Source organism: Microcaecilia unicolor, chromosome 1 (assembly GCF_901765095.1).
Source record: "Microcaecilia unicolor chromosome 1, aMicUni1.1, whole genome shotgun sequence".
NCBI classification, from domain to species: Eukaryota; Metazoa; Chordata; class Amphibia; order Gymnophiona; family Siphonopidae; genus Microcaecilia; species Microcaecilia unicolor.
Genome location: NC_044031.1, coordinates 21,062,022 through 21,134,110, shown reverse-complemented (window position 1 = coordinate 21,134,110; position 72,089 = coordinate 21,062,022). Strand labels below are relative to the sequence as shown.

The window sequence follows — 72,089 nt, the reverse complement described above, 5'->3', positions numbered from 1 at the left end:
TCTATATGAGCTACATAGTTGGGGATCTTTTCCTGGTTTTGGCAGAACTGTGATTGTGGCCAAGTTCCAGGTAGGTGGTAAACCCGTTGATTCATCCAGCGAATTAAAAACTTTAAGTAATATGGGGGCTAGTAATTTCCCGAACAGTTTGTAGAATTTATTAGTGAATCCATCAGGACCCGGTGCCTTGTTGAGGGACAGATCACGGATTGTCTGTTCCACCTCTTCCAAAGTTATGGAGACTCCCAACATGTGGGCCGAAGCCTCGGGGAGTGTCGGAAGATCAACATCCTCAAGGTATTTTGTAATCTCTTCCTGTCCTCCTTCATTTTCTGGGCTATAAAGAGTCTTATAATATCCCCTAAATGCCAATTCTAAAAAGTCTATATCTGAGTGGACATAACCCCCTTCATCTCGTAAGCCCTCTATCAAGTTTCTGCTAACTTGTTGTGCTAATTTATGGGCCAAAAGCCTGCTGGGCTTATTGCCAAATTCAAAGTGTGTCTGTCTTACCCGCTGTAATTTTTCCGCCAGGTCTGCTAATTCAAGGTCATGCAATTGATTACGAAGTTCAAGCACCCGTTCCCTGCGGCTAGAGAAGGTCTGATCAGTCTCCTGATGTAACTGTGCCTCGGCTGTAGCCAACTGTTGGCGCAATTCATTTTCTCTAGCACACCGTGCCTTCCACACCCATGACCGTAATGCTATCAAATGACCAAGAGTAACAACCTTGAGCCCTTCCCAAACATTGGTCGGCGATACCTCCCCGTTATCATTAAGCTGAATATAATCTTTAATATATTGTTCTACCTGTGAGATGTTAGCTGGATCAGTCAACAATGCATCATCTAGGCGCCAAGTGCGGTTTTTTTGGTAAGATCCCTGCCCTTTAAGTTGTAAAGTCACCGGTGAGTGGTCGGACCAAGTACTGGGGAGAATCTGGTGATCTTCAACTGCACCCACGAGGGAGGTGTCCCCTAGCCACATATCTATATGTGATGAAGTTTGATGCACCGCTGAGAAGTATGTGTATGCCCGCTGTCCGGGGTTGTCCCTTCTCCAATAATCTAACAGCTGCCAGTGTGTTATAAAGTCCTGGAATTTTTTCCTATCTTGCTTGGCATAATTTTTTGTGGACGATGAGTTATTTAGGGATGGATTGATTGTCAAATTGAAGTCCCCTCCTACTAGTAAGGACCCCTCGATATGTCTGGTAAGTACCTGATCTACTTCTGCAAAAAAATCTCCTTGTGGTATGTTAGGCCCATAAATGTTTACCACTGTGTATATTCGACCAACCAGGGCAAGGACGATCAGCAGGTACCTCCCCCCCTATCTTTGTGCACCTTTCTTATTTCCCAGGGCTTCTTGCCATTGAGCACGATAAGCACTCCCTTGCTTTTCGTACCATCTGTATTAGAAGCAAAATAGATGGAAGGATAGAGCTTATGCTTGCATAAATGTTCATATCGAGGTTTAAGATGTGTCTCCTGTACCAACCCTATATCTATTTGAAGCTGCTGCAGTTCCCGGAACAGCAGCTGCCGTTTCCTAGGTATGTTTAACCCTCTTACATTGAGTGACATACATTTAATATCTCCCATTATACCTTAGTGTGCATGTTAATCTTCACCTATCACCGCATGCGCTTGGACTAATCCACTCTTATGAACCACATCATATGTCATACATCTGTGTTTCCCACTCTTCCCCATCTCCCCATTTATGTCCCCTCCCCCCTCCTTTGTACCCCTAAATAATGTAGACACCTCTGTATATCCCAGTGTGTGTCTAAAGTGGGAGGAGTAAGCCATATTACAGCTTCCCACGTACCTCCGATATACAACATTAACAAAACTACCTTTCAACCAGGTCTGGAGAGTTGCTCAACATGTGCAGCTCTTTCATCAACAACAGTAACTCTTACATCAAAACTTGTTCCAGATTTTAAGTCTCCACTGTTTCAGGTGATCCGTGCCGCTGATTGCTGGCGCTGTAGTCTCCTAGGGCCTTTCCCTACCCACTGCCACTTTGGCGGTGCAGAGCTCCGACTGAGCTGTTTCCCAGGAGCTGTTGCTGGTCTTTCTTCCTGGCCTGCAGCTTCTGGGTAGATTGTACGTGCCTCCTGTATTGTTTTAACCTGATGTAACTTTCCATCTTTATAGAAGACCAGAGCAAAGGGATGTTTCCATCTGTACTGAATCTTAAGTTCTCTTAGATATCTTGTGAAAGGTTTTAATTCGCCTCTTCTCCTCAGGGTCGCTGCTGCTAGGTCTTGGTAGATTTCGATTGCATATGAGTCCCATTTGTATTCCGGGGCCTGTCGTGCTATTTTTAGCACCTTTTCTTTCATTTTATAACTGGTGAAGCAGGCAATGATATCTTTCGATTGATTATTGCGCGCTGATCCAAGCGCTCTGTGTGCCCTCTCCAGTTGTACTGTTTCTGGTTCCACCGTGTCCCCATGCGTTGTAATTAGGTCACTGACCAGTCTTTGAATCACTTGTTCACAGTCCTGGTATGCTGGCGTCTCAGGGAGGCCCCGAAATCTCAAATTGTTACGATGCCCCCCTATTTTCCAAGTCTTCAATTTTTTTCCAGCAATTGTTGGTGCTCACCCTGCATTTCTGTCATCTGATGGTCCATTGCGCCCAGCGTTTCGCTGTGAGCCTCCACTTGCGCCTCTGTATCCTCTAGGCGCGAGCCCAGCTCCCTGATTTCCCCTCTTAAGTCGGCCCCGAGCGTCGCCACCTCTGCTCGCAAGGCTTTTATGTCGGCGCTGATATTTTGCAGCCATGTTTGTAAGTTGGGGATATCCTCTCCCTCCGTTTCCATGCCTTTCAGCTGTTCCAGCTGATTTTCTGGGGATCTGGGGCTTTCTCCGCTCGTGGGTTCTTTTGTCTTCCGAGCCTCCGCCATCTTGCTTTTGGGCTCCGCCGCACCTCTGGTGTATGCGAACCGCGAGAGGTCTTGTAGCGCTCGAGTGGAGTTCATACGATGCTGCTATTCTTTATCTGGGCTCGAGCTAGCCTGTATTTCGGCTCTCCAGACGTTTTTTCCGCGTGAAGATCGCTCGTTTTCGCCGTGGGAAGCAGGAGCTGTACTCTTAAGCGTCCATACAGCTCGATGACGTCACTTCCTCCCCGTCTTTCCCTCTTTCTCGAGGAATGGGTCAAGATTTCCTCAGATCAGTGGGGTTTGCACCTGATCAGAGATGGCTACAGATTAGAATTCAATGCCCCGGTGAGAGACGTGTTGGTGGAGTCCCGATGCAGCTCTGCTGTCAAACGGGCGGTGGTCCCTGTGCCTCCCGCCGAGATCGGCTGCAGTTGTTACTCTATTTACTTTGTAGTGCCGCGAAAAGTAGGGTCTTTTCGGACCATACTCGACTTAAAGGAAGTCAACAAGTCACTAAGAGTGCTGCATTTTTGCATGGAAACCCTGCGCTCCATCATTGCTGCGGTACAGCCAGGAGAGTTTCTCACGTCTCTGGACCTGAAAGAAGCTTACTTGCACATTCCTATTTGGCCCCCGCACCAACGGTTTCTCTGGTTTGCGGTGTTGGGAAAACATTTCCAGTTTCGGGCCTTGCCTTTTGGCCTCACCACAGCTCCCCGAACCTTTTCCAAGGTAATGGTGGTAGTAGCTGCCTTTCTTAGGCGAGAGGGTATCAGGGTTCACCCGTACCTCGACGACTGGCTCATCAGAGCGGACTCTGCAGAAGAGGGTCATCATGTAACAGCCAGAATGGTCTCAGTACTTCAATCTCTGGGCTGGGTCGTCAATATACCCAGAAGTCACCTGACCCCCTCTCAATCTCTAGAATATTTGGGGGTCCGGTTCGACACAGCCTCGGGGTTTGTCTTTCTACCTGAGCAAAGGCAGTGCAAGCTTCAGAACCAGGTCCGTCTGCTCCTGAGGATGCCTCGCCCGCTGTTGGGGTCGATGACGGAAGTAGTGCCATGGGCGAGAGCGCACCTGAGACCTCTGCAGTGTTCCCTGCTTCAACGATGGTCTCCAGTATCTCAGGATTACCAGCGCAGACTCACGTGGCTCCCTGCGGCCCTGCTCAATATGGAGTGGTGGCTCTCAGACAGCATGCTGCGGCGAGGAATGCTGCTAGTGCTTCTCGATTGGTGCCTGGTGGTAACAGATGCCAGCCTGCAGGGCTGAGGAGCACATTGCCAGGGAAGGCATGCCCAGGGTCTCTGGACACCCGAGGAGTTGGAGTGGTCCATCAATCGCTTGGAGTTGAAAGCGATATTCCAGGCGCTTCTGGCCTTTCACATGACCCTGGAGTCCCATCCATCTTCAGCCCCGCCCGCCCTCCCACTCACCCACTTCACCTAGTCCCAGCCATCTTCTGCTTCTGCTCCCTCTCTCCCCCCCTAGTCCCATCCATCCTTGCTCCTTCCCCCTCCCTTCCTCCCCCACACCCCTAGTTCCAGCCGTCTTCTGCCTTCAGTATCTCTTATCCATTCTCCTCTCTTCATGTCCCCCATCATTCCTTCTGTGTCCCTCTCTGTTCTGTCCAGCACTTCCCCTCTGCCCCCTGTCCCTGTTCCCCTCATAGTATGTGTCCCCATCTTTCCCCATGTGTTCATGTTCCACCTTCTGTCCAGCTCCTCCCTCTTCTTTCCCCTTTCTCCTGCACCCCCACCCCAGGGCCTGCATCTCTCCCTCTCCTCACCCCTGCCCCCCTCTCCATGGTACTGCATTTTTCTCTCTGTCTCTCTCTATTGATCCAGCGTCTTTCCCAATACCCCCCCCACACACACACACACACACATGTCCCATTGTTCTTTGCCCCCCATTCCAGCATGTCTCTCTCTGTCTCTCTCTTTTGCTTCTCTCCCCCATCAGAGCTCTCACTTCCCTCTCCCTGCAGTCTGGCATCTCTCTCCCTTACCCCTCTCCCATTAGACTTTTTTACCCTTCCCCACCCCTTCCAAAATTGTGGGTATGCGCATCTGTCTCTCTCCCCCGCCCTTATAGCCCCGTGGGGTCCAGTATCGCCCTCCCCTTGCAATCTGGCATTTCTCTCCCTTATCCCCCCCCTCCCTGTGGTCTCTTTTTTTTTTTTTTTAACCCTTTTCCACCTGCATCTATCTGTCTCGCTCCCCTACCAGCCCTGCAGGGCCCATTATTGCCCCCCCCCCCCCCCCACCACAGCTGTTGCTACTGCCGCAGCACTGGAGTCTTCTAATCTCTCTGTCTCTCCTTCCAGCCCCGTGGCCCCCTCACCGAGTCTTCCAGTCCCCCGAAGCACCGGTAGCCTCAACGAGAAAGCAGTAGGCGCGCTGCTTTAGACCTGCTCTTGAAGCCCTTCTCTCTCCTACAGCTTCCCACCTAAGCAGGAACAGGAAGCTGAAGGAGAGAAAGACTTCTGGGGCAGGCCTAAAGCATTAAAGCAGTGTGTATACTGCTTTCTTGCTGAGGGTGCCGGCGGCTCGGGGGGGATTGGAAGACAAGGGGGGTGGGGGAGCGATACCAGATGCTGCAGGGCTGGAAGGAGAGAAAGAGAGATTCTGCCTGCAGCTGCAGCACTCAGTCGGGGCAATGCCAGGGAGGAAAAATGGGGTCACAATCCCAAGGCTTTCCATCCCCCCCAAACTACATCCATGGTTTGGATGTTTGCATTTTTCTGTCATTAATTGAACAAAGCAAAAACATCAAGGTCTAAAAGTTAGACTTTTTGGTCAATATCTGTTTTAATCATGACTGAATCACAAAAAGGTTCCCTAAATGACCACTGGAGGGATTAAAGTGTGACCCCCCTCCCACCCCACACAGAAGTGAAAGAGTCAGCTTCATAAGCTATGGCCAGTTCCATTACAGCAGCAAGGTTTTTGGTGGATTTTGGAGGGGTAACGGTGAAATGTGTACCTGGAACCTTTTTATGTGAAGTGCACTGCAGTGTCCCCTAGGATGCCCCACTGCTCTGATGGGATGTCTGTGTGGCCAGTCTATTAAGAATCTTGCCCCCCCCCCCCCCCCCCCAATATGTCCCAATGACTTGATTTTGTGCGTTTTTCATTTAGACTTTTTTTTAAAGACCAAAAAGATAGACACACTGAGTACCACAAAGACTAGCAAATGGCCATTTTGAAACAAAACGAGATATTTATCACTTGAATTTTGGACTTCTTGGTTTTAGACGTCTTATCAAAAATGCCCCTCGTGCTAATTTTGGGAAACCTAATGCAGTTTTCTGAACCCCAGGAACAGGCTCTACGACCGTCATTCCTGACATTATGTCCCACATTGAACAAGGGGAAGAGCCGTATATCAGGGATGAACCGGGACCAGAAGAAAGAGAAACTGGGAAAAGCAACTGCTCAGGTGAGTGGGGTAAAAGTCTGAGATGAAGTGTGGCTTATCTTTATCTGAGCAGGAATGAGGTACTCAGGCCCTTAGACGAAGGCAGAGATCTATTTTATTTATGGTGAAACCTGTTTATTGCTATATAACAACAGATGAAATGCACATTTGGCAAATACACAGACCCCCATCCGTCCTCCTCTAAGACTACCCTGTTCTATGAATGATGTCATTCAGAACATTAAGTCCAAAGTCGAGAAGACAAGCAGCCCTATGTGAGTGGGATCTTCAATGTATTATTAAATTACACGGAGTGAACATTAACTTGAGTAACTGATAGTTTAATCATATAATAGTTTTCTGTTCAGTGTGGTAATGAACGTGGCAACATTTCATTCTCCAACCTTCTCTGCATCAAACACCCTCCCCTTCCAATCGATATTGACTATTATATTTATTAAACATCTAAATAACCTCACAAACATTTCAGGAATATTAATGAAATCATTTTCTTCAATAGAGTCCCACCGACAGCTCCACTTTGCTGTTTTCTCTGTCTGCCATTGTACCTTTATCAAGTAACATAGTAGATGACGGCAGAAAAAGACCTGCATGGTCCATCCAGTCTGCCCAACAAGATAAACTCATATGTGTATACCTTACCTTGATTTGTACCTGCCTTTTTCAGGGCACAGACCGTACAAGTCTGCCCAGCAGTATTTCCCGCCTCCCATCACTGGCTCTGGCACAGACCATATAAGTGTGCCCTCCACTATCCTCGCCTCCCAACCACCAACCTCTCTTCCCCCACCTGCTCCGCCACCCAATTTTGGCTAAGCTTCTGAGGATCCATTCCTACTGCACAGGATTCCTTTATGCATATCCCACGCATGTTTGAATTCCGTTACCGTTTTCATCTCCACCACCTCCCGCGGGAGGGCATTCCAAGCATCCACCACCCTCTCCATGAAAAAATACTTCCTTACATCTTTTTTGAGTCTGCCCCCCTTCAATCTCATTTCATGTCCTCTCGTTCTACCGCCTTCCCATCTCCGGAAAATATTTTTTTGCGGATTAATACCTTTCAAGTATTTGAACATCTTGGTTTGCAATGTAGCCTACGTTTTTAGTGATTGAATTTGAAACTTATGTAACCCCCTGCCTCCCTATCGCCCTCAATACAGGCAATATAATCCTGGAATCAGAGTACCCCAGAATACCACCCCACTCTGTCTCCCTCTCCCTAAATATGAAGTATGTGAGGCTTATCTGGTCTGTTTTTATTTTCACGGGGCCTGCAAATCCAGCCCTGAGATTCAAGCAAGACACAGTGCAACAGTTAAAGAAGCCATCAGAATCAGGATGCAAAAACAAAGAACAAATTAGCACACGTAAGTGATACAAGGCTGAAAGGAGAATACAGAATAAACACATGAAATCATCAGAGGTTGGTGAAACAGCACAGCAAGGACCTCATGGTTCATACATGAGTGAACAGTCCTTTGGAAAAGCTGTTAAAAGGGCCAGTTTTGCATGTGAAAACTTTTTTTTTTAACTGACAGCCTTAAAGATCACATATGATTCAGTGTCACTCTGGAGCAAGTACCTTTGTGACAACAGTAACAATTCAGTATGTTGGCAAGAATTGTGTTCAAGCTGTCGCAGTGGTCAGAAGATACAAGTTCCAGACAAGCAGCTGGGTTGTATAAGTGAACCTGTTAGAAAGCTTCAGGAGGAATTTGCTGCTACAGTGAAACACATTAATGTAAAACCGATCCAGGGCAAGGAATTTTCATCAGATAGAGCCAATGATGACATTCGCATCTTCCAAATGAATTATAGCTGTGACTATCAGGCCGAAGTTCAAAGTGTGCTGTGGAGCCCCTTCCAGGTATCAAGAAGTTGCATGTCCTCAAGGCATTTCCAAATGGTGCATTGCAGGTTTTCTACAATGCTTCAAGATGAAAGCCAGTCCACCAAAAATGGATACTATTATACCCAAACCAAAATGGCAGACATCAAGATACTAAGTCAAAAAACTAGGTATTTAAAAAATAAAAAAAAAAGGACTTCCAGTTGGGCTATGGAGGAGTAAGGAGGGGAAGTGTCGCTGCTCCGGAGCACCCAAGAAATCGGCAATATATTCGGCACCTAATCCCAGCCCAATAGCATTATAATAAGCATAAAACGTCCCTGTATACGAAAAGAAGTGGTGAGGAGACTGAGTGAGGGTGGATGACAACGAAATCGGCACGAAAAGAGAGCCGCGAAAAAGGGCGGGCTGTGGAAACCAAAATGGCGGAGAAAACTTCGCCGCCGTCCCCCACACCGAGTTCACTACGGACCGCGGAAATAATCACAGAAGTGAAAGCCGCTGTGGAACATGCTATGGACACCAAGATGCAAAAAATCATCGATAAATTAGATAGCATGGAGGAGAGGCATGTGTCCATGATGGCGGATATACAAGCGGCGCAGCAGCGGCTCGGGACGGTGGAGGATGAGTTAAAGAACATATCTACAGAACACCCAAAGTTGTCTAAACGGGTGCAGGATTTAGAGGAAAAAATCGACGATCTGGAGAACAGATCGAGGCGGAACAATCTGCGCCTGGTCGGTCTCCCAGAGGCCTTGCCTGATAAAGATCTGCAGGATTTCTTAGAAACTTGGATCCCACAAGCAGCAGCGCTCCCGGATTTGGCTGGCGAATTTAAGGTGGAACGAGCACATCAGCTGGGACAGCGGCCGGCAGGAGGAGATCGCCCCAGAACAGTAATCTTCAAAGCGCTTAACTATGCTCATAAAATGAAAATCTTACAAGCGCTGCGCGGCGGGAAACACTTGCAATACCAGAACCAAAAAATTCTATGTTTTCAGGATTACTCAGCAAAGGTATCGATCGCAAGAAAGGCTTTTGTACCACTCTGTTCGAAACTGTTTGAAATGAACTGCCGTTTTAGCCTCCTGTACCCGGCAAGACTGAGAATTCAAGATGGAGGTAAAGTGGTCTTCTTTGATCGCGTGGAGGAGGCGAAAGTCTATGTGAATAAGTTGCAGGATGACAGACAGCAACCCACATAAGCAGCATCATAAAGAAAGACAGGTACAACAAGTGGAAATTGATGTGATTTAACTTTTAAGACATTGGATGAGAGGGGCTGAATTCTGTGTGCACTGCAGATGGACTGGAGGTTGTAGGGCATGACAGTATGGGCCCGTCCATGGAAAGCAGCTGCAGCAGAGAACACATATGAAGGAAGATACCAATAACTGAAAAGAATCCGATGAGTGAACACTGACTGGTCGGGACAGTACAGTTTTCTAACTACAGTACTTAAAAACAGGTAATTATTACTGAACCTAGTAGGTCAACTATACGATGATTATTAACATATTGGGCAAGATAATGAATGGAAGGATGGTTGATTGAACGTTTGAACGAATGGAGGACTGAAGAGATGAGTGACGTGAGGGGGGCAATGTGATAAGTTTAAAACCATCTGAAACGTAAAAATGTTGTGCCCTGCAGTGGTCTGTATAACAGAGAATCTAGATGAAGATCATAGCTCTTGTACAAGTGGAGGCAATATGGACTGGTGTGGACCACTGCGGGATATCCACAGGAGGAAGTATCACAAGGCATTGAATGAATGACTGAATGCTATTGGAGAGGTTACTCAGATTAGCTTAAGGAAGAGAGCAAATTTCCTATTATACCTGCTATTCTTTAGGCTATTATACTAGGTTATGTAGCGGAAGAGAGAAGCCTGAGGAGTGGCTGAGAGGATGCATGATTGAATGATATCTGAGGGGCAATGTTTATGTTTAAAGGAATGGAGGGCGGGGATGGATTCGAATAGCGGAGGAGGGACTGGGTGGTCTGTAAATAGAAGGGTGGGTAGCTCCAAGTCCAGAACGGAATGGATTCGGGGAACCGAATGGGAGGACTGGGGGAAAAAGGGAAGGGGGGGGGGAGGTGGGAGTTTGGAGAGTCGGGAGGGTTCGCGGGGGGGAGGGCATTGCTCAAAATATGTAGAAGCACTGGATTGGGGGAAATTAGAGAATGGGGAACATGCAAGTCTGGTGGGGGGGGGGGGGGTGGAGGCTGGGACACTCTCACAAATCAAAGATGGAAGACATTTGAGGGTATTGTCTATAAGGTGAGATTAGGGGTAGGTTAACATGCCTAACTTAACATTTACCACTTGGAATGTTGGAGGGATTCAATCCCCAATTAAGAGGCATAAAATTTTGAAAGTACTTAGAGACAGGGGGACCTCCGTTGCCTTTCTGCAGGAGACACATCTTTCCGCGACAGAACATGCCAAGCTTAAAAGATGGTGGGTGGGCGATCTTGTAGAAGCCCCGGCAAAGGGAAGGAAGGGGGGTGTGGTAATCTTATTCAAGAAGGGTCTGCACTTAGAGATAAAGAAGGTCATTGTGGACCCCGAGGGCAGATATGCTCTGGCCTCGGTAATCCTTGAGCGCCAACCTATACTATTGTGCAATCTTTATGTCCCAAACACCTTTGATCGAGCATTTTATACAAAGGTGATCAGACAGATACTGGACATGGGTGATATCCCGATAATATTAGGAGCAGATCTTAACGATGTGGCAGACCCTCAAATAGATAGATCCCACCCTACAGATAGAGAATTGACAAGGATGGTGAGAGGGGTGAACCTTTTAGGGTCAGCATTGGGTCTGGTAGATGGGTAGCGAACACTAAATCCTTTGGAGAAGGACTTTACACATATGTCAAGGGCTCACTCCACACTATCTAGAATAGATTATCTGCTAATATCAAGAGAACTTTTCACACAGGTTGAAAGCACAAAAATAGGGCCTATAATGATATCTGACCATGCATGGGTAGAGTTAAGCCTTCAAGGAGGGCGCTCTGGGCAAACTGAGAGCGGTTGGAGATTCCCCTCTCACCTATATAGAGATAGAAACTTTACTCCATTCTTACTCTCCAAGTGGCAACAATATAAAATAGATAATGAACAGCACAGATCAAATGTAACACTGTTTTGGGAGACAGCAAAGGTGGTTCTCCGGGGAGAAATTATCTCATACGTGAGTCACCAAAGGAAGGTGAGGAGACGAGAGCTTTTGCGTCTAGAAAAACAAGTGACTGTCTTAAGACAGCAATATGGAGTGAGTCATTCATTGCGACTTAAGAAGCAATTATTGGAAACCCAACAAGCATTAAACGAGTTAATACATACAGAGGCAAAGAAATCATGGGCTTATTATAAATTTCAGCTTTATAAGTTCGCAAATAAGGGTAGCGCTCTCCTGGCTAGATTAGCGAAGGGTAGTACGGGTCGGAGTAAGATAGCCACACTGGTGGATTCTAGAGGGAAGCGAGTGAATGACGACAAGGCAATCAATAAAGTGCTTCGGGACTTTTTTACTAAACTATATGAGTCACAGCAATCTCAGTTCGTAGATAGTGACATTTATTTGAATAGCATAGAGCTTCCTAGAATAACGAGTGAAGAATTATCACAGTTGAGTGCCCCAATAGACACAGAGGAAGTGGCATGGGTAATCAAACAAAGTGCTCTTGGGAAGGCGCCTGGTCCCGACGGGCTCCGCAATGAGTTTTATAAACTATTACAGGATGACATTGGTCCGGTCCTGACAGAAGTCTTTCAGAAATCTGTCCAACAAAGAGCTCTCCCGAGGCACTTGAACACAGCACAGATTATAGTATTAAAGAAACCTGGTAAACCTGAGGATCAACCAGAATCTTACCGTCCCATATCCCTACTTAACACCAAGGTCAAGCTCTTGGCCAAGATACTGGCAAACAGACTGGCAAGAGTATTACCATCCTTAGTAGCTGAGCCCCAAGTAGGGTTTACACGGGGAAGGATTATAGCCAAAAACATAAGACGGATCCTGGCGGCTTTGGAGACAGTCAGATTGGAAGGACACCCAGCACTACTTATCAGTTTCAACGCAGAAAAAGCGTTTGATAGAGTGGACTGGGGCTTCCTGTTTGGTATATTAAAGGCTTATGGGATAGAAGGCTGGTTTAATGAGGCTGTGCGAACATTGTATGAAGACCCTGAGGCATGTGTGTACGCAAATGGTATAACTTCAGATAGATTTAAGATTAGAAGAGGGACTAGACAGGGATGCCCTCTCTCCCCATTACTGTTTGTTTTAACTTTGGACCCGCTGTTGCGGGAGCTGCAGCTTAATTCCGATGTGAAAGGGGTGCATGAAGGGGATTTTCTCTTTAAAACAGCTGCTTTTGCAGATGACTTATTGGTATTAATAACTGAACCTAGAGATTCCCTGCCTTACCTGATGGAGAGTCTGGCGGAGTATGGGGACTTCTCTGGTTTCCGATTAAATCTTTTAAAATCGGAAGCGTTGGCTAGTTCAGACAATTTGCGGAGGTCGTGGGGAGCGGGGTTCCCATTACAGTGGGCAAACGAATCATTTAAATATCTGGGGATCCAATTGGCAATGAACCCGACGAAGATATATGAAATTAATGTGCAAAGGTTCCTCCGGGAGACAAAGGAGCAACTGATGAATTGGGCTAATTTGCCATTAACTTTATTGGGACGATTGCATTTGTTCAGAATGATGGTTTTCCCTAGATGGCTTTATCTTCTACAGACCCTTCCTCTGTGGTTACTCAAAAAAGACTTAGAAGCCCTTAGGAAATTAGTGATGAAATTCTGTTGGGGGGGGGGGGGGGGGGTGGAAAATCTAAAGTGAGGTGGAAATATTTATTAGGGGCACAAAAGATGGGTGGCTTAGGACTCCCAGACATCCGGAAGTATAACCAGGCATGCCTGTTAAGGCATCTGAGAGATTGGTTGATGGATTCAGATATCTATACACATGTGGAACTTGAGCGAGACCTCTTCAGGCCTTGGCACCTGGTTTCCCTAGTGCATTCTCCAAGGAGAGATTTGCCAGAAAAAGTAAGAGGAAGTGTACTGTTAAAGTCAATGAGACATGTGTGGAAAACAGTGCTCATGTATTGGGGGCAGGATAGTAGAGGAAGTGTATGGTTACCTTTGAGGGGGAGTGTGTCATTTAGGCCGGGAGATGAAAATAGGATTTTCCGACTATTAGAGAATAAGGGAATCCATTCGATGGATGAGCTGGTAATGGAAGACGGATCCTTGCTCTCGTATACTGACTTTTTGGAGAAGTGTGGGCAGGCGACGGCTGCCTGGTTGGCGTACAGGCAGTTGTCTCATTATGTGAATACCCTCCCACTGGATAGCCTGCACCCACGGTTTGGGAGGCAATTAAGAGAATTATTAGAAGGAGATGCAGCGGGGCAAATCTCAGTGTCCTGGTTTTATGGTAAATTGGGTAGACTCGCAATGGAACGGGACCTGACAGAGGTAGCAAATAGATGGAGCATAGAGTCGGGCAAAAACATCTCTACACAGCTAATATCGTCAGCTCTTCAGAGTGGGGTAGCCATAGTACACAATGCAGAATTACAGGAGTGTCACTTTCGCACTATCCATCGGGCGTATTTCTCTCAGAGACAAGCTTTTAGAGCAGGAGTATCGACTACACAGCACTGTAGGAAATGCTTTAGGTTGGAAGCAAACTTCTTTCATGGGATCTGGCAATGTAGGTCAATATCGCTATTTTGGTCGGCAATTGGCAAATACTTGACCAAAGTGTTGGGGCACACAATAACTTTAACTTTTGAAAGAGCTGTATTCAGTGTGCCTAGACTCTGGATGGGAACCACAAAGGGGGAGAAATTGTTTCTTAGCAAGGCCTGCATCTTGGGGAAAAAATGCATCCTACTTCATTGGACCAATGATTGCCCACCCTCCTTTTGGCACTGGAGGAATCGACTTCAGGAATTGCTGACATGGGAGTCTAGAGGGGCAGGACTGTCGCCAGGAAGGCAGCGGAGGTTCCTAGCAATATGGGGGGCATACATAAACACTATGAGGCTCATTTTCAAAGCACTTAGCCTCCCAAAGTTCCATAGAAACCTATGGAACTTAGCCTCCCAAAGTGCTTTGAAAATATGCCTCTATATCACCTAAGGCGAGAAGTCATATCTTGAATAGACTTCCCTGGAACCAGTAAAGAGAACTTGCCTGTAAGCAATGCATGGGGAGGGGAGAGGAGGGGGAGGGGGGAAGTTTGGGGAGATAAGGAAGAAGAGATTTGGGTTAGGAAGATTAAAGACTAGTTTTGGCCCTGTTTATCAGGATCTCTTATTGTATATGTTAACTGAGTTTCAATATGTATAATGGTTAACTTTTGTTACAGGGAAGTGTCTGGATGATATAGGCTAATATCATTATGAAGTTAGTAAAGCATACCAACCTGAGAAGGGGGGGACGGGGGGTAAAGGGGAATAGGGGGGAGAAAAGATACTAAATCATAAATCTGATAGCTGTTTTGCACTGTCTTTAACCCTGCTACATGAGAGGTTATTGCCGCAATGTTAAGTTTACACTTATATGGTTTACTGTCTTTGTATTATGTTCTTAATAAAAATATTGAAATATAAAAAAAAAAAAAAGAGAGGAAAAGGGCTCAGAAATTTGTCGTACGCAATACGTCATACAGCACCCTACAGACAATCTTTCTATCATCGATTAGTTTTACTTCTCTGTATCCCTGTCTCATAAACAGCACACTTATCTTCCTTCGGATCACCCAACGGGAACCCTTTTCACTCAATGGCTATTATCTCTTTAAAACAAAACACAATGGGTTACCATCCTTATCAAATTCTTCAAGGAGGCGATCACGTGATGCACCGATAGGTTGAGACGTAATGCAGGGTCATGCATTTGGATGGCAAGAATCCAAGGGAACGGTACAGTATAGGGGGTGAAGTGCTTCAGTGTACGAAGGAAGAGTGGGACTTGGGGTGATTGTGTCTGATGACCTTAAAGCTTCCAAACAGGTAGAAAAAGCGACAGTCAAAGCCAGAAGGATGCTTGGGTACATAAAGAGAGGGATGACCAGCAGGAAAAAGGAGGAGATAGTGCCCTTGTATAAGTCTCTAGTGAAGCCTCATTTGGAGTACTATGTGCAGTTCTGGAGACCGCACCTACAGAAAGATATAAACAGGATGGAGTCGGTCCAGAGGGCGGCTACAAAATTAGTAAGCGGTCTTGAATGCAAACATTATAGGGACATGCTTATGAACCTCAACATGTATACGCTGGGAGAGAGGAGACCTGATAAAGACACTTAAATATCTCAAGGGCATTTATGTACAGGAAGTGAGGCTTTTTCGACTGAAGGAGAGCTGTGGAACGAGGGGGCATACGATGAAGTTAAGTAGGAATAGGCTTAGGAGGAATCTAAGAAAGCATTATTTCACAGAAAGGGTGGTGGAGGCATGGAATGGCCTCCAGTGTCCGAATTTCAAAAGGCATGGGATAAGCATGTGGGATCGCTTAGGAAAAGGAAGAGTTAGGGGTTACAGAGGATGGGCCATTTGGCCTTTATCTATGTTTCTACATGTGCCATGAAAAAAGCCTGCGCTTTATGCTAATATATCCAGCTCTTCAAACTTTGTGTAAATGGAGAGTGGCCAGAAGCGGTAAACTCTCTACCTCTACAGTGACTTATTGAAAGACCACGTGGGTTATCGGACTCTAAAAATATGCATTGACAAGGTTTTAAGGTATGCGACATAATCTGAATTTTTGTACGACGGTTTTGTGGGGGAGGGACCCCTGCATTGAGGTGATCTTTCTTCTCTTCCGCTAGCTTAGTGGGAGAGACGTTGTGGGCTGTTTATATGATTGTTATGGGGGGGGGAAGGGTGGTTGGGGGAGAACTACAGAAGAAATAAGATCTATGGGCAGGCTCTGTTGGTGCACAGAATGACGGTTACCAACTGGGACAGATATAGAAAGCAGCTGGAGTGAGGCTGGGCATTCTGGCTCTAAAATATAGTAAAATTCAGCCCTCAGTGGTGTTTTTTAAATGCCATCTGCCACAGCCTTTCTGTAACTGGATATTTAGCACTGGGCTGTACCCAGGTACCGGCACTGAATATTCAGCTACAATGTGGCCACGGGTACTTATCCGAGTACCAGTGATATTCAGAAAAATATCCAGATAAAGTGAGGAGGGTGTTTTTGCTGTCTTAACCTTATATTGATTATCTAGTTAATAGACTGAATATTGCTGCTAACCTGGTAGCTTCTGGCTCCACCCAAACTGCCCTGTCAACACCTGGATAGTGCTGAGATGATCTGTCCAGATGTTCAGGGGCAATCTCTGGATAAGTGCTGCTGAAAATCCAGATATGACCCAGTGTGCAGGATGTATCGGAGGTAGGAGCTGCTTTTATTTCTGCTCAGTATCTGGCCCTTAAGTTCTAGTCCTTTGTCAACAGCTCTTCTTTAATTATTTGCATTAAACAGATTGTGTGCAATCATTTCAGTCCTGTATGTGCAAACTCCATTCACAAATTGTTCCCCCTTCTGTAAGTTAGAATGGAGACAGACGTGACCTAATGGTGGACAAGTTTTAAGAGTCTTGATAAAGGGTCGTTGCTTCATCACTGTGGAAGAAACTCCCTAGTACTCACAGATTATAATCGGTGGTGTTCCTTGGTTGGCTGCCCCCCCTCGGTGCAGCGTCATCCCTCCACCGGCACATTAACTCCAACCACCCCCTCCCCGGTGCATTGCTCTTACCTCTTTGGAGTGCTTGGAGCAGCCGCACAGCTGTTGGCTCCGCCAGTTTCCTGCTCCCTCTCCCCCGGAACAGGAAGTAACATCACAGGGAACTGGCTTAGACGTGTGGCTGCGCCCTGCTCCCCCCCCCTCCCCCGCAGTGTGCATCCAGGGTGGACTGCCCCCACCGCCCCGCCCTCAGTACGCCACTGATTATCATATGTTCTTAGTTCATTCTTCAGAGCTTTTTTGTGTACTCAGTGCCATTTCGAAGGAATCTCTCATTATTTCACAAGCTTGCGGTGTGTGTAGAAAAACACTTCAAGAAATAGTTTTGCAATAAGAAATGGAACAGTTTTTAAGCCTGTAAGGATAAGACACCTGCATAAATAAACACTAACAGAGCTGGGAACAACCTTAACATCAGTTGCTTCGAGTTAAGTAGCAATATAGCATGAACTATTCTCTGATTCTTTTCAAGGATTGTTTATGAACTGCTCGCCCAATGCAATGACCTAAGAAATATTCTTGCACCATCATGTACTCCAGGTCAGGTTAAACCAGCCATTTTGATCCCTGGACATGAAGTGAAGGCCACAGTCCTACGTCACTGGACTGGTGGGAGCCTGAGTTCCAGGAACTGCAATTTTGCTGACACATAAGTATGTAAGTATTGCCACACTGGGACAGACTGAAGGTCCATCAAGCCCAATAATGGTCTATAGACTACCTTTAGGAAGCCATCCAAACCTTTTTAAACCCCGCTAAGCTAACTGCTTTTACTATATTCTCTGGAAATGAATTCCAGAGTTTAATTACACATTGAGTGAAGAAATATTTACTACTCTGCAGCCTCATTGCTTGCCCCCTAGTCCCAGCATTCTTGGAAAGAGTAAAAGAGCAACTGACGTCCACCCGGTCCACTCCACTCATTTTTTTATATAGACCTCTATCATATCTCCTTTCAGTTGTCTTTTCTCCAAGCTGAGGAGCCCTAGGGAAGTCATCCATCCCTTTTATCATTTCTGTAGCCCCTCTCTACACCTTCTCCAATTCCACTACACCCTCCCCAAGGTGCAGCGACCAGAATTGAACACAACACTCAAGGTGCGGCCGCACCACGGAGCAACACAAAGGCATTAAAACATACTCATTCCCAACAACACCCAGTACTTTCCCAGGTCAGAGAGTCCGGAAGAAGGGGTGATGTTTGTTAACCCCAGGACCATGTGCTACAGCCAGAAATTGTGTATAAGAAGCACCTCTGCAGTCCTGAAAAGTCTGGTGACCTCACCAGCTCCGAGCTAGTGTTCTCTCATGTTTTCTAGCTCATAAGACTCCACCCACTGCTGGAACTTTTCTGAACCCTTCAGTGCTCTTGCCTGCCTCCTGCTGCATCTCTTCAAGGACAAGACTTCATCATCAGGTTGTATAAACCAGTTCTGTCCTGCTATTGGGTAAGAAGCAGGTGGCCCTAGATTCTGGGCCTGGGGTCTGTGCTTGTGTTTCCTTGCAACCCTTCTTAATAAGGGCAGGTCATTTTTTCCATGAAGGGCCTAGACTTTGTGCATAATTCTCCTATTGTTGTTGCTTCCTTTATTCTAACAATTTATGAGCTGCTAAAATAAACCTATTTCTATTTTTATAATTACTGCCCTGTTTCATTTGCGTAGTCAGGAGATGTGCTTTGTATCTTTCCTGACTACACATTTCAAAACTACCATTACACTTCAGGCTGGCCTTGAAGCCACACAGAGAAAATCCCAGTGTGAAATAACCAGTCTTTCTTGTTATAGGTCGGTAATATCTTAAAGACCTCTACTCTCTTCTAACTCATTTTTAATACCTTCTGTTTATATCCAACAGATCATCAGATCACACAAGGAGGGAAGCGACAACAGAAGCAAGAAGAACCCCTTGTAGAAATAGAAGAGATCCAAAGAAAAAGAGAAAAAATCTGTGAGAATATTTCCCAGATAACTGAGAGGATTAACACAAAGAATTGTAAGCGGAAATCAAAGGAACGGAGAGACCCTGCTGGAGACTCAATGGATGGAGTCAGTAAGTGTGAGAGAAATGACAGGGAGCTCAGTAACATCCCTGAGGACCAGAGACACCTATCAGAGAGACCCTTCCAAATTAATAGTGATAAGGTGATTTCTAAATTCCACCATGGCAAGAGGAAAGGAAAAAAACACCAGAAAGAATTCACATCTATTGCATATAATAGGAGCATCGACTTTATTTATTCTAAGAGTAGTAAAAGTTCCCCGTTTTCAGAATTCCAAATGCACAAAAGGAATCAGAAAAATGAGAAATCATTTACATCTACTGAGTGTAATAAAAGCGTCACTCAGCTTTCAGCTCTACAAAATCATCAACAGACCCACACAGCAGTCAAACCATTTACATGCAGTGAGTGTAATAAAAGCGTCACTCAGCTTTCAGCTCTACAAAATCATCAACAGACCCACACAGCAGTCAAACCATTTACATGCAGTGAGTGTAATAAAAGCTTCACTCGCTTTTCACATCTAAAAATTCATCAGAGGATCCACACAGGAGAGAAACCATATACATGTACTGAATGTTATAAAAGCTTCACTCGCTTTTCAACTCTAAAAACTCACCAAAAGACTCACACAGGAGACAAACCATTTATATGTACTGAGTGTAATAAAAGCTTCATTGCGCATTCACATTTAAAAATACACAATAGGATCCACACAGGATGCAAACCATTTACTTGTATTGAGTGTAATAAAAGCTTCACTCAACTTTCAAATCTAAAAAGTCACCAAATGATCCATAAGGGCCACAAACCATTTACATGTACTGAGTGTAGTAAAAGGTTCACTCGCCTTTCACATGTAAAAGTTCACCAGAGGATCCACATGGGCCACAAACCATTTACATGTACTAAGTGTAATGAAAGCTTCACTGAACTTTCAACTCTAAAATTTCACCAGAGGAACCACACAGGAGAAAAACCATATATATGTACTGAGTGTAATAAAAGCTTCACTCAAGTTTCACATTTAAAAGTTCACCAGAGGATCCACACAGGCCACAAACCATTTACATGTATTGAGTGTAAGAAAAGCTTCACTCAACTTTCACATCTAAAAGTTCACCAGAGGAGCCACACAGGAGAAAAACCAGAAAAACCATTTACATGTACTGAGTGCAAGAAAAGCTTCACTCAGCTTTCATATCTAAAAATGCACCAGAGGATCCACACTGGAGAGAAACCATATACATGCACTGAGTGTAATAAAAGTTTCACTCGGCTTTCAATTCTAAAAATTCACCAAAAGATTCACACAAGAGACAAAGTATTTACATGTACTTTGTGTATTAAAAGCTTCAGTCATCTTTCACATCTAAAAATTCATCAGAGGATCCACACAGGAGAGAAGCCATACATATGTACTGAGTGTAATAAAAGCTTCACTCAACTTTCACATCTAAAAACTCACCAAATGATCCATAAGGGCCACAAACCATTTACATGTACTGAGTGTAATAAAAACTTCACTCAGGTTTCACATCTAAAAGTTCACCAGAGGATCCACACGGTGCATAAACCATTTACTTGTATTGAGTGTAATAAAAGCTTCACTCAACTTTCACATCTAAAAATTCACAAGAGGAGCCACACAGGAGAAAACCCATTTACACGTATTGAGTGTAATAAACACTTCAGTCATCTACCACATGTAAAAATTCATGAGAGGATCCATACAGGAGAGAAGCCATATATATGTACTGAATGTTATAAAAGCTTCATTCACCTTTCAAGTCTAAAAGCTCACCAAAAGACTCACAGAGGAGACAAACAATTTACATGTACTGAGTGTAATAAAAGCTTCACTCAGCTGTCATATCTAAAAATGCACCAGAGGATCCACACTGGAGAGAAACCATATACATGCACTGAGTGTAATAAAAGTTTCACTCGGCTTTCAGTTCTAAAAATTCACCAAAAGATTCACACAAGAGACAAAGTATTTACATGTACTGAGTGTATTAAAAGCTTTACTCATCTTTCAAATCTAAAAATTCATCAGAGGATCCACACAGGAGAGAAGCCATACATATGTACTGAGTGTAATAAAAGCTTCACTCAACTTTCACATCTAAAAACTCACCAAATGATCCATAAGGGCCACAAACCATTTACATGTACTGAGTGTAATAAAAACTTCACTCAGCTTTCACATCTAAAAGTTCACCAGAGGATCCACACGGTGCACAAACCATTTACTTGTATTGAGTGTAATAAAAGCTTCACTCAACTTTCACATCTAAAAATTCACAAGAGAAGCCACACATGAGAAAAACAATTTACATGTGCTGAGTGTAATAAATGCTTCAGTCATCTACATCTAAAAATTCATCAGAGGATCCACACAGGAGAGAAGCCATATATATGTACTGAATGTTATAAAAGCTTCATTCACCTTTCAAGTCTAAAAGCCTCACACAGGAGACAAACAATTTACATGTACTGAGTGTAATAAAAGCTTCACTCGCCTTTCACATCTAAAAGTTCACCAGATGATCCACACAGGCCACAAACCATTTAGATGTACTGAGTGTAATAAAAGCTTCACTCGGGTTTCAAGTCTAAGATCTCACCAAAAGATTCACAAAGAAAACAAACAAACAATTTCCATGTACTGAGTGTAATAAAAGCTTTACTCTCCTTTCACGTCTAAAAATTCACCAAAAGATTTCCATCACAGAATAAGATGTTGGTTATTAATCATCTGGCACTTCCTACACTCATATACCTTTGGAATTGTAGACTGGCTCCTGGCTGTGCTGGCTCAAATCACACAATGGCTGCTATGACCCTCCAGTGGCAATCTCATGCTGCCGCTGAGAGTCATAACAACCATTTTGACTGGAGGACATAAGCTGGGTATGAATGGCTGGGAATTGATCCTGCCCTAATGTGCCACTAGATCACCAGAGCAGTAAGATAAGCCTAAGAGCAGCTGCAGCCTAGGGGTGGGCTTGTGGAGGGGAACAGCACTAGCAGACTAAGGGTGGGCTTCTTATATTTGAGGAAGGGTGCCATGAGGTGGAGACCTATGGGCCAGTGGAGTGGCCTAGTGGTTAGGGTGGCGCACTTTGGTCCTGGGGAACTGAGGAACTGAGTTCAATTCCCACTTCAGGCACAGGCAGCTGCTTGTGACTTTGGGCAAGTCACTTAACCCTCCATTGCCCCATGTAAGCCACATTGAGCCTGCCATGTGTGGGAAAGCACAGGGTACAAATTTAATTAAAAAAAAAAAAAAAGTTTTGGTTTCAACAGAAAATGTAATTTTTAGCTGAAACCAAAACAAGGCTGAATGTGGGTTTCGGCTTTGTTTTGGTAGTGAAGCCAAAACCAAAATTTGGTCAGTTTCTATTTTGTGTTTATATGAGGCCAGAACCAAACCATCATGGATTCTGCTGCAGTGCATCCCGGACCTGTCACTACTGCCAAGGTCATGCTGCCAGAGTATGAAGAATGAATCTGGACATTGTTCTTTGTTTTCTACTATTTATGTGCTGAAATCTTGGTACCAGGGACTTTCTCAGCATCAAGACCTTGAAGTGTTGCTATTATGTACATTCAATCATGGTACCACTGCATTCCTCATCTGCCTTCTGTCTAACTGTCTGATTGGCTGCACCAATGTCATTGTGCTCTGACTCCTCCAATCAGAGAGGCAGTTTAAAGTGTGCAGATTTGCATATTGTCTGCTTGACCAATTGATTTTTGCAGTTCGGATTGGTTGAGTGATTACTACTACTACTATTAAACATTTCTATAGCGCTGCTAGACTTACGCAGCGCTGTACAAATTAACATGAAAAGACAGTCCCTGCTCAACAGAGCTTACAATCTAAATTGGACAGACGAACAGAGTGATGGTAACTAATACAAAAAATGGATCACTCCGAGACCTGAGTTAATGCTCTTTCAGTTTGGGACTCTTTTTAACCTGCTTCCCATCTTTATTGTTGTTACTTCAGTTCATCCTACTGATCTGATATTTGCTTTATCCAGATTCTCCATATTTCTTAATTGTGCTATACAGGATCTTGAAATCAATTTTTCCAGAATGTTTCTATTTCATGTAGTTGGTGGTGTTTCCGTCATACTAATGTCCCTCAAGACTGTTTTGGTTTCTCTCTAAACAGTTTATTTTGATATTTCTGTTTTCTTCATATCTGCACAGTTTTTGTGCTTCAGCTGTCACTTAGAATTAATTATTGGATCCTATGAATTTAAGTTCTTCTTCTTCTACTACTACTGTAGCATGTTCTAGTTTCTTCTTCGTTATCTTTAGTACCTGCTCCCAACTGTGATCTTCATCCTACTGTGGTTTATTTGGGGCTTTGATTCCCACTGCAGCTCCTCCTGACCCTGGGTGTCATTCTCTAGTCTAGCTCTCTAGCTATAACAGTTCAGGCCCTTTCAGGCACCTCTGTAAACCCAGCAGAGAAGGGAGTATAGGGGAGGAGGGAGGGGAGATGGGGGGGATTTGTTACATAAGTACATAAGTATTACCAGTGGCGCACCTAGGGTAGTTGACACCCTGGGCCGGTCATTTTTTAACACTCCCTTCCAAAATCTAGTACTAGACATGCCGAGAATACAAAACACTCAGGACCTAAAGAGCAATTCTACCATACTATAAGTAGTCATTTCTACAACTACTACTACTACTTGACATTTCTAAAGCGCTACTAGGGTTACGCAGCGCTGTACAATCTAACAAAGAAGGACAGTTCCTGCTCAAGTCACATAAGGAAAAGGAAAGCATCTTAAACACTACAGTGAGCACTAGAACATCAATTCACCTATTGTAAAACGAAACCAGACAAAATAGTACACATCGTCAATCCTGCACAGTCAATGCCAACCGAAAGCCATGTCTTTTTCACAAACACAGATACACCCTAATCCACTATAGAATAAGTAATCATAAACTTTCTATTTAGACAAAAATTAAACTGAACCCCCAAGATGCCAGACTCTGCATACAATGCAACACCACAGAAACAGAAAATGTCCCCTAGTACTGTGCAAAATATAAAGACAGCAGATGTAAATTTGAAAAAAACTAACACATACCAATCACCACTTTACAAATTAAGAAATAGAAATAAAACAAATATAGAAAATAAAATACCATTTTATTGGACTAATACATTTAGCTTTCAGAGGCCAAAACATCCTTCCTCAGGTCAATACAGTATAGTACTGTTACAGTAACCTATCCTGACCTGAGGAAGGGGGTTTTGTTCTCCGAAAGTTAGCCAAAATTTATTAAAACTAGTCCAATAAAAAGATTACCTTGTTTACATGTTCTATTATAAACATTAACACAGCTACAATACTACTTTATCCTAAAGCAAAAAAATAAAAAATATATATTTTATTTACAGTTGGTTGGCTCTGGTTTCTTCTTTCCTCATCTTCTTTTCACTGTCTTCCTTCCATCCAGCATCTGTCATAGTTCTCTCTCTCTCTGCCATCCAGTGTCAGCCCTCTCTGCTATCCCCTCCATCCAATGTCTGCCCTCTTTCCCTGCCCCTTCCATCTACATCTGCCCTCTATCTCTGCCCCTTCTATCCACCATCTGCCCTCTCTTTCTCCCCCTTCCATTCACTGTCTGCCCTTTCTCTCTGCTCCTTCAATCCACCATTTGCCCTCCCTCTCTCAACCATCCAGGGTCTGCCCTCCCTCTCACTCCCCCTTCCATCCAGGATCTGTCCCCTCTCTCTGCCCCTTTTTTCAGTCCTCAGCTTCAGCCCCCAGCCACTTCTCCCTGTCCCCTTTTCAGCCCCCAGTTTCAACCCCAGCCCTTTTCTCTCACCAGTCCTGAGCTTCAGCCCCCAGCCACTTCTACCTGTCCCCTTTTCAGCCCCCAGTCCCAGTACTAGCCCCTTATCCCACCTACCCTCCTTTTGAGCCCCCAGTTCCAGCCCCCTTCATCCACATGCCTTGCATTAGGGCCCCCCTTTTCAGCCCAACCCATTCTCCCACCTGACCCAGGCATACCCCCATTTTCCCTCATGACCCCTTCTCAGACCCCAGTTCCAGCCCCCTTCTCCCATCTGAGAATGCCCTCCCAACCCCAGTCCCCTTCTCCCATCTGAGAACCCCCTCACCTCAGCTCCCCATCTGAGAACCCCCACCCCAGTCCCCTTCTCCCATCTGAGAACCCCCACCCCAGTCCATCTGAGAACCCCCACAACACCCCTCTCCTCTCCCATCTGAGAACCCCCACAACACCCCTCTCCTCTCCCATCTGAGAACCCCCACCCCAATCTGCTGACACCCGGGGCAGACTGCCCCCACCTTGCTACACCACTGAGTATTGCCAACAGTGGCCAATCCAGGATACAAGTACCTGGCGAGATCCCAAAAAAGTACAATACATTTTATGCTGCTTATCCTAGAAATAAGCAGTGGATTTTCCCCAAGTCCATTTTTAATAATGGTCTATGGACTTTTCCTTTAAGAAGCCATCCAAACCTTTTTTAAACCCCACTAAGCTAACTGCTTTTATTTCATTCTCTGGAAATGAATGACAAAGTTTAATTACTCAATGAGTGAAGAAACGTTTTCTCCAGTTCGTTTTAAATTTACTACTTTGTAGCTTCATTGCATGCCCCCTAGTCGTAGTATTTTTGGAAAGAGTAAACAGACACCTCACGTCTACCCATTCCACTCCACTCATTATTTTGTAGATCTCTATCATTTCTCCCCTCAGCCGTCTTTTCTCCAAGCTGAAGAGCCCTAGCTGTCTCAGTCTTTCCTCCTAGGGAGGTCATCCCATCCCCTTTATCATTTTTGTTGCCCTTCTCTTTACCTTTTCTAATATGTGGCGACCAGAATTGAACACAATATTCAAGGTGCGATCGCACCATGGGGCGATACAAAGGCATTATAACATCCTCATTTTTGTTTTCCATTCCTTTCCTAATAATACCTAACATTCTATTTGCTTTCTTACATAAGTACATAAGTATTGACACACTGGGACAGACCAAAGGTCCATCAAGCCCAGCATTCTGTTTCCAACAGTGGCCAATCCAGGACACAAGTACCTGGCAAGATCTCGAAAAAGTTCAATACATTTTATGCTGCTTATCCCAGAAATAAGCAATGGATTTTCTCCAAGTCAATTTAATAATGGTCTATGGACTTTTCCTTTAGGAAGCCGTCCAGACCTTTTTTAAACCCTGCTAAGCTAACCGCCTTTACCACATTCTCTGGCAACGAATTCCAGAGTTTAATTACACGTTGAGTGAAGATAATTTTTCTCCAATTAGTTTTAAATTTACTACTTTGTAGCTTCATCACATGCCCCCTATTCCTAGTATTTTTGGAAAGCGTAAACAAGCTCTACCTATTCTACCCCATTCATTATTTTATACACCTCTGTCATTTCTCCCCTCAGCTGTCTTTTCTCCAAGCTGTTTTCAGCCGTTCCTCATAGGGAAGTCATCCCATCGCCTTTACCATTTTCGTTACCCTTCTCTGTACCTTTTCTAATTCCACTATATATTTTTTGAGATGCGGCTGTTGCTATTCTCCCAGGTTTTGCTCCTTTTGGGGGTGGGATAGGGTTATGGATTGACTCTGTTGGGTGGGGTACTGCTGAGAATGTTCCTTTTCTTTCTGTCGGAAGGGGAGAGCTGGAAGATTGAGAATTTTCCCTCTTCAGTTGTTATGGCTTTATTGTTGAATGTTCTGGGGAGAGGGGTTGGGGGGAATGGTCTTCGGGGAGTGGGATTAATGCAGCTCAATACTTAAAATTGTTGATACATGTATAGCTGTTCTACTTCCTTTTGTTACTCTGTTGTTTTGGTTGTTATCAATAAAAATGGTTGAAACTAAAATAAAAGTAACAAGTCTTTGTAAAACTGTCATCGTATCTCAGAAATATTCCAGTAACTTACATGTATTGCTGTTCGGAAGCTACACTGCCCTAACTCCTAACATCCAAGAAATGTAAATTCATAAAAACATATCTGCATAACAAGTAATATTAGGACGTCATGTGTTAAAAGAATTTCAATTAACATACTCACGAATACCATCAGACCAAGTCAGGTTTAAGCATTTTTATTTACTTGCAAGGAGACAGATCCAACTGCAGCCAGAAGGTTGTCTGACTCTAGATTCCTTCCCCCTGCTCTTATAAGGTTTTTTACATGCAGGGACACAATCCTTAGTGCCTGTGTGTCTATCAACACAATCACATTTAACATGTTACATTTCTATGCTCCCAAACATATCTAGGCACATTCCATTCTACTTGCAATGTTCTACTTGTAATATACAAGGTCAGAGCATCTACGCTTCAGAGGGTCACTTTAGGCAGGGAAAGTTCAAAGTTCTCTCGAGAAATATTTCTTTAAAGAACTGTCCAATAGGATCAGTCCCTTAGACATATGCTCCCACAGCATATATCTGCCTTCCGGGGTGTTTGTAAAGTAATTAGTAGTTTACCTCCAGACACTACTTTCTTTATGATGGAAAATCTGTTTTGAATTTCAGTATCATCTTCTGTTTTTAAGAGGTAATACCCCCAGGGGTGCAGCTCGTGCTCCAAATAGCTAAGTCCCACACAGTGCATTCACAGGTTCCGGGAGTATTTGTGGGTAGGAAGCATACATACTTGTCAGACCATGTGAGTCTTGCAGCTGCCTCTCGTCCTCCGCAGCGAGTTAGTTCACAAAAATCTATCTCCACTGTGCTGGTCTGACCCTCATAAAAGGTAATGTTCTTAGGGGGTGTAGGAAGCCCTGTACGTACCCACTCTGTGGGTTCGGTTGCCTTGAGTAGTACTCGAGCCACCCCATATCGGCGTCTTTCTCGAGTGAATTCCCCCTGTATCCGATTGAGGTGGTCCTGAGAATTATTCCTTCTCTGGTCTCCAGAATTTGATGTCCTTTTCACTGCGTCTATGACCTGGAGCAGGAGGATTATAAGGGTTATACCACAAATTGCTCCTGGGACCAACCTGGCTGTCCTTTGCCTATCAGTCAAGGTCCTAATTTCTCTTCTCCTTTCCAATCATCCGAAAGGACTCCAAACTATTGTCTCAGTCAATTCTTCACGTGGGTCATCTGGACCAGATGTCAAGGCCTCCATTTCGACCCTAAATTCTCGGTTGGGTTATTGTTTCTCTTCACCGGGCTTGAGACGAGGGTTCCTATTGAAGCACCTCCCCTTTGCAGCTGGGCTTACCCTTACAAGAAGTTGGTCTACTCTGGTTGCCTAATCTCAGCTCCTGGTTCCGCTACCTTCTAATATTAGGACGTCATGGAATTGGTTATGCGCATAATTCCCTATTTTCTGCAATACAGGTCTCATAAGGGAAAGGGAGATGATATTTGATATCCCACCTTTCTGTGGTTATTATCTAAGGGGCCCTTTTACTAAGCCAAAATGAGACTACCGCTAGGCCAGAGCACCCTCCTGGTGGTAATTTCAGATTAGGCGTAAGCCCATAATGCCTGGATGAATTATTTCCTCCTACAAGCTCCGGTTCTGGCGGTAATCGGCACTTAGCGTGCACCAACCGGTCACCACGTGTGTAGCACGTGAGCATTTACCGCTAGATCAGTGGGTGGCGTTAAGGGCTCAGGCCGGTTTTGGGTGTGTGCTGGTTTCATTTTTACCACAGACCCTTTTCCTGTCCCATTAGAAAACAAACGCCCGGCGTGCACCCAATACACGCATCTACGGTACCGCAGGCCACTTTTTACCGTGGTTTACATATTTACAAGCACCTAAGTTGGGGGGGGGGGGAGCAAAACACTTAAATCCAGGGGTCCTTTTACTAACGTGCGCTGAAAAATAGCCTGCAGTAGTGTAGACGCATGTTTTGGGCGCGCGCAGAATGATTTTTCAGCACAACTGCAAAAAATGCCTTTTTAAAATTTTTGCCGAAAATGGACGTGCGGCAAAATGAAAATTTCCGCGCATCCATTTTGGGTCTGAGATCTTACCGCCACCCATTGACCTAGTGGTATAAAGTCTCACGCAGTAACCGGGCAGTAATGACCTACGCACGTCAAATGCCACTTGGCGCCTGCTCAATACGCGCATAGAAAAATAAACTTATTTTTGGACACACGTATTGAATGTGCGCCAAAAATGAAATTACTGCAAGCCACGAGGTAACTCCATCTTGGCGCACGGGCGCGTGTAGATGCTTAGGCGGCTTAGTAAAAGGGCCCCTCAACTGGCATAAAACAAGATATTCAGCTAAACAGGATTAGTGATATCTTCTTAAAAAGGAGCTTATCAATCAGGCAAAGGTCCTAAATGGAGCGATCTAGCAAACCTATCTTCTATATGGTAAAGATAGAAACACAAATAGAATAGACTAAGCAGTCGCCTAGAGGGGAACTTTCTTTTCTTTTTCTGGAACAGCATACAGCAGTTCCAATCAAGGCAACGTCATAATCTAAAAACTCATCAAGGTAAACTTCCTGGTGGACAATTCCTCTGGAATCTCATTTACCTGGGTAAATGACACTCACGCTCATATTAAGCTGAATCTTATCATAAATTCAACAATTTGACACAGTAAATATCTCACCTGATTTCAGTAGTTCCCATGGCAGAAATGTTTAGACAAACATTTCCTTTTCACTGACGATATTAATAGAACAAAAAGCAAATATTCCCTAATGCTACTAGCCAGGGGCGTAGCCGGACCTCATGGTGGGAGGGGGGGCACATTTTGGTCTGTCACTCCCCACCCACTGCTGCAGCAAATGCCTTGGCTGGCAGGGATCCCCAACCTCCGCCAGCTGAAGCGTTATACAAATATAGGGTTAATCATTTTTACAATTTCTAAATAAATGTAGATTCTCTGACCTTGTGCATTACAAGTAGAACTAAATGTTCCTAGATATACTTTTGGAGTCAGGCAAGCTTACTAACAGTCTAGAATTGTAGCATGTTTAAAATATAATTGTGATGACAGACACACAGACACTGTGCCTCCTTTGTGAAGCTGTACGTAGGCATTGCAAGGGAAAGACTTATAAGAGCAGAGGGGGGGAATTTGGGGTCAGACAACCTCCTGACTAATGTTGGATTTTTGTCTCTCTTGCAAGAATAAAACTGTATCTAAGCCTGCTTGATCCTTTGAGATTCGTGAGTATATTGGTTAAATTCTCTTAACACTCAGAAATATGGTTCATCATGTCATGGCTCGAATTAATTTCAGCCAGTCAGGAATCCGGCCATCAATGAACCAGTGAACAGTTAGGTATAGCACAAAAACAACTGAGGCAATGGCTCCTACTGTAACTAGAAATTTCAGGAGAGAATCAGTTCTTTCCAGTTTTTCAGGGTTTCGGTGAATTCTTCACCCATCTCTTAAGATAACCTTCACGTAGATGGTACCTCCTAAATGTTCCAGCAGGTGTCGCTGTTCAGTGGTAAGAGTGGTATCTTCTGGCTGTGGACAATGTGAATCCTGGAAGGTGGGTAATGGCTCAAAGTTATGTTCACTCTTTATGTAGTTTTAACATACTTGACTGGTTTAACAGGAGATATATACTGGAGGGTATTTTTTAAAAATCTGTGATTAATAGGTGCCAGTTTGTAATAGGAAACTGTCAAGTGCTGGCTGTTTGTTCGTTCACTGATGTGATTATTTTGAGGGCAACTGTGCTTCTATGTAATTTTATTTTTGAGTATTAAAATATTTCTTAATCTGTGATTTTTATTTTGCTCTTTCACTGTTTGGTCTTTGGCTTTATGATGCCCAGATACTGCTAATAAAACTGTAAAACTATCTCTTACCTAGTGAGATCAGGGTCTGATAATTCTCCTTCATCACCTCCCTGTAAAGCTCCTTCTGCTCTTCATCTAAATACTCCCACTCCTCCTGCGAGTAAGAGAGCGATTTCCTCAAATGTCTCCTGCTTCTGAAATACAAACCAGACACACACTCAGCATCTTCTGCATTGCATCCAGTAGATCTCCCAAATGCTAGATGCATATAATTTAGAATCACAACATACCCAGTCTCACAGCAGGGTTATATTTCTACTCATAAGTACAGGGCCGGTCTTAGGCAGAGACGACCGAGGCAGCTGCATACGGCCTCATGCTTAAGGGGGCCCCGCGCGGCGCGCCTCAAGTCTGCCTCTGCCTCCTCCCCTCCCACGCGAGTCTTGCATGCCTTCCCCCGCTCACGCCGATACGCGTCGTCACTCATTTTTAAAGCCATGGCCTGAGGCGTTCTCCGAGACCGCCGGTTCACACAGCCTGCCTTCTGCCAGCGTCGGGGGCAGGGCCTCTCCTTCCTTCAGACAGGAAGTTGCATTGAGGAGGCGGGACGCGTCAGGAGAGGCTCTGACGCTGGGAGAAGGCAGGCTGTTAACAGTTCTACTTGGGTAGGTATCTGATGAGACTGGGAAGGATATGGGCAAATTAATTAAAGTCTTTATCATCTTAGTAAGGGAAGAGGTAGCGCAGAATTAGAGAAACTACCCTGCCAAGTGGGGAAAGGTGTATTCTTAGGCTGGATAAGGTGTTTTGGATGCTAAAAATTACAGCCTTTAAAAATCACCATATGGAAGCCTTCCAGAGGGTGTGACAATCATATTTCTTCCTTCATTCTATATATTATGATGACTGAACGGTTGCCCAAAAAGAGTAGGGACAGGAGTGTGTGATGGAACAGTAATTATGATAATAATATTATGAGAACTGTATTTGTTGTTTGCAGTAGGACTGGCAAATCTTCGAGAGGAGAAGGTGGAAAAGGGGGACAGGGTAAAATATATACCAACAATACTGTTATACTGGTTTCACACTTGCTCATTTTGTGTAACATGTTCAGTCAGGGCCGGTCTTAGGCCAAGGCGGCCGCATAGGGCCTGGTGCTTAAGGGGGCCCCGCGCGGCGCACCTTAGTCAGCCTGAGCCTCCTCCACTCCATCCCCGGCGCTTTAAATTTACCTTGCTCCGCCTCCGACGTCTGCGCAACGTCAGTGAAAGCGCTGTCTGACATCTCTCCACCAACCTTCCCTTCGCTCGTTCGTTCCGTCTGTGTCCCACCCTCGAGGAAATGACGTCAGAAGAATGCGGGACACTGAGGGAACGAGTGAAGGGAAGGCTGGTGGAGAGACGTCAGACAGACAGTGCTTTCACTGACGCTGCGCAGACGTCGGAGGTGGCGCGAGGTAAATTTAAATAGTTGAACTAGAAGTGAGAAGAGGGCGGGCAGGTGGACATGGGAGCTGGAGGGATGGGAAGAGAGGAGCATTGACAAGGATGGACATGGATGGGAGGGCAGGGCCCAGGGAGAGAGGATTAATTGCTGGACATGGAGGGGAGGGAGGAGAATTGCTGGATATGGATCGATGGAGGGGGGCAGGGGAGGGACGAGTATCGATGGACATGGATGGAGGGCAGGGCATGGGAGAGAGGAGAAATGTTGGGCAGGAATGGAGGGAAGGAAAGAAAGGAAGGAGATGCACATGGATGGAGGGGAAGGGAGAGAGGAGAAATGGTGGACATGGGTGGAGGGGAGGGGAGGAAAGTAGATGCACATAGATGGAGGGGAGTGAGGAGAAATGCTGGATATGGATGGAGGGAAAATTGCTGAATTTAAGGGCTGGATCGCAACACTTTGAAGGCAGATGCTGAAACTGGAGAAAGGATAGGGACAGGGCTACAGATGGTAGACAGGACACATAAGGACACAGGAGGATGGTGGACATGGTGAGAAAAAATATCAAATGGAAAGAAGACACTGCATAAAACAGAAGACCCTGGGACCAAAGCGAATAGAAAAACTAAATGATCAGACAACAAAGGTAGAAAAAAAGTATTTTATTCAGAATTTATTAATTGGAATATGTCAACTTTTGGAAATGTGTATCTGTGATATTTTGCATGTAAGTTTCAATTTTTCTAGTATTGCTGCATGCTGAGTCTGACTTCTTGAGGTAACTTTCCAATTCATTATTTTGCCTTCATATCTGTTGTGTCATGCGTTTTTCATATGTGATCAAGGTGCAGTATCCTGCTACCGTGTAGTATTTGCAGCCCTTTTTGTTTTTTTTCACGAGGTAGTGTATTGGTGTTTTAAGAGCCTGGTGTAATTACAGTTCTGCCTTTCCACGCATAAGGTTGTAGCTCATCCTGTCCTTGGAATTAGTGCTGTTATGGTTTGGTAAGGTTATGAGTGTGTTTTTGCACAAGTTTGTGTATAGTGTTTTGCAGTGGAGAGATTGTGTGTCCGCACCTTTGACTCCCCGGGGTTATGAGAATTGGAACTACTAATTGTAGTGGACTTGAACTGAATAATTTCTGGGGAGGGGTAGGGGGTTCATGATAGCATTGTGCTTATTATTTCAATCAGTTTTTCTGTACAAGTTTAGCTTCATTTGTCTTCATTTGAAATTTCATAAATAAAAAATGTTCTAAAAATTGAATAATCTTATCAATGGGGTGGAGCTGAGGAGGGGGCAGGGCTAGGGCAGGGGCAGGGCTAAGATGGGGCTCCACCAAATTGGTCTGCACAGGGCCCCGCACTTGCTAAGACCGGCCCTGCATAAGTACATACGTATTGCCATACTAGGACAGACCAAAGGTCCATCAAGCCCAGCATCCTGTTTCCAACAGTGGCCAATCCAGGTCACAAATACCTGGCAAGATCCCAAAAAGTACAAAACATTTTATTATCCCAGAAATAGTGGATTTTCCCCAAGTCCAATTTAATAATGGTCTATGGACTTTTCCTTTAGGAAGCCGTCCAGCCCTTTTAAAAACTGTGCTAAGCTAACCGCCTTTACCACATTTTCTGGCAAAGAATTCTAGAATTGAATTACATGTTGAGTGAAGAAAAAGATTCTCTGATTTGTTTTAAATTTACTACTTTTTAGCTTCATAGCATACCCCCTAGTCCTAGTATTTGTGGAAAGCGTAAACAGACACTTCAGGTCTACCCGTTCCATTCCACTCATTATTTTATAGACCTCTATCATATCTCCCCTCAGCCGTCTTTTCTCCAAGCTGAAGAGCCCCAGCCACTTTAGCCTTTCCTCATAGGGAAGTCATCCCATCCCCTTTATCATTTTTGTCGCCATTCTCTGCACCTTTTCTAATTCCACTATATTTCTTTTGAGATACGGCGATCATAATTGAACACAATATTCGAGGTGCGGTCGCACCATGGAGCGATACAAGGGCATTATATCATCCTCATTTTTGTTTTCCTTTCCTAATAATACCTAACATTCTATTTGCTTTCTTAGCTGCCGCAGCACACTGAGCAGAAGGTTTCAACATATCATCAACGACGACACCTAGATCCCTTTCCTGGTCGGTGACTCCTAACATGGAACCTTACATTACATAGCTATAATTCAGGTTCCTCTTTCTCACACGCATCATTTTGCACTTGCTCACATTAAACTTCATCTGCTATTTAGACACCCAGTCTCCCAGTCTCGTAAGGTCCTCTTGTAATTTTTCACAATCCTCCCATAATTTAACAACTTTGAATAACTTTGTGTCGTCAGCAAATTTAATTACCTCACTAGTTACTCCCATCTCTAGGTCATTTATAAATATGTTAAAAAGCAACGGTCCCAGCACAGACCCCTGGGGAACCCCACTAACTACCCTTTTCCATTGAGAATACTGACTATTTAACCCTACTCTCTGTTTTCTATCTTTTAACTAGTTCTTAATCCACAATAGGACAGTACCTCCTATCCCATGACTCTCCAATTTCCTCTGGAGTCTTTCAAGAGGTACTTTGTCAAACGCCTTTTGAAAATCCATATACACAATATCAACCGGCTCACCTTTATCCACATGTTTGTTCACCCCTTCAAAGAAATATAGTAGATTGGTGAGGCAAGATTTTTCTTGTATAGAATTCCCCTATTATAAAGGCTGCCATCTCCCCCAGGCATAAAATACCCCCTCCCCTTTTTTTCCATGCACTTTCATACAAACCTCCATCCTATTCCCATGGCAAACACACCCCATCCACCTTTTTCCAGCCCCCCCCCCCCCATACTCCATCAACCTTTTTCCCTGTTCCACCCTGCATACATACTCCATCCACTTTTCTTCCAGTTCCCCCCCTCCCGCACATACACACACCATCCATATTTTTCCAGCCCCCTCCCTGCACCCACTGTCCACATTTTTCCAAATACCCCCGCCTGTACACTCAACAGCCCAGCGCTATAGGAGCAGAAGGAGGAGCTGTACAGCCGTAGGTCAGGCTGCTTTCTGCTCCTCTGCCGTCCCAGTCTTGACTGTTCCATTGAGATGTGCAGGCCTTTGTACAGCCATGTAGTTTAAAGAACCACTGGGAACTAAGGCAGCAGATGAGGAAGCAGCCCAACCTGTGGCTGTGTAGCTTCTCTTCCAGCCCTATGAGTGTGGAGGGAGGGAGTCACAAGAGTTACTTTCTGGCTGCAGTATCTGTGCCGCTGTGTCTGCAAAGGCAGACTGCACATAATTCTGCAGTCTTTGTGTGTGTGGGGGGGGGATTCTGCATTGTGCAGCACTCCTTCAGGAGTAATATTTCAGACCACCCAATGCTGGGGCTCAGCAGGTCAAAGGCAGAAATTTCTCTGTTTATATATAATACTCCTGGCGAAATTCCACACAAAAAATATTCAAAATTCTGCAAGTTTGTCATAGTTTAAATAATATTTTTGCACCCACAGCCATCCACCTTTATTCCCAGCCCCCTCCCTGCACGCACACTTCATCCACCTTTCTTACAGCCCTCCCCCCTGTACACAGATACCACCCACATTTTTCCAGCCCCCCAGTGGAGCCAGTCCGTCCCATGTGCAGGTAATAAGGGGGTGTAATGAGTAGTCCTGCAGCTCAGCTCTGCCGGTCCCCTAGTCACTCTAGTGTCAACTTCTTGTTCCAGGGCAGGGGACCGGCAGAGCAGAGGGCGGGGGGGGGGGGGGGGGGGGGGGTGACATACTTGGAGGGAGGGGAGGGCGGGGGGTGATGCACTTGAAGAGAAGGGGGTGCGCCGCCCCAGATGGCAACCAAGCTATGTATGTCACTGCCAACCCCCTTCCCTTCCTGCACCCACATTTCATCCACCATTTTTACAGCCCTCCTCCCTGTAGATACCATCCATATATTTTCCAGCCTCCCTCCCTACACCCACACTTCATCCACCTTACAGCCCCTCTCCCTGTACGCAGATACTACTACTACTTATCATTTCTAAAGCGCTACTAGATGTACAGCGCTGTACACTTGAACATGAAGAGACAGTCCCCGCTTGACAGAGCTTACAATCTAATTATGACAAACAGGATGAACAAGAGATAAGGGAATATTAAAGTGAGGAGGATAAAATAAGGGTTCTGAACAAGTGAATAAGGGTTAGGAGTTAAAAGCAGCATCAAAAAGGTGGGCTTTTAGCTTAGATTTGAAGACGGTCAGAGATGGAGCTTGACGTACCGGCTCAGGAAGTCTATTCCAGGGATATGGTGCAGCAAGATAAAAGGAATGGAGTCTGGAGTTAGCAGTGGATGAGAATGGTGCAGATAATCTATCCATATTTTTTCCAGCCCCCCACACTCCATCTTTTTCCAGTCCCCCCCCCTGCACCCATAGTCCATCAACCTTTTCCAGTCCCCACACTCCACCCATTTTTTCCAGTCCCCCCGAACAAACACTCTATGTTGATCTACATTGTTCCAGATCCCCCACCCTGTACTCACCGATCCAGTTCAGTAGGAGGAGCTGCAAAGGCTTCTTCAAAATGACCACTGTGACGTCCTGCAGCACGCAACAAGTCTCAAAGGCCATTTTGAAGAAGTTGCGGCATCAGGCAGGAAAGAGTGGGGTTCTTTCCTTCCACAGAGGCCACTAGATCACCAGGGTGCATAAAGGAGGCCCGGGGAGGGTCCACTGAAGCTCAGGGTGGGCGGAGCAGGCCAATCAGCCATCCTTTTATCCTCATTACCGCGGGATAGAACTAATTGTGCTCCCCATTCCTGCAGTACTACCTTGATTTTTAATTTAAATTTCCCGATTCTGCGCGAAAAAGGTAAATCTTACATGGCTGTGGAATTCTGCGTTAAATACTACATTGCGCAGTTGCACAGAATTCCGCCAGGATTAGTATAATTTGCAGACACTATTACAAAGCAATTATTACAACTAGAAACCAGTTACACAGAATCCGGGACACAAAATCTAATCTCCCTTACTAGGACCCCTGATTTCTCTCCTGCCCTCAGGAGGGTCCCACAATTCCATTCCCTAGCCCCAGATCTGCTTGGGGTCCCCACTGTAAAGTGTCCCAGGTTAGAAAGCTGCAGCAGTATTTGCAACAAAACAGGAAGTTGGGGACAATCTCCTAACTGAGGGGAACGTTTTGCAGTTTGCAGGATTAGAAATTAATTTGGGGCTTTCTCTGGTTGAGGGAGAGGAGCTGAAGGATTTTCTTTTGCAGTGCAGGAAGAAGGGACAAAAGGGCTGAAGCTGAGATTTGGAGCTGGAAGTTACTAATGAATGGAACAAAGAAAAGATTTAATTTCAGCCTCCTCTGCACAAATTTTGACATCACAATGGAGGGGGCGGGCCGCGGTCGGAGATTTAGATTGAGAGCTAACTAAGCCTGTTAAGAGAGAGGACGCAGCCTTTTCTTGTCGACTCTAACCCTTTTAGTGCTGATTGGTCAGAATCGTGCCTGGGGTGGGACTAGCAGTAGAAGAGTCCGCCCTCTTCCAGTTATAAGGGAGGGAAGAGAAGCTCCTGGAAAGGACAAAGCTCCTCTTCCCGGCTCAATTAACATTCTGACCAATCAGAAGTAAAAGGGGCAGAGAGAAGAAAAGACTGTTCTCAATGTAAATCGTAGTTTCTTACCTGTAACGGTAGTTTTCCGTGGACAAAGGATCTTCTAGCGACACCCCTTGAATTATGCCACGATGACGTGCGTGACCCGGCCATCCAATAGCAACTCTTAAAAAGAGAAAGCAAGAAAGTTAGCGGATTCCCGCCCATATTTACAGTATAAATACACTTGACAGCCCAGACCAGTCAGTTTAATAATATAGCTACGACAACTAGGGAAGGTAGGGAGGGATGGTGTGGCTAGAAGATCCTTTGTCCACGGAAAACTACCATTACAGGTAAGAAACTACGATTTTTCCATGGACAGGATCTTCTAGCCACACCCCTTGAAGACTCCCAAGCAAACACAGGTAACAGAACATGTGATAAATAACATGAAATATGCAGTAAACACACTGACAGAAATCTGTTACCTGTGATAGGAGCAGGAGGACAGTTGTTGGTTACATTGCCTCCCGCAAGATTGACAGTCCAAACAAAGAATCTGCAAGTGAAGCTGCATCCAAACAGTAATGCTTTGAAAAAGTATGCAGAGAGGACCAGGTAGCTGCCCTACAGATATCAATAAGTGGTGCTCTATGTAAAAATGCAGTAGACACTGCCATTGAGTGTAATCTATGAGCTGTAACATGAGGATGTGATGCTTGCTGGCAATAACAAAAATTTATACACTGAGTCACATATGACGATAAAGTTTGTTTCGAAATTGGTTGTTGAGCATTCCCATTGTAGGACAGAAAAAGCTGTGAAGGTCTGTGACTACCTGACGTACGTTGCAAATAAATGGATAATGCTCTGGTACAATCCAATGTGTGCAACCTACTATGTTGAACAGATTGATGTGGAGGAGGAAAAAACACTGGTAAAATAATTGATTGATTGATGTGAAAAGAAGAAACTACCTTTGGCAGAAACTTTGGATGAGGACGTAGTATCGCTTTATCATGTAATATTTGAGTATAAGGACTATAACATACGAGTGCATGTAATTTCCCAATTCTTCGAGCTGAAGTAATCGCTATAAGAAACAGCGTTTTCCAAGTAAGATATTGAAGAGTAGTCTCTTGAAGAGGTTCGAATGGAGGTTCCATGAGTTTATCTAAAACCAAATTACTGGAGGTAATTGAACCGGAGGTTTAAGATTAAATAACCCCTTCAAAAATCGTTTAGTGATAGGATGTGACATCACTGGGCAAATATCAATTGAATGATGAAAAACAGAAATAGCTGCAATATGTACCTTTACTGAAGACGCAGCTAGTTCTGAATTAGATAAAGAAAGGAAATATTCCAATAATGAAGAAATTGGACAAGAAATTGGGTCAAGTCGATGCGCTGTACACCAATAACAAAATCTTTTCCATTTTGAGGCATAAACCATGCGAGTGGACTGCTTCCTGGAAGCCAACAACACTGCAAGAACTGGTTGAGAAAAAATCTGCGAATCTACTGATTGACCTGAAGATACCAAGCAGTCAGCTGGAGTTTGCTGAGATTTGGATGTAGAAGCTGACCGTTGTTCTGTGAAATCAGGTCTGGAATTACAGGAAGAAATTGTGGTTGTCGGACAGCTAACTGCTTTAGCACAGGAAACCACACTTGCCTCGGCCAATATGGCACTATTAGAATGAGTGACAATTTGTCCTGTAGAACCTTCTGCAACACTCTTGAAATGAGAGGGATTGGAGGGTACGCGTAAAACAGAGCATTTGTCCAACGGATAGCAAATGTGTCCTCTGCTAATCTGTTCTTTGCAGGCCACCTTGAACAATATCTCTGACATTTGTTGTTTTGTGGGGATGCAAAAAGATCTACTAGAGGCCAGCCCCACATCTGGAACAGGTTGTGAATAATTGTGGTCTTCAGGGACCACTCGTGAGGTTGAAGACTCCTGCTTAAGACATCTGCAATATGATTCTCCCGACCTGGTAGATAAATTGCTTGAATCACTGAATTGAGGGAGAGTACCAGGTTCCAGAGCGTGACAGCTTCCTGACACAGATGAAGAGAAACCCATACCTCCTTGCTTGTTGATATAAAACATTGCGACTTGATTGTCTATACAAACTTGTATCACTTGGGATCGAAGTAGATGCTGAAAAGTTTGAATAGCCAATCTGACTGCTCTCAATTCCAGAAGATTGATGGAATAGAATTTCTCTTGATTTAATAAAGGAAGTATGACCTGTAATGATGTCATTCGAAATCTTTGTTTCGGGAGAAACTTGTTGAGATGCCGTAAATCTAGTATTGCTCTTTGACCTCCATCTTTCTTGGGGATGAGAAAAAAATCAGGAATAGAAACCCTTGTTGATGTCGTGAGCAGGTACAATCTCTATAGCATTGAGATGAAGAAGCCTGCAAACTTCCTGATGTAATTGTAACATCTGAGAACTTGGGACATGGAGATGTATAGATGATCAAAAAGGTGGGGTTTGTGAAAAAAAGAGAGAATAACCATGCTGAACAATATCCAGAATCCACTTGTCTGTTGTTATTGATCTCCAAGCAGGGAAAAATTGTTTAATCCTGCCCCCCATCGGACATTGAATCTGAGAACGGTCAAAAAGAAGGCGTAAGTTTTTGCTGCTGATGTGGCTGAGCAGGCTTTTGAGAACGCCTTTCTCTAGTCAGTCTAGCATGAAAATTGTAACGGTGATACTGAGACTTAAATTTAGAAAATGACCGTTGAGGAGCAAAAGGCTTTTTCTGAGGAAATCTATTCTTAATAGTAAAATAAGGCAAGCGTTTATAGTTTGATTTTGAAGGTTGTTGCTTATCTTGCTCTAAAGTATCCAACGTTGTGCAATCCTCTTTAATGTCTTCAATTAACTGATTTGTCTCCAAACAAAGAATCTCCACCACAAGGAGCATCCGCTACCTTGTCATGCACATCCTCTCCCAATGCAGAAGCTCGTAACCACGACAAACGTCTTGATGCAATAGAAGTAGCCGCAGTTCTGACCGAAGTGTCAAACTGATCATGGGTAGTTCGGATCATTTGTTTAGAGCTGTCTTCTAAACTAGTCATAATCTGCTGAAATATTGGTATGTTCTGCTGAGGAAGCAATGATTGCAATTTAGATAAATCTTCCATTATGGTATAAAGATATTCTATCTGATGGAACATGTGAATTGCAATACGAGCTGACAACATGGAAGACTGAAACGTCTTCCTTGCTAGAATATCCATAAATTTTAAATCTTTAGGCGGTGGATGATTAGTAATATCTTTCTGATAGCTGATTTGACTACCAACGATGCATGAGGAAGTTGTGTCTTCCCATGTCCCAAAAGATCCTGAACCTTATATTTATTCTCTAACGATCTTTGCGTAGGTCTAATTGAATAAGGTGTGGACCAAACTAATTTTTGGTGATCTTGAAGCACTTGCGGTATAGGCAAGGCTATTGATTGCTTGACTAAATTCAAGTATTTAGTGACAGATCTTTTCTCTGCAGAAATATCACCCTGAGGAGTCAGAGGTATATGCAAAGAAGTCACCAATTTTTGTAAAAATTTTGCATAAGACTCATCTTCCTCAGTAAGACTCTCATCTTGATGAGTAGAAGGAATAGATGTATGAGAAGGCAACTCATGTCCTGTTGGAGTCATGTGAGTACTATGAAGTGACGAAGCCACTGAAGGCGCTGGAGAATTCACTTGTGATTTTACTGATAACACTTCCTGCACAGAAGGTGAAGGAGATATAGCCCATAAATGCTGCCTCTGGGGTGAATGAGGCATAGATGTTGCTTGAGAAATGATTAATTGATTAGATGGAACTGCAGGTTGTTGTATGCTCTGCTGATTTGCTAACAATTTCGTAAGCAAATCCATTATCTTTAGCTGTGTATTAGAAGAAGTAGAAGAACGCCCTCTAGAGGAGGCATGCGAAATTGAACGTGTAGATTCCCTATATCTTGCAGAGTGAGAGGGTGAATTACTCTGCCATCGACATCACTTCTTCTGAGGAGCTGGAGATGATGAAGAAGAAAATGGAAAAACTGGAGATTCGAGCAGCAGCTTTGTGCTGGCTAGCAGAAGAGCCATATTTATCATAACGACGCTGTGAAGAATGGCTATGATGGGACGAATGGCCAGAACAGGAAGAACGACGATGTTTCCTTGCACTAACCTTCCTGGCTCCAATAACGGATTCACTGTCTGACATCAAGCCCGATGACATCGTGCGATGTCGAGGGGACCGATGACGACGTCGAGCATCAGCTGATCTCAATGATCGATGATGCCGACGTCGATCTCTGGAGCTGACCTCCACGTCAGGGAAATCCTTCGGCGTAATTTGTTGTCCATTCTGAGAATTGGTAACCTGATCCCCGGGCACTACGGCAAGGGGGAGAGCAGGGAGAATCTGATCTTCCTGCAGCATTGACGCTGCTGATGCTGTGACAGCCATTGGAGGTGAAGTTTTATCTGAGGAACTGAGAGATATTTCAGACAGAGAAGCTGTCAAGTATTGTTGTAGTTTAAAAGCCCTAATGTCCAGAGATTTCAGTGACATATTCCTGCAGGCAAAACAGGCTTTAGTATCGTGATGTTCCCCGAGGCAACGTAAACATCTGATATGGGTATCTGTAAGAGATAATTTACGGGGGCATGTAGCGCAAGCTTTAAATCCCGTTTTCTTTTGAGACAGAACCAAACTTATCGGTTGACAATTTTAATTGAATGTGATGACTGACTGACAGGTAAACAAACTGGGTCGTTGTCAACGCGGAAAAATAAAAACTGACTGGTCTGGGCTGTCAAGTGTATTTATACTGTAAATATGGGTGGGAATCCGCTAACTTCCTTGTTTTCTCTTTTTAAGAGTTGCTATTGGATGGCTGGGTCACGCACGTCATCGTGGTGTAATTCAAGGGGTGTGGCTAGAAGATCCTGTCCATGGAAAAATCTTAGTTTCTTACTTGTAACGGTAGTTTTCCGTGGACAAAGGATCTTCTAGCCACACCTCTGAATATACGCCACGATGACGTGCGTGACCCGGCTATCCAATAGCAATGCTTACAAAGTAAAAGCAATAAAATTAGCGCATTCCCGCCTAGCTATGCAGTATAAATACCGTATGACAGCCCAGACAGTCAGTTTAATAAATATAGCTACGACAACTAGGGAGGGTAAGGAGGGGTTATGTGGCTAGAAGATCCTTTGTCCACGGAAAACTACCGTTACAGGTAAAAGATCCTTTGTCCACGGAAAACTACCGTTACAGGTAAGAAACTACGATTTTTCCATGGACAGGATCTTCTAGCCACACCTCTGAAGACTCCCAAGCATACACAGGTAACAATCATGTGATAGATAAAACATGAATAATCCAATAAACATGATGAAAGAAAATTTGTTACCTGTGGTAGGAGAAGGAGGACAGTTGTCGTTTACATTACTTCCCCAAGGACCGACAATCCAAACAATGAATCTGCACCTGAAGCTGCATGTAGATAGTAATACTTTGAAAAGTATGCAGGGATGACCATGAAGCTGCCCTACAGATGTCGAGAAGATGTGCCCTATGTAAAAATGCAGTTGAGGTCGCCATAGCACGCAACTTATGAGCTGTAACATGATGATGTGAAGCATGTTGATTATAATAAAATTAATACACTGAGTAACAAATGAAGAAAGAGTATATTTAGATATTGGATGTCGATTTTTTACATTGTAAGAAAGACATAACTGCGAAGGTGTATGATCCCCTGACGTACGCTGTAAATAAATTAATAATGCTCTGGTACAGTCCAATGTGTGCAATCTACTGTGTTGAGTAGATTGATGAGGAGGAGGAAAAAATACTGGTAAAATAACCGATTAATTCCTGTGAAAAGAAGTCCCTACTTTTGGTACAAAACTCCAGAAGAGGTCGTAGTATCGCATTATGATGTAAAACTTGAGTATATGGGGTGAAATATAGTTTTCTAAGTCTTCGAGGTGAAGTAATAGCGATAAGAAACAATGTTTTGCAAGTAAGAAATTGAAGGGTAGCCGACTGAAGTGGTGCCAATGGAGGTTCCATGAGGTTTTCTGAAACCAAATTCAAATCCCATACTACTGGGGGTACCTGAATCGGAGGTTTACGATTCAGCAGATCTTTCAAAAATCTCTTTGCGATAGGATGTGCCATTAATGTGTAATCATCAATCGAACCATAAAAAAAAACAGGAATAGCTGCAATGTGGACCTTAACTGAAGAAGTAGCCAATCCTGAATTGGACAAAAAGAGGAAATATTCCAAAAATGGAGAAATTGGGCAAGAAATTAGGTTAACCTAATGTGTTATACACCAATAGCGAAAACTGTTCCAGTTAGACGGATAAACCAGTCTAGTCGACTGCTTCCTGGAAGGCAAGAACACCTTAATAACTGATTGAGAAAAAACCGAAGAAGCTAGCAAGTCACTTGAAGATACCAAGTGGTAAGATGGAGTTTGTTGAGATTTGGATGAAGAAGGTGACCGTTGATCTGCTAGATGAGGTCTGAAATTGCAGGAAGAAAACTGAGGTTGGAATACAGTTAACTGCATTAGTACAGGAAACTACGTTTGCCTCGGCCAATATGTTTTTATTAGGATTGGAGGAAGGCCTTAAAGAGAGAATTTGTCCAACAGCAGTGCATCTGCGGCTATCCTGTTCCTTGAATTCCACCTTGAACAATATTTATGACAGTTGTTGTTCTGTGAGGACGCAAAAAGATCTACCCAAGGCCAGACCCAAAGCTGAAAAAGGTCGTGAATAATTGTGATGTTCACTCGTGTGATAGAAGGATCCTGCTTAACACATGTGGAATGTGATTCTCCTGATCTGGTAGATAAATCGCTTGAATCACAGAATAGAGTAATAGAAAATCCAAAGTCTGACAGATTCTTGACACAGACGAAGAGAGGTCATAACCCCTTGCTTGCTTATATAAAACATTGCCACCTTATAGTCTATATGAACTTGTATCACTTGAGATGGAAGTAGATGTTGAAAAGTTTGAACAGCCAATCTGACCGCTCTCAATACCAGGAGATTTATGGAGTAGAAGCTGTTCTGAAGTGTCCAGTGACCTTGTGTTGACAAGTGTCCTAGATGTGTCCCCCAACCAACTTTGGATGCATCTGTGGTAAGAAACTTGGTTGGTAAAGGTGATTGGAACGGAACTCCTACCAAGAGATTTTGTTAATGTGTCAACCACAACAGCTATAGTTTGAGACGGTCGGATAAAAGAATCTGTGACGTAAGAGGATGTCGATACTGAATCCACTTGTCCTTTAAATATCACTGTAGAGGCCGCACGTGTAGTTGCGCTAGTGGAAGAACAGCAAATGTCAAAGCCATATGTCCCAAAAGAATTAGAAGAAGTCGAGCAGTCGTGACGTTCACTGATTGAAGATAATGAACTAATTGTATGAGTAAATGGGCTCGAGGGAGTGGTAACTTTGGTAGAGATTCTCTAGAAACCAAATCCGCTCCGATGAAAGTCAACTTCTGTGTTGAGATCACCTGTGATTTCTTGCAATTGATCAGGAAACCTAACCTTTCGAGAAGTATAATGGTAGTCTGTAAATCTTGAAGATTCTGTTGTGGAGACTGAGCTACCATCAACCAATCGTCTAGATATGGAAAACAGGACGATTCCTTGTCGATGTAACTGAACAATTGGAAATCAAATGTACAAACAGTAGATCCAAAAAGAGTACTCTCACAAATTGTGTTTCCCAAACAAGGTCTTATTTAAATCAATAAAATGACCCAATTGAGAACACCCTGGGATCTGACAGTAAGCCAAAAATGTATAACTTTGTACTGGTAATGTTGTCCTTGACAGACAAACCGAAGAAATCGTCGTGAAGAGGGGTGAAAACAGGAATATGTAGGTCATCATCCTGTAGATCTAGGGCTGAAAACCATACCCCTTGACTTAATACAGGAAGTATTACCAGTAAAGATGGCATTCAAAATCTTTGTTTTGGGAGAAACTTGTTGAGTTGTGCTAGATCCAATATTGCTCCTAGACCTCCATCCTTCTTGGGGATAAGAAAAAATCGGGAATAAAAACCTTTGTGTATGTCGTGAGCAGGTACATGGTTTATCCCATTGAGACGAAGAAGTCTGCAAATTTCCTGATGTAACTGTGGACTCCAGAAACGTGGGACATGAAGATGTGTATGTGATCGAAGAGGTAGGGGTTGTGAAAATACTAGAGAATAACCATTTTGAACAATATCCAGAATTCACCTGTCTATTGTTATTGATCTCCAAGCAATGAAAAAGTGTTGAATTCTGCCCCTACCAGACTCTGACACTTGGAAAGGTTAAAAAGAAGGAGTAAGTTTTTTGCTGCTGATGTGTCTTAACAGGCTTTTGAGAACACCGTTCTTTAGCTGGTCTAGTGTGAAAAATTGTAACGTTGATACTGAGATTTAAATTGATAAGCAGGACGTTGATGCAGAAAAGATTTACGCTGTTGAAAACTGGTTCTAGAGGTAAAGAAAGGCCACTTCTTATAACTGGATTTAGAAGGTTGATGTTTATCCTGCTCCAAGGTATCAAGTGTTATACCCAGACCGTAGAGCAGGGACAGACTCTTTATGTCAAATGTTCTGGTAGCGCTATATAAATGCTATTAGTAGTAGTAGTTGTACAATCCTCCTTAAGAGCTTCAATTAACTGTTTAACTCGATCTCCAAATAAGGAATCACCAGAAGAAATGAACATCAGGCACCTTTTCATGAACAGGTGCATCCAAAGCTGAGGCTCTTAAGCAAGATAACCATCTTGAAGGAATTAAAGTAACTGCATTTCTGACAGAAGTATCAAACTGATTATGTAATTGGGACAACTCCTCCAAATTAGTAGATAAATATTCTATCTGATGAAGTATATGAATATAAATAGAGGCAGATAGCATAGACGAGTGAAAATTCTTTCTTGCTAATATATGCATAAACTGTAAATCCGTAGGAGGCAGATGATTAGTGATAACTTTCTGCAACTTATTTCTACACATCGTAGATTGCACCACCAGTGATGCGTGGGGAAGCTGACTCTTACCATGATCGAAGAGTTCAAGGACCTTGTATTTAGTATCTAATGGTCCTTGGGTAGGTTGAATAGAATAAGGTGTATTCTATATTAACTTGTGATGGTCCTGAAGCACCTGAGGTATAAGGAGCTTGACCAAATTTAAGTACTTAGTGGCCGATGTTTTTAGCCTCAGAAACCTCTCCTTGAGAAGAGAAAAATTCAATGCATGAACTAATCTTTGTAAAAAGTTTTGCATGACTCACCTTGCTCAGGGAAAACTTTCCCCTGATTACTGGAGTACATATTAGAAGTAGCAGGGATTTTCTGCCCTGTGTGAATAAGCTGAGTGTTAAGAAGAGCTGGTAAAGAGAGTTGTGAGTTCACAGACAAATTGTCTGGAATAGAAGCTGAATGAGATACTGACCACAGCTGCTGCCTCTGAGGTGTGTGAGGACAAGAAGCTATTTAGATGAACCCAAATGCAGTGAGTTAACTTGTTGAGAGTGAAATGTAGAACCTGAAGGTTCTGTAACCCTCTGTTGAGTCTGTATAATCCTGAAGTTGAACTGTGACGAGACTTTGCTGGACTTCGAGTTTTTTTTTTTTTTTTTTAAACCTCTGATACAGAAGCCGATGAAGCCCTCAATGTTCGACTGTTGCGAACTGGGCGGCGATACCAACAACGTCCATGCTGAGATGGACTGACATGTCAAAATGGTCGGCTCCGAGTGCCATTCCAAGATGCCGAAAATGGGCGCCCATGCCTGACATCGACCTCACAGGATGAAGTCGATCTCGAAAACAATGTCCAAGACCGATGATCTCGACTCCGACGTCGATTCACAAAGAATCTCAACTTTGATCTCTGGACATGGCATCGGTCACAGGCAAAACGTCTGAAGTCGTTTGCTGTCCATACCATGAAGAAATATCCTAATCCCCGGGCACTGAGGCAAGGGGGAGAGCAGGGATAATATTATTCTCCATTACAGCTGAACCATCCGATACCTGTAAAGACAGTATAGATTTGGTTAAAGAACGTACATATCAAAAGTACAAAGCTGTTAAATACTGTTTCAATTTTTGTGACATATTTGTAAAATTAAAACAATTTATGTTGTCCCAAACAACGGAGAGAACAATATCCGTAAGGGTAAGGGATAATTCTTGTGTGCAGCAAGCACAACCTTTAAATGCCGTGTTCTGGAGAGACATTACACACTAAACTTGACATAATTTCTGTGATAAATTTTTACTGACTGAAAATAAAAAAAATTACTGGGTCGCTCTGTCAGCGCGGAAAAAAGAAAACTGGTCTGTCTGGTCTGGAGGACTGTCATACAGTATTTATACTGCGTAGCTAGGCGGGAATGCGCTAATTTTATTGCTTTTACTTTTTAAGCATTGCTATTGGATAGCCGGGTCACGCACGTCATCGTGGCGTATATTCAGAGGTGTGGCTAGAAGATCCTGTCCATGGAAAACCTCCTTTGCTGTGAAGCGGATCAGGAGGTCTCAGTCTAAAGCCCCACCCTCTCCTTGTCCTTTGTGATGTCATCAGTCTGTGCAGCAGAGCATAAGTACTACTACTACTTATCTTATCACTTCTATAGCGCTATTACAAGGCATGCAATTAACAAGGTGTTTGCAGCTGTAAGACTCAGGTTCTGCCCTTGTGTCCCTTCTCCCAGCACTGCAAGAATCAAATCTTCAGCGCCTATTCGTCAGCCAAAGAAAGATCCCTTCATTTCTAATTCTGGAAACTGCGAAAGCAGAGAAGAAAATGCCTGCAGGAGCTTCTGCTCAGGTAGGAGATTGTCCCTATCTTCCTGTTAATTTGTTGCAAATACTGCTGCACCTTTCTAACCTGGGACACACTGCACAGTCTGGACCCCAAGCAGAGTAAGGCAGAGTCTCTCAAATTCTATTCCTCTTGGAGCGGGAAGAAGAGGAGTTTGAGCTTTGTGACTCCCGGGGTTTATAAAGCAAGAACGGGAGGAAGGGAACCAAGCCCTGGAAATGCTGTTGTGGAGAACGGCTGCAGAGCTTTTCCATCTGTAGATAAACAGGCAGAAGGTGGTCAGCAGATATTGCATCCCCTATTGCCCACCTCCTACTTGAGCAGAAAATCCTGCAGCCATTCTCTTGTTCTTCTCTAGACCACGATTGGATTTCCCCTCCCCAGCTCTCTTCTATTCTGGTCGGGAACAGAACTCAACTTCCTCCTCCTCCTCCTCCTCCGTGATAGTGGGCGGACCCCTGTACTCTACCCGCCCTATGAGCTATTGTGAGTCACAATTTGTGACCAATCAGCACTAAAAGGAGTAGAGGCAAGAAAAAAAAAATTGTCCCTCAACTAAAGCTCCGCCCCCTCTTGTGATGTCATCAGTCTGTGCAGAACAGAGCAGAAATCGAATCTTTGCTTTGTTCCATTAATTTATTTACAGGTTAACCGGTTTTGCTCCTTTGTTCCTGTTCCCAGCACTGCAGGAGGTAAATCAGCTCCTCTCTCTCAGCCCCAAATTCATTTCTAATCCTGCAAAAGCAGAGAATAAGATGCCAACGGGAGCTTCTGCTCAGGTAGGAGATTGTAACAAAATAGCAGGAAGTTGGGGGACAAACACTGCTGCAGCTTTCCCTAAACTGGTCCCAAGCAGACCCGGAGTTTGGACACATTCTTCCCTGGGAGATTTTGTGGCCCAGGTTCTGTGTGAAACTGGGTTTTATGTAACTCTCTCTGCTCTGTGACAACAATTTGCTCAGAGAAATCTCTCCCTGGTGCTCTGAAATATAACCCTGTTGTGGGATCGTCTGTTATGTAATCCTAAATTCTATGTGCTCAGCAGACTTTTCCTTGCCCCAATGAGCACCAGCTTTGGTGCTGCTGATGGACAGGATGCAGAAGATGCTGAGTGAGTTTCTGCTTTGTATTTCAGATGCGAGTGACGTTTGAGGACATCGCTGTCTCTTTCTCCCAGGAGGAGTGGGAGTATTTAGATGAAGAGCAGAAGGAGCTTTACAGGGAGGTGATGAAGGAGAATTATCAGATCCTGATCTCATTGGGTAAGGGACAATTTTCTGTTTTTATTAGCAGCAGTGGCGTAGCCAGAAGTCAATTTTTGGTTGGGCCAACAGGTTGGATGGGTGGGCACTAGACAGTGGTTTGCTAGTAAATGTTTAACAACAGGCTCTCTCCCCGGTCCACCTCTGCGCCCCCCCCCCTCAAAATTGCAGAGCTGAGCTGGCTATAGCCGGGGAGAGAGCCTGGGGGGGAGGCAATGCATTACTCTGTCCAGGAAAAAAAAATGATCCCATGTTCCAATCTAATTCATGTTTAATGTGGGATACAATGCCATAAATAAGTGAATAAATATAAATGTTTAATGTTGAGCACCTGATTCTCAAAGTGGACATATTCCAACACTATAATGAAAATAAAATGATTTTTTTCTACCTTTGTTGTCTAATGACTTTATTTTTCTGATCATGCTGGCCCAGTATCTGATTCTGCTGCTATCTGTCCTCTTAACTCTGTTTCCAGGGCTTCCTTTCCATTTATTTCTTTATTTTCCTCCTTTCTTCTTCATTTCTTGCTCTACATCCGTAAGTAAAAGCTGGGTCCTCTGCAGAGTTGACTGTCCAGTGGATCCAGCTTCTGCCTGTTTTCTCCATCCATGTGCAGTTTTTCTCCTCTCTTCCTTTTCCCGCATATCATCTCTTTCCTCTCTCTTCCCTTCCCTCCATCCATGTCAGCATTTCTTCTCTCTCCCTTCCCCTCCATCCATGTGCATCTCCTTCCTCTGTCTTCCCTCCCCTCCATCCATGTCCAGAATTTCTTCTTTCTCCCCTCCATCCATGTGCATCTCCTTCCTGTCTTCCCTTCCTTCCCCTCCATCCATGTCCAACAATTCTCTCCCTGCCCTCCCCTCCATCTACCCATGTCCAGCAACCCTCCTCTCTCCCCTGCCCTCCTTTCCATGTCCAGCAATTTCTCCTCTCTCCCTGGGTCCTGTCCTCCCATCCATGTCCATCGATGCTCTTCTCTCCCCGTTGACCATCTTCCTCTCATTCCCTGTCCAGCACTCCCATTCCCCCCTCGGTCTCTCCCTTACCCAGTCTCCTAAATTCCTCCCCCATCTTTCACCCACTTCATTAGTCCCCCATTCCCCATACTCTGTACTCACCACCCTCCCGGTCCCATCCATCTCTTGCTCCTTCCCTCTGCTCCCCACCCCTCCCAGTCCCATCCATCTTCTGCTCCTTCCCTCTGCTCACCTCCTCTCCCAGTCCCATCCATCTCCTGCTCCTTCCCTCTGCTCCCCACCCCTCCCAGTCCCATCCTTCCCTCTGCTCACCACCCTCTGCTTACCAACAATAAAGAACGACAACGTGGATGCAGGCAGCAGCTCGCAGGTTTGCTTGCTGTGATTTGAGTGAACAGCGACGGCTGCGCAGGGGAGTAGACAGAGATTTTCTAAATGGCTTCCAGTTCCTTCCCTCCATCTCTAGTCGCAGCGGCGAACTGGCGGTAGTAAAAGCATAAAGCAGCCAGGCTCCTCGACTCCGTTCTTCGCTTCCCTGCCCTCTCTGATGTCATTTCCATTCGGGCGGCCGGCTGGCCGGGACGCAGAGAGGGCAGGGAAGCGAAAAATGGAGTCGAGGAGCCTGGCTGCTTTATGCTTTTACTACCGCCGCCTGCCAGTTCGCCGCTGCGAGTCTGGAGAGATCAGCTGAGCCAGAGCGGGTGCCGTTTCTGCTGCAGTGTGTGCGCGCTTCTGCGGGCCTGAGCTGAAATTGGGTGGGCCTGGGCCCATCAAGGCCCACCCGTAGCTACGCCCCTGATTAGCAGTATCTGAGCATTATTATAAAGCCAAAGAGCAAAGTCACTAGAAAACCAAATAGGTTAATGCTCAAAAATAAAATGATGTAGAAATACTGTTGCACTCAAATTGATCACATCAATGAAAAAATAGCCAGGAATTCATAGTCTCTCCTCACAAACTGGCAGCTATTAATCCCAGGTTTTAACCCCCCCCCCCCCCCCACCACCACCACACACACACACACACACAAAACGTCCGGTATATATCTTGTGTTAAACCAGTCAAGCAAAATATCTTTTCGTGACCGTGCTTAAGCTGCATAAACAGTGAAAATACCTTGACAAACAACTGTCAATGTTCACAGTCTGGTAATTAAGATATAGATTAGGTGGGGAGAGGGAATTTCCTGGGTGGGCCTATAATGCTAATATCCCTATATAGGCAAAATGCCCATTTATGGACATGTGACGCCTAGCAGTAATTCAGCAATATCCCACTAGAGGTCACGGTGGTATTTTGAGAGCTGGAATCATCAAGGTGGGAGCGAGTGGGCATCACGTCTGCTACACTAGACCTGAGGGTCCTCCCCACCCTAGTTAAGCCCAGGGTGTTTATGGGTGGACATTTTTGGGAGTTCTACCTGGGGGGAGGGGGGTTGATAACATATGGGAGGGTTTTCTGGGGGTTCTTGTATTGTGGGAGATCTGTCAGAGGGGTTGTGAACCAGTGGGGCTATGGGGGTGCTGTGCACGAGGGGTGGGATTTGATGCTGTTTACAGGGTGTACATGGGTTACATTGCTGCAGGTCAGGAGCTGTACACGGTGGGGGAGGATGTATTTCTCGGGCATTTTTTAGAGGGAACAGCAATTTTAGAAAGCTTTCTAAAATCACTGTTCTCTCTAAACAAAAACTGAAATGGAGTCCCCTCTCTCCCGCCACCCAAGAAAACCATACTACAAGCAGGGGCAATACTGTTAAAAGAGAAACAGAAATGTACATTTCACAAAGCAGGCACATCTCAATCCTTAAAAAGTATTAAACATAATTTTTTTCTTTTCTACCTTTGTTGTCTGAGCACTTTAATTTTCTGATTTGGCTGGTCCCAGTCTCTTCCACTTTTCCAGGTTGGCTTTTCCATTTCTTCTCTTGTCATCTTCCTTACCTATTCTACATCTGTCTGGTGCTGATCTTTTGTTTTTTTGTTCCCCACCCCCCCCCCACCCCCCATTTTTCTGTACTCCGTGTTTATCTCTCTTTTTCTGACCCTCTTGTCCTTAGTCTTCATTTCTTATTTTCTCCCTTTCGGCTTTTTCCACCTTCCTCTCATTTCCTCTCCAGCACTCCCGTTGCCCCTTCTGTCTCTCCTTTCCCGGTCTCCTCCCCCTCCCCCCAGCTTTCACCCACTTTCTTAGTCCCCCATCCTCTGTAGCAGGGCTTTGGAGTTGGAGCTGGACTTTGACAGTAGAAAAGTAGACGATCAGGTTTGGTGTACCAACTCCACAGCCCTGCTCTGTACTCACCCTGTTAGCCCTCATCTACCGTCCACTGCATCTCATCACCCTATCAGCCCTAGCTCCATCCCTGACTCTCCTTCCTCCATTGCCTCCAAGGCCATTCTTCCATCTCTTATCTTATATCCCATGTCCTATTGTCTCTTTTTCACAATCTTTTCAGCCCCATTTCCAACCCTCACTCAACTCATTCAGAGACCCCCATCCTCTTTCAATGCCTCATCCTCTCTCCAGTCTTCCAAGTCATTCGCATTATGTCTGAACCATCCCCACAGTCAAACCCTTTTCTCTTATCCCTCATTTATCACCCTCACTCATTCTCCCAACCCATTGATATACCCCCACTCATATTAAAAATCTCGAAACTCCCATCTCTCCTATCCATAATTCCCTGCTCTGCTCCTCAACACTCTCCCATTCAATCATCAAGACCCAGTCATTTTCTGCTTTGTTCCCATTCCCTCCAAACCCCTAGTCCCATCCATCTCCTTCTCCCTCCCTTCCTCCCCACACCCCTAGTTCCAGCCATCTTCTGCCTTCAGTATCTCTTATCCATTCTCTTCTCTTCATGTCCCCCATCATTCCTTCTGTGTCCCTCTCTGTTCTGTTCAGCACTTCCCCTCTGCCCCCTGTCCCTATTCCCTTCAGTCAGTATCTGTGTCCCCATCTTTACCCCTGTGTTCATGTTCCACCTTCTGTCCAGCTCCTCCCTCTTCTTTCCCCTTTCTTCTGCACCCCCACCCCAGGGCCTGCATCTCTCCCTCTCCTCACCCCTACCCCCCCTCTCCATGGTACTGCATTTTTCTCCTCTCTCTCTATGGATCCAGCGTCTTTCCCAATATCCCCCCCCCCACACACACGTCCTATTGTTCTTTGCTTCCCATTCCAGCATGTCTCTCTTTCTCTCTCTTTTTCTGTCTAGCTTCTCTCCCCCATCAGAGCTCTCACTTCTCCCTCCCTCTCCCTGCAGTCTGGCATCTCTCTCCCTTACCCCTCTCCTATTAGACTTGTTTTTTTTACCCTTCCCTTCCCCACCCCTTCCAATCTCTCTTTCTCTCCTTCTAGCCCCGTGGCCCCCTCACCAGTCCCCCGAGCCACCGGTAGCCTCAACGAGAAAGCAGCTCTTGAAGCCCTTCTCTCTCCTACAGCTTCCCGCCTAAGCAGGAACAGGAAGCTGAAGGAGAGAAAGACTTCTGGGGCAGGCCTAAAACAGTGTGCATACCACTTTCTTGCTGAGGCAGCTGGCGGCTCAGGGGGGATTGGAAGACATGGGGGGCGGGGGAGCGATACCAGATGCCGCAGGGCTGGAAGGAGAGAAAGAGAGATTCTGCCTGCAGCTGCAGCACTCAGTCAGGGCAAAGCCAGGCAGAAAATATGGGGTCACAATCCCAAGGCTTTCCACTCGGGTGGCAGCTCGTTTGGGGGGGAGGGGAAAGGGAAATGGGACTTATATTGAGGCATATTTTCAAAGCACTTAGCCTCCCAAAGTTCCATAGAAACCTATGGAACTTAGCCTCCCAAAGTGCTTTGAAAATAAGCCTGATTGTAAGCCACATTGAGCCTACAAAGAGGTGGGAAAATGTGGGATACAAATGCAACAAATAAAATAAATAAATATACCGCCTTTCTGAGGTTTTTACAACTACATTCAAAGCGGTTTACATATATTCAGGTACTTATTTTGTACCAGGGGCAATGGAGGGTTAAGTGACTTGCCCAGAGTCACAAGGAGCTGCAGAAACTCAATTCTCCAGGATCAATGTCTGCTGCACTGACCACTAGGCTACTCCTCCACTAGCAACATTCCATGTAGGAGCTTGCCCTTGCAGATCAGCAATGTTTCTGTTTCTGTGAGTCTGACGTCCTGGAGTTCAGGAGCGACCCTCTCAATGATGGTGCGCCGGCCCTCTCCTCGAGTCCTGTCATCGGAGGATGTCTTTCCCTCTTTGCCGAGGAGTGGGCCAACATTTCCTCAGATCAGTGGGTCTTAGACCTGATCAGAGACGGTTACAGAATAGAATTCCACGCCCCTGTAAGAAACGTGTTTGTGGAGTCCCGATGCGGTTCTGCCGCCAAACGGGCAGCGGTAGAGGAGACTTTGCAAGGTCTGATTCAGATAGGGGCCGTGTCCCCGGTACCTCCCGCCAAACACGGCTGCGGCCGCTACTCCATCTACTTTGTGGTGCCGCGAAAAGGAGGGTCTTTTCGCCCTATTCTGGACTTAAAAGAATTAAACAAGTCCCTGAGAGTGCGGCATTTTCACATGGAAACCCTGCGCTCTGTTATTGCGGCGGTACAGCCAGGAGAGTTTCTCACGTCTCTGGACCTGAAAGAAGCTTACTTGCACATTCCAATTTGGTCCCCGCACCAGAAGTTTCTGAGGTTTGCGGTGATGGGAAAGCATTTCCAGTACCGGGGCTTGCCTTTTGGCCTCGCCACAGCTCCCCGCACCTTTTCGAAGGTTATGGTGGTAGTAGCTGCCTTTCTAAGACGAGAGGGTATTCGGGTTCACCCGTACCTGGACGACTGGCTCATTCGAGCAAACTGCTGCAGAGAGTCAGCATGTCACAGCCAGAGTGGTCTCAGTACTTCAATCTCTGGGCTGGGTCGTCAATTTGGCCAAAAGTCACCTGACCCCCTCGCAGTCTCTAGAATATTTGGGGGCCAGGTTCGACACAGCCTCAGGGTATGTGTACCTACCCGAGCAAAGGCGGTGCAAGCTTCAGAATCAGGTCCGTCTGCTCCTGAGGATGCCCCGCCCGCGAGCTTGGGACATTGTCCAGCTGCTTGGATCGATGACGGCCACCATGGAACTGGTGCCCTGGGCGAGAGCGCACCTGAGACCTCTACAGTATGCTCTACTCCAAAAATGGTCTCCAGTATCTTAGGATTATCAATTCAGACTCTCTTGGCTCCCTGCGGCCCGACTCAGCATGGAGTGGTGGCTCTCAGACAGCATGCTGCGGCGAGGAATGCCGCTGGCGCTCCCCGATTGGTGCCTAGTGGTGACAGATGCCAGCCTGAAAGGCTGGGGCGCACATTGCAAGGGGAAGCATGCCCAGGGTCTATGGACACCCGAGGAGTCGGAGTGGTCCATTAACCGCCTAGAGTTGAAAGCGGTGTTTCAGGCGCTTCTGGCCTTTCAAGTGACCCTGGAAGGATTGGCTGTCAGAGTGATGTCGGACAACACGACAGCAATGGCCTACCTAAATCGACAAGGCGGCACTCAGTGCAGAGCTCTAGCCGCGCAGGCCGAACAAATTTGCCACTGGGCCGAGCTGCATCTACAGTTTCTGTCGGCAGCTCACATTGCAGGTCAGAGCAACGTGCAAGCCGATTATCTAAGCAGTCATCAGATCGATCCAGCGGAGTGGGAACTTGCAGACGAAGTATTCCTGCAGATATGTGCCAAGTAGGGCAAGCCCGTGATGGATCTAATGGTGACAAGCACCAATGCCAAAGTCCCATGCTTCTTCAGCAGACGGAGAGATCCTCGCTCGGTGGGGTTGGATGCCTTGGCTCAACCCTGGCCTCCGGGCCTACTGTATGTGTTCCCTCCGTGGCCCTTGATAGGGCGAGTGCTCCTGCGGATTCGGCTGCATCCAGGAGAAGTGGTTCTCGTCGCCCCGGATTGGCCCAGGAGGCCTTGGTATGCGGACCTCCGACAGATGCTCGTAGAGGATCCCCTTCAGTTACCTCTGGTTCCCAACCTGTTGTCACAGGGTCCGGTGACCATGGAGGACGCCGGCCGATTTGGTCTTATGGCCTGGCGATTGAGAGGGCGCAATTGAGAGACAAAGGCTATTCCAATAAAGTAATTACCACTCTCCTGCAAGCCTGCAAGCGTTCCACTTCCGTGGCTTATGCCAGGATTTGGCGCCAGTTTGAAGTCTGGTGTGCTTCTAAAGAGATCACACCCCTGCGGGCTCCTGTCTCGCCGATTCTGGACTTTTTGCAGGATGGTGTACAAAAAGGCTTGGCCTATAATTCCCTGCGGGTGCAAGTGGCAGCGTTGGCCTCCCTGCGTGGCAAGGTTGAAGGCGTGTCTTTAGCTGCTCATCCAGATGTGGCATGGTTTCTTAGGGGGGTGCTTCGGCTCCGTCCTCCCGTGCGTGCACCTTGTCCAGCGTGGAACCTGGGGCTAGTGCTGAAAGCCCTTCAGGGTGCTCCCTTTGAACCGCTTCGGCGTGCTTCAGAGAAAAATTTGACACTGAAGGCCGTCTTTTTAGTGGCCATTACTTCGGCGAGACGGGTGTCAGAGCGCCAGGCGCTGTCCTGTAGATACCCTTTTCTGCAGTTTTCGGAGTCCGGGGTCACGGTTCGGACCGTGCCTTCCTTCTTGCCTAAGGTGGTTTCAGCGTTTCACCTAAACCAACCTATTTTCTTGCCCTCCTTTGTAGAGAAGGAGTTTCCAGACTCTTTTGGGCAATTGCACCTGTTGGACGTGCGCAGGACTTTGCTGCAGTATCTGCGAGTTACTAACTCTTTCAGGACCTCTGATCATCTGTTTGTTCTGCTATCAGGGCCTCGCAGAGGGTCTCCAGCATCTAAAGCCACTATTGCCCGCTGGCTTAAAGAATCTATCTTTTCAGCTTATTTGCTTGCCGGCCGGCCTCCGCCTGATGCCTTTAAGGTGCATTCCACTAGAGGAATTTCCTCTTCTTGGGCTGAAACTGGAGCACTCTCTCTTCAAGAGATTTGTAGTGCAGCAACATGGGCTTCTAAGCTCTCTTTTGCCCGACATTACAGGCTGGATGTGGCTGCCAGGAGGGACGCACATTTTGGAGCGCAAGTGCTGGCACGTGGTGTGGCTTGTTCCCGCCCTATCTAGGGATTGCTTTGATGCATCCCATCTGTAATGGTTGCATCTGCTTGATGACAAGGAAGGGAAAATTAGGTTCTTACGTGATCATTTTCATTCCGTTAGTCATAGCAGATGCAGCCATGATCCCTCCCTGTCTGATTGCTATCTGCTGTAAAACTATTTCAGGTTCTATTCATGTTTCCTGGAGATTCCGTCCTTGGGAGAAAGTCGGAAAACAGTCTTCAGGATTCTTGTTCAATTAAAGGAGGATGACTTAATTCCCTCCAGTTTCATGTTTTGGAGGATGAGTTTATTCCCTCCGGGAGGATGAGTTTATTCCCTCCAGTTATGTCTCAGTGGAGGATGAGTTTATGCCCTCCGGGAGGATGTTTCATTCCCTCCATTCTGAGTTAATGCCCTTTGTTGTAGGGCCATCGTTCGCTGTGAGGAAAGCTCATGTTCCCATTGCGGTTTGCCATACTGCTTTGGAAGCTTCAATTACTGAAGGAGAGGCAGTGGAGCAAGCTGGTATGAGGCACTGAAAAAAGTGTGCTCTCTATCTCTCTCTGCTGGTTGATGGACACAACCCATCTGTAATGGCTGCATCTGCTATGACTAAAGGAAAGAAAATTATCATGGTAAGAACCTAATTTTTCCTTTTTTGCTATGTTTATCACTTGAATTTTGGACCTTGTTGGTTTTAGACGTCTTATCAAAAATGCCCCTCTTGCTGATTTTGGGAAACCTAATGCAGTTTTCTTAACCCCAGGAACAGGCTCTACAACCGTCATTCCTGACATTATATCCCACATTGAACAAGGGGAAGAGCCGTATATCAGGGATGAACCGGGACCAGAAGAAAGAGAAACTGGGAAAAGCAACTGCTCAGGTGCGTACAGTAACAAGAGGGACTAGGGTAAAAGTCTGAGATGAAGTGTGGCTTGTATATTAACGAGAGCCTTGACTCAGATAGATTACAAATTCAGCAGGACACAAATCACACCTTTGAATCATTGTGGGTTGAAATTCCATGTATAGAAGGGAAAAGGACGGTGATAGTGTACTATCGTCCACCTCGCCAGGATGAGCAGGTAGATGCAGAAATGATAAAAGAAATCAGAGACGCAAACAAAATGGGCAATGTGATAATAATGGGTGACTTCAATTATCCAAATAATAGACTGGGTAAATGTAACATCGGGACACGCTAGAGAGGTACAATTCCTTGATGAAATCAAGGACAGCTTTATGGAGCAGCTGGTGCAGGAGCTGACGAGAGAAGGAAAAATTCTAGACTTGGTCCTTAGTGGAGCGCATGATCTGGTGAGGGACGTTATGGTACTGGGGCCGCTTGATAACAGTGATCATAATATGATCAGTTTTGATAACAACCTTGAAGTAACTATACACAGGAAGTCAAATACGTTAGCGTTTAATTTTAAAAAAGGAGACTTTTATAAAATGAGAAGAACGGTTAAAAAAAAAAAACTTAGGGGGCAACTGAGAGGGTAAAAACTGTACAACAGGCATGGACGCTGTTCAAAAATACCATCCTGGAGGCCCAGGCGAAACATATTCTGCGAATTAGAAAAGAAAGACGGAAGTCCAAAAGACAGCCGGCGTGGTTGAAAAGTGAAGGAAGCTATTAGGGCTAAAAGAAACGCCTTCAGAAAATGGAAGAAGGAACCGTCTGAAAATAACAAGAAGCAAATGCAAGGCGCCGATAAAGAAGGCAAAGAGGGGTTACGAAAAAAGATAGCATTAGAGGCAAAAAAACATAGCAAAAACTTTTTTCAGTATATTAAAAGCAGGAAGCCTGCAAAAGAATTGGTTGGGCCGCTGGATGACAGAGGGGTAAAAGGGGCGATCAAGGAAGATAAAGACGTAGCGGAGAGATTGAATGAATTCTTTGCTTCGTTCTTCACCGAGGAAGATTTGGGTGGGATACCGGTGTCGGAAATGGTATTTCAAGCGGACGAGTTAGAGAAACTTAACTGACTTCACGGTAAACCTGGAGGACGTAATGGGGCAGTTCAGCAAACTGAAGAGTAGCAAATCTCCTGGACCGGATGGTATTCCTTCTAGAGTACTGATAGAACTGAAAAATGAGCTTGCGGAGCTACTGCTAGTGATATGCAATTTATCCTTAAAATCAAGCGTGGTACCGGAAGATTGGAGGGTGGCCAATGTAACGCCGATTTTTAAAAAAGGTTCCAGGGGAGATCCGGGAAATTATAGACCGATGAGTCTGACGTCGGTGCCGGGGAAAATGGTAGAGGCTGTTATCAAAAACAAAATTACAGAGCACATCCAAGGACATGGATTACTGAGACTAAGTCAGAACGGCTTTTGTGTGGGGAAATCTTGCCTGACCAATTTACTTCAATTCTTTGAAGGAGTAAACAAACATGTGGACAAAGGGGAGCCGGGTCACTCTCTCTCGATTCCAAGATGGCGCTTTGACCGGACGCACCTGTGTTTGCTGCTGAGGTGACTCCGTTTTTTTTCTGCCGTTTTCGCTGCCTCTGTAACCTCTACGATGGGGAAACGGAGGGGGAAAGTCAAGGAGCATTCCTCGGCTCCTGAGGCACCTTTGGCGTGGCGGCAGACGACTCTGCAGTTCCCGAGGCAGCTATTGGGACCTCGGGGAACTTCGACCCCCTCTGCAGCTCTCGACGCGTCAGCGTCGATTGAGAGCGCCAACGGGGCTTCCCTGAGCCCTGTCGAGCGCATTGCTCCGCCTCAGCCCGGAAGGGAATTGCTGACAGCCCAAGCAGGGACGGAGAACGAAGGAGTTCAACCCAAACTGCTCGAGGGAAGGACTGCAGCGTTAGAGAATGAACCCCAGCCAAGAGAAGCATTAATTCAATCAGCACTACAGGTATTTCCTCAGGACATTGTTACTAAATTGTCTCAAGTTGGTGCTCAAACTCAATCCCCTCCTGGAGCTTGTGGCGTGGTTAGACCAGCAACTGTGACATTAGAGTCACTATGGGACATGGTACACAACATTCAAATCTCTATGCAAACCACATTAAAAGAAAATACTGACAATATAAAAACTCTTTCTGAAGCTGCGCTACTCCAAGCACAGGTGTCTGCGCAGCAGTCCTCGAAATTGGAAAATATGAGTACCAAATTGCAAGAAATGGGAACTTTAGAGACTGCTTTGGTTAAGGACAATACTTTTCTTCATAAACGAATGGAATACTTGGAGAATCAGGCTAGGAGACTTAACCTTAGGTTCCTAAATTTCCCTAAGTCTCCTTTAATTCCACCTGTTGAAATGGTCAAGAAATATATGGTGGACATTCTTGGAATGGATAAGGATTCATTGCCCCCCATAACACGGGCTTATTACATCTGGAACCCAAAGGGAGGTGATGGAAACCCCCCAGTGGTGGGGGATGGAATGAATCTAACCTCATTCCTCGAGAGTTCACTGGAAATTATTACTCAGAGGTCTACTATGCTTGTCACTTTTGTTCTGGAGCCTGATCGCAATGCTATATTAAGACTTTCCTTAAGACATTTAGAAAACCTGTTTATGGGCTCAAAGGTCCGTATTTTTCCAGATCTCTCAAAGCCTACACAAACTAGACGCAGGGCCTTTTTGGAACAGCGTCCTAGAGCGTTGGCATTGGGAATAAATTTTGTATTACGATTTCCTTGTATATGTAATTTACTGCTGGAGGGCAAACAGTTTCAATTTGTTGACCCTAAACAGTTAAAAGACTTTCTTGATGCTAGAGTAGATATGAATGTTGTATGCCCTCCATAAATAGCAGGCTAGGGCCGTTAACCCGAGGTAGCAACTGGTGTTTTTTTTTTTTATTACCTTTTGTTGTTCATATTCCTTGATTCTTGGAACCAAATGTTTCTTAATTTGTGGACGAATAGGCCTTGAGATTTATTCTTATATGTATTTCCTGTTTGTAATGCCGATTGCATATTCACAATTTGTAGTGAAATAATGAAATATACCAATAAATAAATAAATTTAAAAAAAAAAGGGGAGCCGGTTGATATCGTGTATCTGGATTTTCAAAAGGCGTTTGACAAGGTACCTTACGAAAGGCTACAGAGGAAATTGGAGGGCCATGGGATTGGAGGAAATGTCCTATTGTGGATTAAAAACTGGTTGAAGGATAGGAAACAGAGAGTGGGGTTAAATGGGCAGTATTCACAATGGAGAAGGGTAGTTAGTGGGGTTCCTCAGGGGTCTGTGCTAGGACCGCTGCTTTTTAATATATTTATAAATGATTTAGAGATGGGAGTAACTAGCGAGGTAATTAAATTTGCTGATGACACAAAGTTATTCAAAGTCATTAACTCGCGACAGGATTGTGAAAAATTACAGAAGGACCTTACGAGACTGGGAGACTGGGTGGCTAAATGGCAGATGACGTTTAATGTGAGCAAGTGCAAGGTGATGCATGTGGGAAAAAAGAACCCGAATTATAGCTACCTCATGCAAGGCTCCATGGTAGGAGTTACGGACCAAGAAAGGGATCTGGGTGTCGTTGTTGATAATACACTGAAACCTTCTGCTCAGTGTGCTGCTGCGGCTAGGCAAGCGAATAGAATGTTGGGTATTATTAGGAAAGGTATGGAAAACAGGTTTGAGGATGTTATAATGCCGTTGTATCGCTCCATGGTGCGACCGCACCTTGAGTATTGTGTTCAATTCTGGTTGCCGCATCTCAAGAAAGATATAGTGGAATTGGAAAAGGTGCAGCGAAGGGCGACTAAAATGATAGCGGGGATGGGACGACTTCCCTATGAAGAAAGACTAAGGAAGCTAGGGCTTTTCAGCTTGGAGAAGAGACGGCTGAGGGGAGACATGATAGAGGTATCCTACATAATAATTCTCACCTCCAACGTTCTAACGCTGCCAGAGACCATGGATCCCTCGGAGGTGGTCTGCTTCCGTCGGTAGATCAGCTAGACGTCATGTCGAACACACAGCTGACAGAATCAAAAGAATTGGCACGCGCAAAACAAAGGGAAAAAAAACTGCCCGAACACACAGTTGAAAGAACTGGCACGCGCAAAAACAAGAAAAAAATCCTGCTGTCGCACTCACGAAGCTGCCACGCGAACTGGCCACGCACACCAACTGCCCTAAAAAAAAAAAAGCAGACCATAGTGCCACGGCGTGCTAACAACCCTGCCGCCCTCCAAAAAACAATGAAGCACCAGAGACTAACGCCCTCACAGAGCGCACTCCCGACCCTGCCGTCCTCCAAAAAAAAAAAACTGAGCAGACTGACATCCTCTCGAACAGAGTGCACTCAAAAAAAAACAGAAACAGCTGACGACAGTGCCTCACTAACCGGCCTATCAAACCTGCTCCGCTGTCAGAATGCCCACCAGTAAAGAAAATGACAGAAGAGACAACTGATGATGACATGACACTGGCGTCTGACACGCTGCTCAAAACAGAAAAAGAAAAGGATTTAACTCAGAAACAGAAGCCTGGAAGTGCTCTGCGTAAGTGTCCTAAAGTGTCCTAATGCATACTGTCTCCTGCAACGAGCGGATGGAGGCGGGGGGGACCCAATACAGTTGGAAAGGGGGGGTGCAAAGTTTATGCACAACAACCTTACATTGCAACTCACAGAGGACGGGGTGGGGGCCAGAACTTGGAACGCAAAGAGGGGGAAACCTGCACCTTACATTGACACTCACACAGGAGGGGGTGGGGGCAGAACTTGGAACGCAAAGGGGGGGAAACCTGCATCTTGGAAAAAAGGAGGGTGTCATGCAGACACACAGACACGTTTCTGTGCGTGCGTCTGAAACTTCAACAGATGATCATTCAGCAAGCAATACGCCGGCACAGACGAAAACAGAACTTTGGCTGTTGGGGGTTGGGGTCCCCCGTCAGCACAGGTACGCGACGGCGGCGGGGGAGTGTTTTCGTCGGGAAGGGGGGATCGAGGGGGTCGCGGCAGGGGGCGTCCAGGGGTCCGTAACGCAGAGGGGGGGTGTTGAAATTGGAGGGGGGGAGTCTGGAACTCGGTGGGAGGGGCGTGAGGGGGCCTTTAAATGGGTGGGTGGGAGGCTGGGAGGGGGGCCTTGAACTGGGAGGCCTTGAACTGGGTGGGAGGGAGGAAGGGAGGCCTTGAACTGGGAGGGAGGAAGGCAGGGAGGGAGGGTGGCTTTGAACTGGGAGGGAGGGTAGGAGGGGGGGTCTGGAACTCAGAGGGGACAGAGCAAGACAGCGAGGGAGGGTGGGGGATTGCCTTGCTAGCGCCCGTTTCATTTCATAACGAAACAGGCCTTTTTTACTAGTATAAAATAATGAGTGGAGTGGAACAGGTGGATGTGAAGCGTCTGTTCACGCTTTCCAAAAATACTAGGACTAAGGGGCATGCGATGAAACTACAGTGTAGTAAATTTAAAACAAATCGGAGAAAATCTTTCTTCACCCAACGCATAATTAAACTCTGGAATTTGTTGTCGGAGAACATAGTAAAAGCGATTAGCTTAGCGGAGTTTTAAAAAGGTTTTGACAGCTTCCTAAAGGAAAACTCCATAGACCGTTAATAAATGGACTTGGGGAAAATCCACTATTTCTGGGATAATTACACATTGAGTGAAGAAAAATTTTCTCAGATTCGTTTTAAATTTACTACATTGTAGCTTCATCACATGCCCCCTAGTCCTAGTATTTTTGGAAAGCGTGAACAGACGCTTCATATCTACCCGTTCAACTCCACTCATTATTTTATAGACCTCTATCATATCTCCGCTCAGCCACCTTTTCTCCAAGCTGAAGAGCCCTAGCCGCTTTAGCTTTTCCTCATAGGGAAGTCGTCCCATCCCCTGTATCATTTTCTTCGCCCTTCTCTGCACCATTTCTAATTCCACTATATCTTTTTTGAGATGCGGCGACCAGAATTGAACACAATACTCAAGGTGCGGTCGCACCATGGAGCGATACAAAGGCATTATAACATCCTCATTTTTGTTTTCCATTCCTTTCCTAATAATACCTAATATTCTATTTGCTTTCTTAGCCGCAGCAGCAGCACACTGAGCAGAAGGTTTCAACGTATCATCAACGACGACACCTAGATCCCTTTCTTGGTCGGTGACTCCTAACGTGGAACCTTGCATGATGTAGCTATAATTTGGGTTCCTCTTTCCCACATGCATCACTTTGCACTTGCTCACATTAAACGTCATCTGCCATTTAGCCGCCCAGTCTCCCAGTCTCGTAAGGTCCTCTTGTAATTTTTCACAATCCTCCTCCGATTTAATGATTTTGAATAACTTTGTGTCATCAGCAAATTTAATTACCTCACTAGTTACTCCCATCTCTAGGTCATTTATAAATATGTTAAAAAGCAGCGGCCCCAGCACAGACCCCTGGGGAACCCCACTAACTACCCTTCTCCATTGAGAATACTGACCATTTAACACTACTCTGTTTTCTATCTTTTAACCAATAGAACACTATCTCCTATCCTATGACTCTCCAATTTCCTCTGGAGTTTTTCGTGAGGTACTTTGTCAAACGCCTTCTGAAAATCCAGATACATAATATCAGCCCGCTCCCCTTTAACCACATGTAACATAGTAACATAGTAGATGACGGCAGAAAAAGACCTGCATGGTCCATCCAATCTGCCCAACAAGATAAACTCGTATGTGTATACCTTACCTTGATTTGTACCTGCCTTTTTCAGGGCACAGACTGTACAAGTCTGCCCAGCAGTATTTCCCGCCTCCCAACCACCAGTCCCGCCTCCCATCACCGGCTCTGGCACAGACCGTATAAGTCTGCCCTCCACTATCCTCGCCTCCCAACCACCAACCTCTCTTCCCCCACCTGCTCCGCCACCCAATTTTGGCTAAGCTTCTGAGGATCCATTCCTACTGCACAGGATTCCTTTATGCATATCCCACGCATGTTCAGGTGTGGAGGAGTGGCCTAGTGGTTAGGGTGGTGGACTTTAGTCCTGGGGAACTGAGGAACTGAGTTCGATTCCCACTTCAGGCACAGGCAGCTCCTTGTGACTCTGGGCAAGTCACTTAACCCTCCATTGCCCCATGTAAGCCGCATTGAGCCTGCCATGAGTGGGAAAGCGCGGGGTACAAATGTAACAAAAAAAAAAAAAATCCGTTACCGTTTTCATCTCCACCACCTCCCGCGGGAGGGCATTCCAAGCATCCACCACCCTCTCCGTGAAAAAATACTTCCTGACATCTTTTTTGAGTCTGCCCCCCTTCAATCTCATTTCATGTCCTCTCGTTCTACCGCCTTCCCATCTCCAGAAAAGATTTTTTTGCGAATTAATACCTTTCAAAGTATTTGAACGTCTGTATCATATCACCCCTGTTCCTCCTTTCCTCCAGGGTATACATGTTCAGGTCAGCAAGTTTTTGCTCATACGTCTTGGAACGCAAATCCCATACCATTCTCGTAGCTTTTCTTTGCACCGCTTCCATTTTTTTAACATCCTTCGCAAGGTACGGCCTCCAAAACTGAACACAATACTCCAGGTGGGGCCTCACCAACGACTTGTACAGGGGCATCAACACTTCCTTTCTTCTGCTGATCACACCTCTCTCTATACAACCTAGCAACCTTCTCGCTACGGCCACCGCCTTGCACACTGTTTCGTCGCCTTCAGATTCTCGGATACTATCACCCCAAGATCCCTCTCCCCCTCAGTACCTATCAGACTCTCACCGCCTAACACAAGTCTCTCATGGGTTTCTACTCCCTAAATGCATCACTTGTTCACCCCTTCAAAGAAATGTAGTAGATTGGTAAGGCAAGATTTCCCTTCATTAAATCCATGTTGACTTTGTCTCATTAATCCATGCTTTTGAATATGCTCTGTAATTTTGTTCTTAATAATAGTCTCTACCATTTTGCTCGGCACTAACGTCAGACTCACCGGTCTATAATTTCCTGGATCTCCTCTGGAACCTTTTTTAAAAATCGGCGTTACATTGGCCACCCTCCAATCTTCCGGTACCACGCTCGATTTTAAGGATAAATTACATATTTCTAACAATAGCTGTGCAAGCTCATTTTTCAGTTCTATCAGTACTCTGGGATGAATACCATCCAGTCCAGGAGATTTGCTACTCTTCAGTTTGTAGAACTGTTCCATTACATTCTCAAGGTTTACAGAGAATTCATTAAGTTTCTCCGACTCGTCAGCTTCGAATACCATTTCCGGCACCGGTACCACACCCAAATCTTCTTCGGTGAAGACCAAAGCAAAGAATTCATTTAATCTCTCTGCTACAGCTTTGTCTTCCCTGATTGCCCCTTTTACTCCTTGGTCATCTAGCGGTCCAACCGATTCTTTTGCCGGCTTCCTGCTTTTAATATACATTTTAAAAGTTTTATTATGTGTTTTTGCCTCCAACGCAATCTTTTTTTTTTTTTTAAGTCCCTCTTAGCTTTCCTTATCAGCGCTTTGCATTTGACTTGACATTCCTTATGCTGTTTCTTATTATTTTCAATCGGTTCCTTCTTCCATTTTCTGAAGGATTTTCTTTTAGCTCTAATAGCTTCCTTCACCTCACTTTTTAACCACACCGGCTGTCGCTTGGTCTTCCGTCCTCCTTTTTTAATACGCGGAATATATTTGGCCTGGGCTTCCAGGATGGTGTTTTTGAACAGCATCCACGCCTGATGTAAATTTTTGACCCTCGCAGTCGCTCCTCTAAATTTTCTTTTCACCGTTCTTCTCATTTTATCATAGTCTCATTTTTTTAAAGTTAAAAGCTAACGTATTTGATATCCTATGTATTCTTACTTCAAAGCTAATCAGTATGCCACTGATTATAATATGTTCTTAGTTCATTCTTCAAAACTTTTTTGTGTACTCAGTGCCATTTCGAAGGAATATCTCATCATTTCACAAGCTTGCGGTGTGTGTAGAAAAACACTTCAAGAAATAGTTTTGCAAATAAGAAATGGAACAGTTTTTAAGCCTGTAGGGATAAGATACCTGCATAAATAAACACTAACAGAGCTGGGAACAACCTTAACATCAGTTGCTTCAAGTCAAGAAGCAATATAGCATGAACTATTCTCTGATTCTTTTCAAGGTTTTGCCTCAGCAAAAACAGAATTGTTTATGAACTGCTCGCCCAATTCAGTCACCTAAGAAACATTCTTGCACCATCATGTACTCCAGGTCAGGCTAAACCAGCCATTTTGATGCCTAGACATGAAGTGAAGGTCATAGTCCTACGTCACTGGACTGGTGGGAGCCTGAGTTCCAGGAACTGCAATTTTGCTGACACATAAGTATGTAAGTATTGCCACACTGGGACAGACTGAAGGTCCTTCAAGCCCAGTATCCTGTTTCCAGCAGTGGCCAATCCAGGTCACAAGTACCAGGCAAGATCCCAAAACAGTACAATACATTTTATGCTGCTTATCCCAGAAATATTCCCCAAGTCAGTTTAATAATGGTCTATTGACTTTTCCTTTAGGACGCCATCCAAACATTTTTAAACCCCGCTAAGCTAACTGCTTTTACTATATTCTCTGGAAATGAATTCCAGAGTTTAATTACACATTGAGTGAAGAAATATTTTCTCCAATTCATTTTAAATTTACTACTCTGCAGCCTCATTGCTTGCCCCCTAGTCCCAGCATTCTTGGAAAGAGTAAAAGAGCAACTCACGTCCACCTGCTCCACTCCACTCATTTTATATAGACCTCTATCGTATCTCCCTTCAGTCGTCTTTTCTCCAAGCTGAGCAGCCCTAGCTGCTTTAGCCTTTCCTCCTAGGGAAGTCATCCTCCCTTTTATCATTTCTGTAGCCCCTCTCTACACCTTCTCCAATTCCACTATACCCTCCCCGAGATGCAGCGACTAGAATTGAACACAACACTCAAGGTGCGGCCGCACCACAGAGCAACACAAAAGGCATTAAAAAGTTGGGAAAGGAATGGAAAACAAAAATGAGTACAACACCCAACACTCCAGTACTTTCCCAGGTCAGAGAGTCCGGAAGAAGGGGTGATGTTAATGTTAACCCCAGGACCATGTCCTACAGCCAGAAATTGTGTATAAGAAGCACCTCTGCAGTCCTGAAAAGTCCGGTGACCTCACCAGCTCCGAGCTAGTGTTCTCTCGTGTTTTGTAGCTCGTAAGACTCCACCCACTGCTGGGACTTTTCTGAAGCCTTCAGTGCTCTTGCCTGCCTCCTGCTGCATCTCTTCAAGGACAAGAGTTCATCATCAGGTTGTATAAAGCAGTTCTGTCCTGCTATTGGGTAAGAAGCAGGAGGCCCTAGATTCTGGGCCTGGGGTCTGTGCTTGTGTTTCCTTGCAACCCTTCTTAATAAGGGCAGGTCACTTTTTCCATGAAGGGCTTAGCCTTTGTGCATAATTCTCCTATTGTTGTTGCTTCCTTTATTCTAACAATTTATGAGCTGCTAAAAGTAGAGAGGTGTGGTAGCCATGTTAGTCCACTCTTAAGGTTATCAATAGAAATCAAACAAAATAAAACATGGAAAGAAAATAAGATGATACCTTTTTTTTATTGGACATAACTTAATACATTTCTTGATTAGCTTTCGAAGGTTGCCCTTCTTCGTCAGATCGGAAATAAGCAAATGTGGTAGAAGATAGTATATATAAGTGAAACATCCAAGCATTACTTTGACAGTCTGACAGGGTGGGGGTATGCATGGGGACATCAAAGCATTTCATTGATATTCTAACAGGATGGGTGTGGGTAGGTGAGAGGAGGGTGCTAAAATAAACCTATTTCTATTTTTATAATTACTGCCCTGTTTCATTGCTTGTCAGTATTGTTCAGGCGCTTAGAACTCAGATTTGCTTAGTCAGGAGATGTGCTTTGTATCTTTCCTGACTCCACATTTCAAAAATACCATTACACTTCAGGCTGGCCCTGAAGCCACACAGAGAAAATCCCAATGTAAAATAACCAGTCTTTCTTATTATAGGTAGGTAATATTTTAAAGACCTCCACTCTCTTCTAACTCATCATTAATACCTTCTGTTTATATCCAACAGATCATCAGATCACACAAGGAGTGAAGCGACAAAAGAAGCAAGAAGAACCCCTTGTAGAAATAGAAGAGATCCAAAGAAAAACAGAAAAAATCTGGGAGAATATTTCCCAGAAAACTGAGAGAATTAACACAAAGAATTGTAAGCAGAAATCAAAGGAACAGAGAGACCCTGCTGGAGACTCAACGGATGGAGTCAGTAAGTGTGAGAGAAATGACAGGGAGCTCAGTAACATCCCTGAGGACCAGAGACACCTATCAGAGAGACCCTTCCAAATTAATAGTGATAAGGTGACTTCTAAATTCCACCATGGCAAGAGGAAAGGAAAAAAACACCAGAAAGAATTCACATCTATTGCATATAATAGGAGCATCGACTTTATTTATTCTAAGAGTAGTAAAAGTTCCCCGTTTTCAGAATTCCAAATGCACAAAAGGAATCACGAAAATGAGAAACCATTTACATCTACTGAGTGTAATAGAAGCATCACTCAGCCTTCAGCTCTAAAAAATCATCAACAGACTCACACAGCAGTCAAACCATTTATATTCAGTGAGTATAATAAAAGCTTCACTCGAATTTCAAATCTAAAAACTCACCAGAGGATCCACAAGGGCCACAAACCATTTACATCTGAGTGTAATAAAAGCTTCACTCATCTTTCACATCTAAAAATTCATCAGAGGATTCACACAGGAGAGAAGCCATATCTATGTACTGAATGTTATAAAAGCTTCACTCGCCTTTCAACTCTAAAAACTCACCAAAAGACTCACACAGGAGACAAACCATTTATATGTGCTGAGTGTAATAAAAGCTTCATTGTGCTTTCACAATTAAAAATACACAAAAGGATCCACACAGGATGCAAACCATATACTTGTATTGAGTGTAATAACAGCTTCACTCAACTTTCACATCTAAAAATTCACCACAGGAGCCACACAGGAGAAAAACCATATATATGTACTGACTGTAATAAAGGGTTCACTCAACTTTCACATCTAAAAGTTCACCAGAGGAGCCACACAGGAGAAAAACCATTTACATGTACTGAGTGTAATAAAAGCTTCACTCAGCTTTCATATCTAAAGAGGCACCAGATGATCCATACGGGAGATAAACTATTTACATGTACTGAGTGTAATAAAAGTTTTACTCAGCTTTCAAAGCTAAAAAGTCACCAAATGATTCACACAGGAGACAAACCATTTTTATGTACTGAGTGTAATAAAAGCTTCACTCAACTTTCAAATCTGAAAAGTCACCAAATGATCCACAAGGGCCACAAACCATTTACATGTACTGAGTGTAATAAAAGCTTCACTCAGCTTTCATATCTAAAGAGGCACCAGAGGATCCACACGGGAGAGAAGCCATATACATGTACTGAGTGTAATAAAAGCTTCACTTGGGTTTCAGGTCTAAGATCTCACCAAAAGATTCATAAAGGAAACAAACAATTTCCATGTACTGAGTGTAATAAAAGCTTCGCTCTGCTTTCACGTCTAAAAATTCACCAAAAGATTCACATCACAGAATAAGATGTTGGTTATTTGTCATCTGGCACTTCCTACACTCACATACCTTTGGAATTGTAGACTGGCTCCTGGCTGTGCTGGCTCAAATCACACAATGGCTGCCATAAGTACATAAGTATTGCCATACTGGTAAAGACCAAAGGTCCATCGAGCCTAGCATCCTGTTTCCAACAGTAGCTAATCCAGGTCACACATACCTTGCAAGATCCCAAAAATGTACAAAACATTGTATACTGCTTATCCCAGAAATAGTGGATTTTCCCCAAGTCCATTTAATAATGATCTATGGAGTTTTTCTTTAGGAAGCCGTCCAAACCTTTTTTAAACTCCGCTAAGCTAACCGCCTTTACCACATTCTCTGGCAACAAATTCCAGAGTTTAATTACACGTTGAGTGAAGAAATTATTTCTCGATTCGTTTCAAATTTACTACATTGTAGCTTCATTGCATGCCCCCTAGTCCTA

The 72,089-nt window shown here is 44.8% G+C and overlaps 2 protein-coding genes across 2 annotated transcripts in view; both read left to right on the top strand.

The window, feature by feature from the left end:
* The window catches only part of LOC115463276 (zinc finger protein 271-like), a 972,359-nt gene extending 950,896 nt beyond the window's left edge, over positions 1 to 21,463 (top strand). The window contains exons 3-4 of the mRNA XM_030193649.1: positions 6,223 to 6,342; positions 18,852 to 21,463. Of these exons, the coding sequence (XP_030049509.1) occupies positions 6,223 to 6,342; positions 18,852 to 21,322 (2,591 nt within the window). The 3' untranslated portion in view covers positions 21,323 to 21,463. The remainder of the gene's footprint in view (positions 1 to 6,222; positions 6,343 to 18,851) is intronic.
* Positions 21,464 to 41,469: 20,006 nt separating this feature from the next.
* LOC115460549 (oocyte zinc finger protein XlCOF6-like) lies at positions 41,470 to 71,769 on the top strand. Its single transcript, XM_030190349.1, has 7 exons — positions 41,470 to 41,589; positions 41,821 to 41,921; positions 48,612 to 48,727; positions 49,403 to 49,500; positions 49,857 to 49,983; positions 58,829 to 58,948; positions 70,088 to 71,769. The coding sequence occupies exons 1-7, from the start codon at positions 41,470 to 41,472 to the stop codon at positions 71,626 to 71,628; spliced, it is 2,223 nt and encodes a 740-aa protein (XP_030046209.1). The 3' UTR covers positions 71,629 to 71,769.
* The last annotated feature ends 320 nt before the right edge of the window (positions 71,770 to 72,089 follow it).

Bases quoted from the DNA above. Each gene is read 5' to 3' on its own strand.
- LOC115460549 (XM_030190349.1), top strand. From the start codon at position 41,470: ATGTATGAGAAGGCAACTCATGTCCTGTTGGAGTCATGTGAGTACTAT. The intron at 48,728-49,402 runs GTAGGAGATTGT...TCCTGTTCCCAG, and splicing joins CTGCAGGAGCTTCTGCTCAG to CACTGCAGGAGGTAAATCAG. The intron at 49,501-49,856 runs GTAGGAGATTGT...TTTGTATTTCAG, and splicing joins CAACGGGAGCTTCTGCTCAG to ATGCGAGTGACGTTTGAGGA.